The sequence below is a fragment of the Grammomys surdaster genome, unplaced genomic scaffold (genome assembly GCF_004785775.1).
Source record: "Grammomys surdaster isolate TR1022 unplaced genomic scaffold, NIH_TR_1.0 219, whole genome shotgun sequence".
Classification (NCBI taxonomy): Eukaryota; Metazoa; Chordata; class Mammalia; order Rodentia; family Muridae; genus Grammomys; species Grammomys surdaster.
Window position 1 is genome coordinate 3,052,166 of NW_021604664.1, and position 66,086 is coordinate 3,118,251.

Sequence of the window (66,086 nt, forward strand, 5' to 3'; positions counted from 1 at the left end):
GACCCTTTGCAGGTGACAGAACGGAAGCTTGGAGAAAGCAGCTTGATCCCAGTCAGTAGGGACAGAGACAGTTTTCAAGTCCAGGTCTTTCTAACACAGAACCTGAGTCCTCAGCCAGCTTGCTTCAGAGCATCCCTACAAACTGAGTCTCACAACCTGTGGCCCTCTTCCTGACTCAAGGATGAAGCAAATTCGTCTCTAGTGAGAATGTTGTGGGCTACACATCCACTAACTACAGAACCCTGTAATATCACATATGGGGCTCATTGGTTTGGTCCTTGGCAAAGCTAGGGGTCCACAGCTGCGGTATGTCTCTAAGGGCATTCTAAAGCAAGGGACTGGAAATCTAAGCTCAGTCTGACACCAAGTGGGTCACAGCAGCCTCCACTTGCATGCTGTGTCCTTTGAGAGCAACCAGGAAATGCCTGCATTCCAGAGCCAGGGTCTGCTAGGAACCAGGCCTGAGGCTTCAGCAAACGTGGGTGGTGTCTGGCCAGCCACAACACACTCTCTGCCTTAGCCAAGTGAGAGCAAGACCTGGTTCCTGTGGTCTTAGGGGAGGCGTGGTGACAGCAGCAAGCCTGTGCCTCGCCCCAGGCACAGATGGTTCTCATTGCTCGCTATTGCTCTTTCCTAGGAAAACAAACTAGCTCAGGGCCAACAGCCCAGTTTTATCTTGTGCTTGTTTTTGTTGCCATTTCTCTTTGCCTGAAGCCACTGTACTGTGGGCTGCGTCTGCAGGGTCTGTCTGGGGTGACCTTGGTATGGTGTCCATCTTCAGGCTAGGGCCCAGGGGTGCAGAGAAACTGCCAAGGACATTGCCATCTTCTACACTCTGACTTGTCCCTGTTCCATTGAGGGTCACAGCTACTTTTTCAAGAAGATTTGGACTGGACCAGAGGGGAAAGCAGAAACCTAGGTGGGTCCCAGTTGGGCTGGCTGGTTGTCCAGATGGTGCCCTGTGGCTGGCTAGGGGTTGGCTGGGGCGAGGCTCCAAGGTTACTCAAGTATGGATGAAGAAAGATCACTCAGAGGTTCAGATCCTCAGGGTCCTGGGAGAATTCAGAGGAGGGTAGACAGATAAATGAGCACCGCCAGTCTCCTACGTGGGCTCCTGGTGTTCTTCCAGTATGTTTTCCAAATGCTTGCATTTCACAGGTAGTGACAACATGAAGTCTGGTGGTGAAAGCCCTAGGAAGATAAAGACTTGCCCAGGGCTGGACAGCATCCTCCACCCTAACTCCATCCAGGAAGACCTGGATTCTCCTTAGCCACGGGTGCATCTGCATGGCCTGTACCCTACATGAGGTGCCAGGAAAGGAACAGGATGTGTGTGTGACAGCAAAGTCAAAAGAGGTTTCAACAGCCGAACCAGAGTGCAGGGGTTTCTCCTCGTGTTTGTGTGTGTGTGTTGTAAGAAAAGGAGGACAGCACCGTGGCACTAAACTCCAGGGGCTTAGCAAGGCTTCCCCCAAAGAAAAGGAAACAGCACTGTCCAGACTACAGCAGGACTCTTGCTCTGGACCTCAAAGACAGAGCCCCGCCCAGTCCGCGGTAGGCGGGACCACTGCAGTGGTGGTTGGTGGGCGCCTGCCCCTCTCCACCCTCCCTCCGCCTGGCGGCGGTGACATCACAGCTAAGGCGGGAGGGGCGGCGGCACCCCAGCACATCACTTCCTCGGCGTCTCGCGCGGACGCGCGGACAGGCGGGCAGATCCGCAGGCGGACGGCTGCAGCGCGGGGCGGTGCTCCTGCCCGGCGCGTCCCCGACTCATGGCGAGCCCGGCCCCGCCCGTGGCCGAGGAGCTCCCGGGCCCGGCCGCCAGGCGCCTCTACTCCAGGTAGTTCAAGGACCGGGATGGGGATGTGGACCTGAGTGGCGGACGCGGGCGGGAGGCTGCCGGGCCAGAACAAAGGCTGCAGCGGCGACGCGCAACGTGGCCGGGGACGCGCCTCCCTGGATCTGCGTAGGGAGCGGTGGGGGCTCGGGGCCCAAAGATCAACCCCGTAGCAGAGGGGCTGGGGCTAGGTTCTGCCTGCAGCCCCTTCCCGGTGCCAGAAGGGTTTACGGGGCGGGCACTCCACCGCCCGCCTCTGCGGGACCCTGAGTAGCATGGTTATCTGGAGTTCTCTTCTCAAGCCTGATACTGCCATGACCCAGTCCTGGTGTAGCATGGCCACGACCTAGGCCGTTATGGTGGGGCCCTGCCTTCACTAGCTATTCCCAGCCCCAGGCCAGAAGGAACTGGGCCTGAGCCAGGCAGGTGGGTGTGTGCCTCCCTACAAAGGCATTTGCCTTCCAGGCAGGTTCACAGGTGATCCAGCGGTTTGTGCAGTCTGCCCACGCCCACTGGGAATGACAGGATAGCCCTGCCCCTGGCTCCGTGCCTCCTTGGTGACTCCCGCCTGATGAAGGTGTTCCCCAGTGAGTCGCTGGTCCCAGAAGTGGACCAGTGCTGTCAGTTCCCTCTGGCCTCAGCTTGAGCTGGAAGGGCCTGAGTGCTGGGCAGGGGCTGTCATCAGCCCTAAAGGAAGGCCCAGCATCCTTCGGTGAGCTTCTGACTCCCACCTCTTCTAACCCTTCCCTAAATAGGGAGTCTCCCTGTTAGGGGTCAGCCCTGAAGAAATCCAACCCAAGTGAGGTGGTTCATCAGCTAGCCAAGCTCTGCCTAGTACTGCCGGAAGAGCAGAATGAGGGCTTGGTGCCTGGTGAGCAGAGACCTTGCCCTCCCGGTCTACTCTACTGCAGCTCCGAGACAGTGTCCCCATTGTGTGGTGTTGAAGATCATGCCTGAGCCCCACACTCTGCCTCCCAGTTCTGGTGCAGGGGTAAGAGATTTACTAGCAGCTTCTTCCTCCCCTGGGAGTGGAGGCTGTGTAGTGTCGCATTTACCTCAGGGCCAGCCACCTGTGTGAAGGAGGTGTTTCCTAGGCAGATTGCAGAACGTGTGTGTATGTGTGTTGGACATTCAGAGCACAGGTTTCCAACCTGTGTCAGTTACTCCCAATTCCCCCTTGAGGTGACTGACTAGGCAGAACCCCTGCCCCTGGGTAGCTCTCACTGGTTAGGGACAGTATTCAGGATACTGATTGAGGCCCTGTGTTCAGCCTGGCATCCCTCCAAGCTGAAACCCAAGCTCAGAGGGTTGAGCTGGGACCAGATTTAAGTTGAGTAGCCCAGAGCCTTCCCACAGGGCCTTCCAGGAGGCCCATGAGCTGTTTGGTCTCCAACTATCTGGTCACAGCCAGGCCTGGAAAGCCAGTCCCTGGCTTTGATAGGCTTGGCAGATGTGAAGTACCTGAAGCATTTTGAAGCAGGTATTAGGATTCAGAGATTAAAAGTCTTTACTATCAAGCTCAGCAACCTATGGACACTGGAAATAAGGTGAGGTGGTTGATCAGCTAGCCGAGCTCTGCCTAGTACCCCCAAAGAACAGAAAGGACGAAAGCTAAGCGTGTCCTGTCCCCTCGTGAACCCCAGTGTGTTCATGGAAGCTTGCCTGCTGGCATGGGAGAATTGTGTCTGCCGAGGTGAACTGGACCCACCTGATCTTCTCGGGACTGAGACAGGCTGTCTTGTGGGAGACGCTCCCGGCATCCACAGCCCCTCGAGCATCCCCATCCTTACTGGCATCTGACTGAGAGGGTTCGGTACTTATAAAATGAGGCTAAAGAGCTGAGAAGAGCCACAGATGTGTCCCTGGACTACCAACTCCTCATGGAGTGTAGAGAGGGGCTGTGTGAGGGAAGCAGGAACACTGGGAGGGATGGGTTAGAGTGGAGAGAGTCTGTGTGGAGAATCCCTGGTCCACTGGCACCGGGGTCAGAACAGGGGCTTGGAATAGAGGGTCCCAGAGATGAACAAGTAGCCAGGAAGTCCTTACATGCCTCTTCTGGGCTCCCAGCCCCACAAGGAAGAGGCTAAGTTCTGAGTAAAGCTCAGAAGGGAGGATTAGCAGGGGAGCCCGCATTGGAGTGGCCTTATAAAATTTACACCTGGGGTAGGGGCCACTGGAGCCCAGGCATGGCAAGGCCTCTGGCCACATGGCCAAACAATGCTCGTCCCCTGCTTTACTACCTCTTTCTGTGTCCTCTCCTCAGCACTGTCCTAGACAGGACCGATTCCCCAGGTATCCCTGCAAACCTGACCTTTAGGTACTTTCCTGAAGCTGAGGTATCCCTTCCAGCATTTTCCTGCTGCCCCATACTCCTCTCACCCCTCCTACTCTTTCTGTGTCCCCCTTCCCCTGGCTACTGAGGGAATGAATATCAGTGTAACTTCCTTCTGCGAGATGCTGGACAGTGGGGAACTGAGACAGCTGTGAGCAAGGGTCTCTCAAGCCTTTGGCCAGGGACCAGTGCCAGGTGATGGCTCTGCAGCAAAGTAGGCATGCAGACATTCAGGTAGCTAGACATGGAGTACTAAGGAGCCAGCTTGTTATGGGTACCAGAGGGGACACACAGGATGAGATCAGGATGCCATGAGCAGAATGTGGCTGGCCACTAGGGAATCAGCTACTGCTTTGGTGACTGGGATGTGGCAGACAGAGCCTGAGTCCTGGTTCTTTTGTTCTTGGCATCTGTAAGGGGAGTGGCACAGAGCTGTGGCTCCATAGGCGACATGGCTTGGGATCAGGACCTCAGTGTGGAGGTGGGTCAACTGGGTGGGGCAATGCCCTCCTCTTTGGGGAGGTGAAGGATCACTGTTTACCTGTTCAGCAATAGGATTGTCTGTCCAGATGACAAATCCCAGGCAAGACTTGTCACTCCCAGAATTAGAGTAGTATGGTCAATGGGAGACACTAAGCTCTAGACCCCAGATAACTTTGATCTTGAGCCTCGAGAGTAGTATTTCAGGTAACCCTCGGAGTGAACAGGTCTTTCAGAGGCCTGAGATAACCCAGGATCTGTTTGTTCAAATGGCTGCACCCCTGGGCATATGGACACCTTGACAGGTGACAGGTGGACAGCACCTTATTGGTCTGCAGAGGTGTTTCTGGAAAACTCTGTTTAGCCACATCAGACTAGCTGCCCCCAGAAGAGGGCAAGAAGTGTGGAAAGCAAAGTAGGCATGTTGATGGGGAGGCAGGCAGGCCCCAAAGAGCACCCCTGGGGGTTCCAGGCTATACTGGTACTCTTGGCCAAGGTGTTCCAGAAGTGGAACCCCTGTGCCCACAGATCCTCAGAACAGGAAGTAAGTTATCTAGGACCTAGTAGTCTTCTCCACTCACCCTGGAGTTTCTGTCTCTGCTAAGAGCCCCAGGTAGTCTCAGCACCCACCCCTGCTGTCCAGCTCCTGTACTCATACTGTTCTTATCTCAGGCATGTAGCCTGGCAGGGGGGCTCCCAGTGGGGTCCTGTCATCAAGGGAATGAGGCCAAAGTGGAGCAGTGGTCTATGGGAAGGCCTCTGAGAAGCCACCAGTGCACTGCCCTCACACAGTGGATCAGGCCCTGGCTCTGTGGTCCTCTGTCCATCCGTGGACATTGGTAGCTCCTCTCTACTCTTGGGGTCTCTCCCTTTGCCATGGAAGGACTGCAAAGGTGGCTGGGACCTTAGAAGTTAGAGGAAGAGCCCGAGTGTGCTGGGATCAGCCTCCACAGACCCTGTGTGGCCCTGAACCCTGGTTAGACCTGGAATCTGGAGCTTACCTTGAAGAGCTGGGCGAGTGTGGCCATGGGCAAGAGTCCTGTAAGGTGAAGAGGACTCTGTGTTTCAGATCAGTTGAGTTGCCTGTGCCTGGATCCAGGGCAGAGCAAAAGGCAGGGGCTGGAGGGAGTGAAGCGGCCAAGTACCAGTGTTGTCCAGAGTCCTAACTTTGCCCAGCCATAGGACAGGCTCTCCTGGCTAGCATTCCAGGTAGGAGACTCTGGCTTTCTGTCAGCACCAGGTGGGGAGCAGAGCTGGACTGGGAGGTTCTCATCCCCGTCTTTTGTCACTGCTAATGTTGCCAGTGCCTGGCACATCCTGTCCTAGCACTCCCAAAGTCCCTGGGTCCTGGGTCTGAGCTGTATAAAGTTTGCTAAGGGATTGGCTCCATGTTCCCTGCCCAGCCCCCAAGGAGGACAGAAGGGCAGCAGAGGATTACCTTAGGCTCTCTACCCCACCCCCTCTGCCATCAGTGTTCATCCTGAGCTGCCCTTGATCCCTTGATCCACATTATACCCAGGGAAGGACGGAGGAGCCGTTGGAGAGCTTGGGGTCTCCTATAGCCCAGCCTTAAGATCCTGAGATTGGCACATTTTCTGGGATTATGGCCAGAGCTCTGTGATGCTGGCCTCTGCCATGGAGGGCCAGCCTCTGGCCCTGAGCTTGGCAGAGAAGGCTGTGTGCAAGGTGGTATATGGTGCCCCTCGTCCCCGCCCATTGCTGCTGCCTGTGGGCCTGGAGCTGTGGCTGTATGTGCAGAAGATGCGTAACCTCCAGAGAAAGAGGTGGGGACCAGGCAGGTGTCAGGCTTCAAGGCCGGGTGCCTGGGTGGGTCCAGGCATGATTTGGGAGTGCCTTGGAGTTGGGGAGGGACAGGAACCTGCAGAGGAAGGGGTTGAACAGGTGACAGGTGTCAGAGATGGATGTCTGGCATGACTCAAGTGTGTCTTATGGGGAAGGGCTCTTTGTGTGATGGCCTAAGTGAGTTCCCCATCTGGTACAGAGTAACCATCACGTCAGTACCCCTTCTGGAATATTCCCCAGGCCTTCTTTCCCACTCCTCTCCCAAACCTTTGCTCTATGGGTATCAAATCTCTGGTCTAAAAGGATGATAGGATGGGAAGGCAATTCCCCCTAGTCAGTAGTATCCCCCATATAACAGACACTTCTATGTAGTCATCTAGAAGGACAACAAAGCTGTATCTGGCCGCTCAGAAACCATGGGGCAGGGGCAGATAGGCCTTAATTAAGAAGTCAGAACTTGGCATTGGCCACAGGAGAGATGTCTTGTGGCTGGTTGCCACAGTAATCATGGCCCTTGTGGCCAACGTGGCATCTCCTGGCCCTGGAGTCCAGGACTCCATTGGGTATGGATGGGAGTTCCTGGCATAACAGGGAAAGTGATTGAGTCCATAGTCTGACTTCCTGGTCTCAAGGTCACACATACATGCCTTGCCCTGACCCTTGAGAGGCCACATGGCTCTGCTGGTCTCTGAGGAAAGGGGTAACCTGGTCACAGAAGTGGAGGGAATCCTTGAGCCCTAGTCCAGCAAGAAGCCCATTCATTCTCCTGATGCCTTGTGTGTTTCTAATGTCCTGAAACCCTTCTCAGTGATTATGTTCTGTTTAACAACATCTGACCAAGGCCCCTTTAAATGCCATGTCTGGGTCTCAGCCCTGGTTAGGAATGTTTGGACTGTGTGTCTAGAAGGAGCAAGGCTTCACAGCCTCCCTATGGCAGACAGGCCAAACAGAACCAGAGAGCGACACCCCCACAGAAGCAGGGTCTCAGCCAGGCACAGCATGGGGCCAGGGGAGTGAGCCAGAGATGCCCCAGCAAGACAAGCCCAGACTTCAGCATGACTACAGATACCAGAAGCCCGGGAAATGGGAGACAAGCTCCTGCCTACCCATCCTGAGAATTTGTGTTCCGTTCCCTGGGGAGATGGAAGGCAGGCAGCACAGTTTCTTGACACTTGATCTTATGGTGTCAGAAGAGAAAGGAGGGGCAGCCAATGGTTGGCTTTTGGAAAATCAGGGACCTTCTGAGTGGCAGCTGTGCTGCAGAAAAGAAGTTGTAGGTGCTATGGGTTTAGGAATACTAAGGTAATTGGACAGAATAGCCTGGTTCAGAGAGTGTGGCTGTGTGGGCACCTGGGCACAGGGAGGGTGGGACTTCCCGCAGCACAGTGTTCTGAGCCCAGGGATGCAGACACTTGGGCCAGCTTCTCAGGGTCCGTTGACTCCACCATCTCTTCACATGGCACTGTTATCTTGGGAAAGTTCAAAATGCTTACATTGATAACACAGACTACAGAGGGTGTGGCTTTGCAGTTTGAGTGAAAGAACCTTTGGTTAAAATGCTTAGCGTCTCTGCGTCTCTGTCGTTGATTTTACCCCTTCCCTGGATCACTCTGGACAGCTGACTGATCCTCATGACACAGAGGCTGTGCCAGCATCTTGGACAACTAGGCACTTGATGCTGACCTTAAAATTATTCAGTCAGAACTGGGCCTGATGTTATATGTCCGTTGTTCTAGTTTTGGGGAAGGCCAAGGTAAGAGAATTGCTTAGGCTGGCAACATAGAGACCCTGAGCCAAACAGTGAAGAGAAAAATGACAGGTTGGTCTTAAACTGGAGCAAACACTTGGGTCCTCAAGTCCCCAGGGATACAGGAGTACAGGGGTACAGGAGCAGCATAGGATGGGGACTTTGGGGATGGGGGTGGGCCTGTTCAGGGTCCGAGGATGGGACTTCTCTGACACAGCTTTGCACAAGGATATCTCCACTTGTCAACACAGCCTGAGGAGCTTATAACCCTACATATGAAACCCTCAGACCCAGGCTGTTCTTGGTTCCTGGTGGTAAGGGGTAGATATTAAGGTAGGGATTGCTGGACAGTGGTGGCTCATACTTTTAATTCCAGTACTTGGGAAGCAGAGGCAAATGAACCTCTGAGTTTGAGGCCAGACTGGACTACAGATCGAGTTCCAGGGCAGCCAGAGCTACACAGAGAAACTTGTTCAGAAAAAAACAAGAACAAAAGTCTTGTTGTGGGTCAAAGGTGAGCCACACAGCTGGGGCACTGTTGGGTCCAGTATCTGCTCTGAGGCATGAACACCCAGCTGCCATGTCTGTAGGCAAAGCTGTGATGGGACACAGCTGCTGAGGGACATTGTCTCTGTTGTGACCACAGAATGTGCCAAGGGGTGGACCATGATATCCCTTCTCTGCTCAGGATGGAGGCCTCCTGTCTGGAGCTGGCACTGGAAGGTGAGCGACTGTGCAAGGCAGGGGACTTCAAGGCAGGTGTGGCCTTCTTCGAGGCTGCTGTGCAGGTGGGCACCGAGGACCTGAAGACACTGAGTGCCATCTACAGCCAGCTGGGCAATGCCTACTTCTACCTGAAGGAGTATGCTCGGGCCCTGCAGTTCCACAAACATGACTTGCTGCTGGCACGGTAAGGACTGGTGGATTGTGGCCTGATGGCCTTGGCCTGGTCCCCTGTGTGTGGAGTCCTCTGCTCTTGGGGGAGGTTGGAAGAGGCAGGTGTCTCTGACCCTGGAGAGCCCAGTAGGAGGGCCTGGCCTGGGAGGGAGAATCTGTGGATCCCTTAGAGGTCAGTGTTCAAGTTAAGATATATGTGTATGCATGAATATGTGTGTGTTGTCTTCATGTGTATATGTATGCAGGTGTGTATATGTGTTTGCCTATGTGTGTGTGAACATGTGTCTGTCCATGTGTCCTGTCTGGCTTGGTGTGACTCTTTCTGAGATGTGTCTCTACCACCCATAGCTATTCCTTTTCTGTGGTCTTGGGTTTGAGTTACTCTTGCCATCCTCTCTGTAAGGTATTGTCTTACTCTGGGGCCCCCTGCTCTCCCTCTAAACTCTGACCCCTTGGAGGTTTATGGTTCCCCTTCTGCACATTTCCCACCATTTCCAAGTTTCTATCTTGATGTCTCCAATCCTATGTAGCCGTTGACTCTTAGTTCCTACGAGTCCTCCCTCTCGCTCCACATTCAACCCAGCTTCTATGGAGGCCTCAGATGGGATTCAGCCCTGCCCATGCTGGCGACCCTGCCCACCAGCGAGACTCCCTGCTTGCTTCCCTGTCCTCAGCGTGCAGTACAGCTCTGGTGCCTCATCCGTGTGTGTGAAGCTAATCTCCAGTGCCAGTCTTTCTCCTCTGAGGCTTCTTTGGTTTTTGCTCAGTTCAGGGCCCAGCTAGACCCCACTGGCTCCTCACTCCTCCCTGCCTTCCAGGACCATTGGTGACCGCATGGGGGAGGCCAAGGCCAGTGGGAACCTGGGCAACACACTCAAGGTCCTAGGCCGATTCGATGAGGCAATCGTCTGCTGCCAGCGGCACTTGGACATTGCTCAGGAGCAAGGGGACAAAGTGAGTGGTTGGACCCTTGCCTCCTGTGTCCTCTCCATGCTGGGGCTCTTACTCTCAGATATTATCAGACAAAGCAGTAGGCCTAGCCACCTCTGCCACCCAACTGGCAGAGGATGGGGGGGTAGAGGGTAGAACTGGATTTGCCCTTCCTTGGGACTCAGCAGGCCAGGGGGCTAGAACACAGCTCCTGCAAGTGCACCTTGGGGTGACTTCCCTGGGGGACTGTAGAGCTTCCATATATCACTGCTGCCCACAGGTTGGGGAGGCAAGAGCACTCTACAACATTGGAAATGTGTACCACGCCAAGGGTAAACAGCTCTCCTGGAATGCTGCACAGGACCCTGGGCACCTGCCACCTGATGTCCGTGAGACACTGCACAGGGCCTCTGAGTTCTATGAGTGAGTGAGTGGGGTGGGCTGGTGCCACAGGGTGAGGGCTGATGGGGCTGGGCTTGTCTGAATGCCCCTGTATTCCATAAACACGTCTTGAGCCACTGTGTGCCTGGTAAGGGACTGGGCAGGATCCCCAGACACAAATCACCCTCACATTCAGAAAGCCCTACTCTATGGACACTTCCTCTCACACACACCTATCATGGATGATAGGCTTTGACCAGACTTCCAGCCCTGAGGCTCTGATGTCATTTGAGCCAAGGAACCCATTCTAAGCCACCGTGTCCTTGCCATACTCTGGGAGAGCCACTCAGTACTTTCCAGCATCAGGAGGAAGCTATGTAGCCACTTCCTGATGCTAAGAAGGACACAGCTCTAAAAGAATTGCTCCCCCCTGAACCCCCAGGAGGAACCTGTCCTTGGTGAAGGAATTAGGCGATCGGGCGGCCCAGGGAAGGGCCTATGGCAACCTGGGTAATACCCACTACCTGCTGGGAAACTTCATGGAGGCCACAACCTTCCACAAAGAGGTGAGCTGGGCCTGGGTGCTGGGACAGGGACAGGAAAACTTAAGGTCACCCCTCACAGTCCTCAACAGCGTTGCCCCTGGAGAGCCACTGAGCCCCCTGCTCCTATTGTATTGGTCCTGTGGTCCCTCTACTCCCCTAGACACTCAGACATCAAACTAGCACTCTGGTGGGGAGGCATCCCTGACTGTGTTCCTAGGTTGCAGGGCTCTGTGATAATCTAGGGTTTGGATCTGTCTGCAGCGCCTGGCCATCGCCAAGGAGTTTGGAGACAAGGCAGCTGAGAGGAGAGCCTACAGCAACTTGGGCAATGCCCACATCTTCTTGGGACGCTTTGATGTGGCAGCTGAACATTACAAGTGAGCAGGGAAGGCAGCCCTGGGGTGTACTGAGCAGCAGGCTACAGAGAGGAGCTCTCATGCAGCGTTCCCAGGAGCCAAGCGGGGACTCTGGCTGCCCTGAAAAAGGCTGATGCATGAAGCTCATTGGTGTCCCTTACCTGTGTCACAGTTCTTAGTCAGCTGCTTCCTGGGTAGATGGGTGGCCACTAGATGGAGCACTTCAGGACCAGGCCTGTTGTGGGGGGCTACATGCTCATCGCAGAGTTCTGAGACGTGGACACTAGGTCTTGAGTCCCTGCTCAGAGCGGTTAGTGATATTAGCCAGTGTCAGTTAGCCAGCTCTTTAGCCAATGCACCCACACGCATCTGGTGCTGTGAATTAAGTGCAGTGGCCATGGGAAGATAAGCGTTCCTGAGGAAGAAGAGACATTGCCACCCCCCTCAGGGACTGACTCTCCCACTCTGCACAGGAAGACACTGCAGCTGTCACGGCAGCTCCGGGACCAGGCAGTGGAAGCACAGGCCTGCTACAGCCTGGGCAACACCTACACACTGCTGCAGGACTACGAGCGAGCTGCTGAGTACCACCTGCGGCACCTTGTCATTGCCCAGGAGCTGGCTGATAGGTGTGTGAGAACGAGGCCTTGGCTGGGACTGGCTTACAGTGACAGCCTGGGTATGCGTACCTCCTCCCCTGTGGACCACAGCATGCATGGTCAGAGCAGCCTCCCATAGACCCTCAGCCAATCCCTCAGTGGAAAACAATTTAAGCAAATAGGTAGGTCCAAGGCTTGAAGGGCTCCTAGCCTCCAACTCTGGAACTTCTTTGCAGATCTGTATATAACAGGGTTTCAGAGCCACAGACCTGGAGACAGCTCTAATGGGAGGTATCCCGGAAGAGCTGCCCTGTCCCCAGGGCTTCTGTGGGAGGGGCAGACAATGGAAGTGTCCTGGAATTAGATAGAGATAGTGGGACCAGCAACAGGAACAGCTAAATGTCCCTGAATGTGTGGTTCACTTTGGACCTGGGTGAGGGAGCGTGGAACAAGCTGCAGGGAGGCACTTGCTGGCCACTAGGGGGTGATCCAGGCCTTGAGCGACAGTACACAAGTGCTGGGCGCTCAGGGCCCAACTAGCCCCAGGGTAAGCTGGTAACGTGCTTAGGTTTATCAAGTTAATTCTTTCAACAAGAAAGCACAAAAGTGCAGTTGGTTGGCATGTCTCCCTTAATGGGGTAGACCAGTGGGTACCGTAGCCAGGGCCAACGGGCTCCTATGGCTGAGGAAACACTGTGCTGTTGGTACATTGTGTACCAGGGTTGGGAGAGGGTCAGGGACTCGGGGCAATAGCGAGTCCTGGGAGGCAGGTCTGATTTTCTAAGCTTCCACAGGGTGGGAGAGGGCCGAGCATGCTGGAGCCTGGGGAACGCCTATGTGTCCATGGGGAGCCCCGCACAGGCCTTGACCTTTGCCAAGAAACATCTGCAGATCTCCCAGGAGGTGAGCCGGGCCCACTCCCCTAGGTCTCTGCTGGCGCCTCAGCAGGCCATTGTCTTCTTTCTTGTGCTTGTTCCCAAACCCTTTCTGAACACTGCATCCCTATGAAGAGTTCCCACTTGTATGTACTAGGATCAGTGGGTCCATGGGGGGAAGGGGGGGAGCAAGGATCTGTTTTCCACTTAGAATGCTGATTTTCCCCTGTGTGGATTCCATCCTCACATCCCTATGGAATTGGGCCATGTTGGGTATCAGATGCTAGAAGTAACCTCTTGGAGGTGGACCAGAAAGACAGAGGTTCCATTGCCCAGGGATACCCTAGGACACCTCTCTAGGAGGCCGAGTGACCCCTCCTACTGTGGGCAGTGCAGACACATCCCAGAGAAACCTAGCCTCCCTAAGTAAGGGTGGACCTCAAGCCTCTATAGCATCTAAAGGAGCTTCTCAGACACCCAGGTTCAGGTTTAAGGACAGGATGGTCCAAAGCAGAAGAGACCCTGTCTGAAGATCCCTCCACAGGGGACTAACCCCACATCCCCATGAGTGCAAACAGAGGTCTCCAAAGACTTCTAAGCTTCATGATTCCCTGTGTTCCTCATGTTGGGTTTGTACTCAGGAGGGTCCCTCTGGTGGCACCTCAGTACAGGGAACCTGACGCTGGTAGGGCCTAGGAGAAGACAGGTCCCTATGACTGAGACAGGCTTAGTCCAAGACAAAGCCAGGCTGACCACTCACAGGAGGTTTCCCAAGACCCTGAGCACTTTTGGGGTAGACTAGAAGCTATCCAGAACATTGAGGAATAGGTCCTCAGAGTCAAATTCTGGTAGTGAAGGACTGGCTCTCTCAGAAATTCTAGGGTCTGAGGTTAGCCCAGGCTGTCCCACAGGCTAAGGATGGTGTGCTGGAGCCCTGTCACCAACACTCAGAGAGCATAGTCCCAAGCCTAATCCACCCATCTACCCACCCCTGTTTGCTTCAGATTGGAGACCGAAATGGAGAGCTCACAGCCCGCATGAATATTGCTCACCTGCAGCTGGCACTGGGCCGGTTGACTAGCCCAGCAGCAGCAGAGAAGCCAGATCTGGCTGGCTATGAGGCACAAGGTGAGTTGTGATTCCGGGGGCTGGGATGTACTTCCCGTGTGTCTAGTCTCAGAATAAGGGACAGTCAGGGCAGCAAGAGAAACACTCGGGGAAAGACAGAGGGTTATAGCAACAGGACTAGCCCTTGGTTCAGGGCACAGAGTGGGTCTCCCAGAAACGGAGCCACTAACAGCTGCTACTCAGTAAGAGAAGAGGCTATTCCTGACCTGGGCACCTTCACTTCCTTGTTCTGGGCCCAGGACAACAAGAAATGGGAGATGAGAGACATCGGACACAGAACTCCATTGCAGTGTGATGTGGAGAGAGACAGGGTATCCAGAGTTCTAAGGCACAGATGGACCCCACTGGAGCAAGTTAGGGATCAGGGGTGTTTTAGTTACTGTTCTATCACTGTGAAAAGGCACCATGACCAAGGCAACTCTTACGAAAAAAAGCATTTAATTGGGAGCTTACTTAACAGTTTCAGTGACTTGGTCCATTATTATCATGGTGAGGAGTGTGGTGACAGGCAGGCAGGCATGGTACTGGGGAAGCACCTAAGAGTACACATCTGATCCAGAAGTTACCAGAAGAGAGAAAAAAATGGGCTTGGCATGGGCTTTTGAAACTTCAAAGTCCACTCTCAGTGCTACATGTCCTCCAACAAGGCCACACCTCCTCTAGCAAGGCCACATCTCCAGCAAGGCCACACATCCTCCAGCAAGGCCACCCCTCTTAATCCTTCCTAATCAATTCCACTATCTGGGATACAAATGTCTGTGAGGGCTATTCTTGTTCAAACTGCCACAAAGGACAACTGAAAGGTAGGGCCAGGATGATAGGTAGTAGCCAGGAACACCAGTGGCACAGGGCTGGTGGCCAGTGATGCACTGTCCCTGAGAGATCGCAGACCTGTGATCTAGAGCCCCTTCCTCCCTTGATCCTAGTGGTACCACAGGGCTGCTTGCAAGAAGACAGGAAATGGCTCCTTCCTAAGCAGCCCAGCAGCCAGAGTACCCATCATCATACTTTGTGGGCGGGGCTGCTGGGAGGCTGGAGGGAGTTGGTCACTGCCTGCCTGGAGTACTAATCAGGCAAAGGCCCTTGAGTGACCTCATTCAGACAGCTGACTGTCCCCATGCAGGTCAGACACGTAGTAAATAAGAGGACAGAATGTTCCCCACAGAGCAAATACATTAATGCGTACAAAGGAGGGACAGCATGGATGCAGGGTGTCCTGCTGAGTTGGCTTCTTGGGGCCTTTAGAGGGAGGCAAGCCTCATCAGGGAGCCAGCTGCCCCCTGCTTAGTAAGTTTGCCAGGAATGGAGCCCCAGCTCCTCATGAGTGTTTTTCCAGGAGCACCCACTGACTCCGGCCTCTCAGGCTATTCAGAAGAGATCCTTGCTTCCATGAGAAGTTCCCCAAGCCTCGAATTTCTCAGTATGACCTGGCCTGGAAAATAAGGCTGGGGACAGAGGAGAGGAGCAAAGGCTTCTGGGACCCTCAGCCACTCCATGTGGCAGGAGATATGGGTGGGATGGGGTTACACAGTATGAGCCCCTGGCTGGCTGTTTCCCAGGGTAGATAGCTTTGTACAGAGCTCCAGCACTGCCCTCAGCCCATGTACCCTGAACAGGGCTGGCTGCCTTCTGGAAAAATTCCCACAGAGGCGGCCAGTTCCTGATCCTAACTCTTCCTCCAAGCTTAGTGAAAAGGGGGGAGGCAAGTCACAAGTGAATGGCCAGGGACAAGGCAGCTCTGTCCTCCCCACGTTGGCTCCTCTGCTCTGCCTTGCTTGCCAGACCCTTCCCAGCTGGGGCCCCCGGAAGGGTTTCTTGCGGCCAACGGCTGGGCCCTGGACACTGGAAAATAGTCTATCCTCCAAGGAGGACATCAGGGAGAGGGCTCTGGTACCCTGAAATTCTGGGATGCAGTTGCTGAAGGCAGTCCGGCACCATGAGAATCTGAGTGGTCCTGAGGGAGACCCCTATTCAGGTGAGCCAGGAATGTGCAGGATCAGGAAGCCAGGGTTGGTCCTACCTCCTCTGAACTGTCCAGGAGCTAGACAGGTGCATACCCAGAGTCAATCAGAGTGATTCTGGCACAGGGGGCTAGGTGGGCACCCCAAGAGGTACAGACCCAGAAGGGTTGGGGTTAGATAGCCTCTGGGGCTAGGGAATTCATTCTGCCTGGGCTGGCATTCCGTTGTTGGGCTGTCTGGTACAGTATTTACATGTGGCTGTGGCCCGTGGGGTTCAGAACAAGGCACTCATTGATGGCTTGAAGGAGTGGGCGTGGTTTGAGTGGGCAGTGGGGAGAGCCATGCTTGTGGGTGTTGAGCAATTGAGTGCTGTGTGCTTTGAGCTGAGTGGAACATGGTGGGCACTGTAGATGTGATGGTGGCCATGGGCTTGGGGCAGGACAGAGGCTCAGTTTTGGGTTTTGTTTGTTTGTTTGTTTGTTTGTTTGTTTTCCTGATTTGATTGGTATAAACAAGGGATTCTTGTGCAGGAACATAGACCCTGACTCCCTGAGGCCTTACCTCCCCTTGGTGGGACATTTTCAGCCAACAAAGCAGCACCAGACTGTGTTCTAGTCAGTGGAGTACTCCCCTGCCCTCTGCTTCCTCCACCTAGTCCCTCTGGTTATGTAGCTGTCTGAGATCCTTATATATAGCACACTTGGCATCCATAGAGTGTAGCAGTATAGAAAGCTTTCAGGCAGTTTCTGTTTGCCCTTCTGATGAGCATTCACGGGAGAAGGGATACTAGCCCCAGCTAGCCCTGCCAAACTTGATGGGCTTGGGTTAATACCCCTCTCCCAGTGACAAAGTACAAGCCCTCTGCTCTTGATGGTTTGTAGTTCCTCTACTCCCTTGGGCCCAGTTTTGCTGTATCAGCCTAGGGCAGCTCACTGAGGTCCTCTGTCCTAGAGGCCTTTCTTCACTTCTGGGTCAGGGATATGCTTGGTGTGGTGTCTGAGGAGAAGTGTAGGCTATGGGCTCTAGCCCTGTCTTTGTCTGGCATTTTCCTCATACCTCAGTGTTCCATCCGGGAGGCAGGCCCACTAGTAGTGCTGAGGATGACAGGCAGGCAAATGACCTGAGGGCCGAGGCTGCTGTGCAGAAGTGTCTATAGCTGTTGGGGTCCGCATGGAGAACCTTATGGGCCTGTAGACCTAATAGAGGGGAATTCTGTAGGTCTAGCTAGAGGCTCACTGTATTTCTAACATGGAGAAGGGGCTAAAAGGTCAGGTGAGGGACTGACACAGGAAGAAAAGGGCAAGTTTCTAGATCTATGTAGTTAAACTACCAGTAAGAGCCACCATGGACTGTGGATGCATTGCAGAGAGGACTGGACGACAAGGAACACTCATGGGTTTGGATGGTTCCCCTCAGACATAAAGGACAGGAGCCTTCACAAGACAGTAGCCTTCCACCTTGGGTGGGTAAGCACAGTGGAGAAGTTTCTAGACCTTGTACTGTAAGCAGGATAGGCAGGAAGCTGAAGGGGAGGGGTCAGGGTCTGAGGCCTCAGTGGATGTGGCTCCAGCCAAGGAGGCATGGTCATTTACACTGGCCTGACCTGACTTTTTTGACTCTAGACAGAGGATTGATTCATTTAGCTGGGCTCGGCAGGCTTCCCGCCCCGTCCGTGCACAAGGAGGTGCCCTCCCTGAGCCAGTTTGTAGGCTGTGGTTCAGGAAGACTGCTTGGGCCCTCTGCTCTCCAGAGGACACAACCTGGTAGTTCTGTTAGCATACATCGGGGACCCAGAAGATGTCTCCATGCTCTATGTGTCTTCAGTATTTCTTCTTTAGAGTTTCACTACCAAGCTGGCCATTGAGGGGCCATAGTGTACATCCCATGGCTGCTGCAGCTGCAGCTGGGGCTGACTGTGGCTATGGGGAGCCTGTATTAAGTAAGGGCAAGAGAGACAGCAGGCAGGACCCTTCTGGGTACTCAGAGCCATACCTGTGTTTCGGGACTGGTTTGTGGCCTCAGTAGTCTCTGGGTGCAGCCCTTACATCCCTCCTGGTAGCTTTTCCCACTGGGATATTTTATTTCTGAACCACTCGAGAGCAGGACACAAGTCTGTCTCCCTCAAAAGTCCCAGCTTGGACAGGGGATAGAGTCCACATGCCCTTCTGATGGCTTTTCCTGTCTCACTAGGTATCGTATGCTCTGTATTACTTTCACTTAGGGCTAGTCTAGAGCCATCAGGCTAAAGGCCTGTGGGACCCTGCTGGAGACCTGGCCTTGCCTGGTGCTAATACATTCCTTTCCATTATTTTTATTTTTTGAGAATGTGGCTTCAGCCTCACTATATAGCCAAGACTGACCTTGAATTTGCTGCTCATGAGTGCAATGCTGGCCAGTTTGTCTCATAAAGCAACAATGGATAGGTCAGGGGTTGGCCAGTTCCCCACTGAGCATGGTGGGCATTGTGGGTATGATGGTGGCCAGTACCTGTCCACCACTGATGTTCACCCAGTACTCCTAGGGGGTGAGCCCAGTCAGCATCAATCCAGTGTTTGCCAGCACCAGGCTGTCTCTCCTCAGTACACTTCCTTGCCTCACAAGCCCTGCCCTGGATATGTATGATATGTTCCTGAGCAGTAGGTATCCAGCACCTGTCTGGGGACTGGAGACCCAATGAGGGGTGGGAATGGTGGCAGCTGTTTAAAGAGTTCCTGCTCGGCGGCAGGCCAGCAGTATCTTGGTGAACTGGTACATCAGGGACAGTAAAAAAGCTAGGTCTTCAAATTGTCAGGCCTACTTCACTCCCACCCTGTCATGCCTCCTTAGGGGCTGGGGACACCTTGGCTCCCACCTGAATTGTCCGTTTGTGGCTTGGCTGACCTGCTCTGTTCTGTGTACAGATTGCCTGGCTGACTCTCCCAGAACCTAGGTCCTGCAGGTGGTCAAAGCAGCTACCCAAGCCAGGCTTGCTTCCCCAGTCTCCTTCCCATCACTGCCAAGCTAGGAAAGGACCTGGGGACCAGGGTGAAATTGCTTCCCAGGCCAGTTAAAAATGAAGGTCAGAGACCCCTGGGGCTGGTGGTGGCACTGAGCAGTCTGTGGTTCTGGGGTCAGGCAGTAGCTCCTTCCCACCCAACTATGTCTGTGGACTTGGGGGCTGACAATATGTCTCTCCCTGTGGGAGCCCAGGGCTTAGTTCAAACCATCTGCCAGGCTGGGCCCCACCCCAGGTTGCTCAGTGTCCAGAGTTCTCTACAGCGGGACTGACCTGAGCCATGTCACTGCTACTTCAGCTCTGGTGGGCCACAGTGGGCCTCAGGGACCCAGAGGGTCTTTCCTGCCCCATCCTCATGTGGCTTCAGGAGGTAGGATGGGGAGATCATAGAGAGGATCCTGGTAGTACTCCGCTTGCCTTCCAGGCAGAAGGACCCTTGCCAGCTAAGCTGATAGGAAGCACAGGGCTTGGCAGAGAATTGGGTGGGGGATGAGGGGCTGGGGAATGGACACCACCAAAGCTAGCTCTACTGCACCCTTCTCGGGGTTACATTTGTCCTCATTCCTTGTCTGGCTCATCTAGTGCCCAGAGTGACTCTGTGGACACTCAAGGCTGTATTTTCCCTTGGCCCTGGGGTGCAGTACTGCTATGTCCTTGGTCTCCCAGATCCCTTGCTTGACTAGTGGCCTCAAAGTTCAGGGTCAGCACTGAGCTGATGGACTGTGATCTCTTCCAGGAGCAAGACCCAAAAGGACACAGAGGCTGAGTGCCGAGACCTGGGACCTGCTGCGGCTCCCCCTGGACCGGGTGAGCTGGGGATCAAGGCTGGTGGCCTGGGGAACAAGGAACAGATGGCAGCAGAGACATAGTCAGCATGTAGTTTCTAGGTTAATGAGCCCAGTGTTCAGTATTTGCTGAGCTGTCCTGTCCATGATGGGTCCTGTCCCCTGGGAGATAAATGTTCCTCTCCCAGCAGCCTGACACCCTACAGGAACCTGTTTGTCACTGTTCCACCATGAGGTGGTCTGTTCTTCTCTCTGGCATGAACCTTCCCCTGGGTGGCATGTCCTGGGTTCCTGTTTGTTCCCTGCCACTGTCTTGGGGTGGGCTGGGGGAACAACTGTAATTGTTGGAGTAGTTGGTGGGTTTTTGCAAACCTGAATTGGGGATTGGGGGACTGGTGTGGGTACTCTCTGACCCTGCAGTGTCCTGGACTCTCTGATCTCGTTGTAAATAGACCTTGGAGCATAACATGAGTTCAAGGTCAGGGGCACCTGTGGTCACCTGTGTTGCCTAGCACCAGAAGGCTGACATTTAAGGAAGCTGGCACTGCTCAAATGTCTGTCTGGCCTTGTTTTGTGCCTCTGTACTGTGTGCCTTCTGTGTGTATCCATGAAGTTGGGGCAGCTGGCCCAACTGCTGAGAGGAGACTTTGGGTTTAAATTGCCCTAGCCCATGTCCAACCTGCCTTTCCCTCTCCAGGAGCAGAATGGAGAGACCCATCACACAGGGGACTGGAGGGGTCCAGGCAGAGACTCGCTTCCCCTCCCCATGAGGAGCAGGAAGTACCAGGAAGGTCCGGATGCCATTGAGAGGAGTCCCTGGGAGGGTAGCCACTCTCCACTGGACAGTGCTGATGTAAGGGTACAGGTGCCTCGTACGGTAGGTGCCTCCTGAGTTGAGGGGACAGTTGTGAACATGACCACGAAGGCCTTTCTTCCCTCTCTGCCTATCCAGCCTGGAATATAAGGCAAGGCTGAGCTGGTGACTCTGGAGGCAGAGCTGTAAGCCGCTGGGCCTTCCACCTGGCCTTGTGCATCCAGGCACTCTGAGGGCACAGAGCTCATAACTGTTAGGTGTGCCTCAGGGGGCCCTCACAGGCACTCCAAGTCAGCCTTCCTGCACGTAGGTTCTGTCTCTTCATGGGCCTCCATTTCCACCTTTGTCAATAGTCTTCAGGTGACCTCTGTGTCCCAGGCCCCTTCGTTGTCTTACTGGGACCCTTGAAACCTGGCTGCCCAAGCTAAGGAGCTGGGCTACACAGCCTGCTCCAGGTCTGCTTTCCACACCTCAGCAGACGCTTTTGAGGTTCAAGAGTAGCTGGGTGCAGGCCTAAACTCAAGGAACCCAGGCAGGGACACCTAAGAAGTAGTACATCCAGAACCCCTCAGTGTATCCAGAGTCTCAGAGGCTTCCTGGGAAGCTGAGGGATGTGAGGGTGACTGGAGATGCATGGGAAGGCCCCAAGCTTGCCCACAGGGCAGGTCCTGAGGGAAGAGCGTCAGTACTTGGTTCAGGACAGTGTGAGGGGGGCACATGTCCCATCCATGGGGAACGGCATCATCTGAAGAGCATGCTGGGTGGCCGGTGCACACTGTAGACCCAGTATGGAAAGAACAGCAGAGAGCTTAGCATCTGCCCAGTGTTCTGACAGGTCTGGGCAGGGAGACGCCACCTACTCTACCTGGGCTTAGCATCCTGATCAAAGCTAGACTGCAGACCTGGGAGGGGGTTGTTGTGGCCCAGCAGAAACCCACTGCATAGCCTGGACACTCACACTTCCTGGAGGCACTCAGCTTTTCTGAAATAGTAGGCTAGGTAGCTCAATGACCAGATAAAAGACTGGTGGCCAGTGGGTGGAGGGTGGGGCCTGCTAGAGATCCAGAGAAAGAGTCTGTATTTAGGCTTAAGAGTCTCTGTTCAGGGCACACAGGTCCTGAGGCTCTGGGAAGTAGCATATAGCACCCTCACATTGCCACAGGCTCAGATAGCCTGTGCTGCATACGCCTTGGTTATTCTTAGTGCCTGGAGCCCACCCTTCCTGCCAGGGCGGCTGCCTCCAGTCCCAATCCAACCCACTTTGCTCCTCTCACAGGGAGCTAGGAGGGAACACATAGTCTCTTAGCCCTGGGCTCAGAGGAAGATTGTGGTGGAGCCAAGAGGCCACCCTGCCAATGTCAAGGGCTACCCAGGCCAGACTGGGAGTTCGTCTGGGGTGGCCTCAGGAGCAAAGCTGAGAGAAGAGATTACTTCTCTAGGAGCCTAGCTTTAGCTTTGGAGGGAAGCCCAGGGGCCCAGGGGTTGGGTGGGAAAGGGCTTTCAAATAAGCTGTCCACCCCCACAGCCTTTAGCATGCCCACCCACAGGCCTCAAGGGGTGTGCTCTGTTGAGCTGGGGGAAGCCAGCTCAGTGTTTATGGAGAGAGAGAGAGAGAGAGAGAGAGAGAGAGAGAGAGAGAGAGAGAGAGAGAGAGAGAGAGAGTGAGTGAGAGAGTTTGTGTGTGTTTGCGCGCGCACGCATTCGAGCACTCGGAAGCTGCAGCAGTGAAGGCGGGTACCAGGAGAGCCCAGCCTTCTCCCTGGTTCCTATTTAAGCATCAGGCGAAGACCGTGGATCCCAGCAACAGCAGTGAGGAGGTACTTGGCGCTTCGGGCAGGTGGTAGCAGCTGTGCCTAGCACCTTGGCATCCTGCCTGGGCTGCACGTGGCCTGGCACCCATACAGCTCCTGATTGCTGCAGCTGGAGGGAGCCTGTGATCCTGCGTGAGTGTGAGTCCTTGGGTATACAGGGACTTAAGTCAGCCAAGGTAGAGGTGGGATGGCCCGGGACTGTATACTTCTCTAGGAGCTGAGCTTAACTAAAATAGAAGAGATTGCAGTTAGACATCAAGAAGAACTCAGACCCGTGAGAAAGAACCAGGACTTGAGGCAAAGGAGAGATTTAGGTGGTGGATGGGGGACAGGAAGACTCTTCACAGTCCTCACAGGACCCACACAGGGGCCTATGGTCTCAGACCTCCTCGGATCATGCTCCTGAGGGTTTATAAGAGAGAGGGGGAGGTCAGAGAGCATAGGAAGTCCCAAGTCTCCAGCTGGATATGATTGCACTGTATCTTGACAGTTTTGGAGTGAATGCAAGAAGGGTCTCAGAGCAAATCCAGATCCCTCAAGAGCTTCTCTCTAGCTGGGAATTCTGGAGCAGAGTTTGTGTGTGTGTGAGTGTCTCGTGTGCAGTGGGTGTGTTGCTAAACAGACCCTCTCTATGGTGCAGCTTGGACCCTGCAGGCTGGCAGGCAGCTTCCTTTGAGCAGGTTCCAGTTTCTCCAGAGACACCTGCGCAGCCCCCACTGGCCCAGCGAGTACAGGCTAGTCTCTGCTGAGCCTACAGGCTCCACTCAGCACCGGTGTTCATTGTCCTCTGGGTGGGGGCTAGGGCTGTCAGTGTTCTTTTCTCTCTTGACTCTGGTTTTTCTTCTGGCTCTGATGGTGTCAGGCTACCAGCCTTATTTAAGCCACAGGAGGACAAAGGTCCTGAAGGCAGCAAGGTCAGCCTGGGGACCAGATCCAGTAGGGTCTCTTTCTTCTCTGCCATGTGACTGCCCTGTCCATAGCTCCCACAACTGGGTTCCTATTGCCTTTAGACTCTTGAATTCAGTCCTAAATTGGGGTTGTCCACTAAGTCTGCTTGTATCTGGATCCCAGCTCTGTTCATACCTCCGTGTGACCTTAGGTAGGGCGTAAAACCTCTCTGTGTCTGTGCCTCTGTGTATAGGGAAATCCCAGACAGGGGATGTGCCACATGATAGGAATCTTCCTCTATTCAGAAGGCCACAGCTCTGCTGAGCCAGACCTTCCCAGTCATGACTTCGTTGCTCCTTGTGTGGACTTTGGTAGGCTGGGGGCAGGTCCAGCTTCTCATAGCCTGTAGAGTAAGCCAACGCCAAGGCCCTTTCCTCCAAGGACGAGTAAACTGATTCTGGAATGGCACAGCTTGCTCTAGTCACCTGATGCTCAGGGTTCAAACTCCTTTTTGGAAGTTTGCAAGCCTCCCTGACCCCTGTGATTTGCCTAGGCTTAGGACAGTCATCCCTGACCTAGGCCATAGGCTACACCTCACTCCAATGTATGGTTACCATACATTGAAGGACAGATCCTGCCATTCACTCGGCCCACGGATCCAGCACCCAGTACAGACTGGAGAAAGCTCTTCTTCAGGAAGGAACTCTGAGCAGTAGGCATCTGTATACCCACCCTCAGCTCCTATGGAGGTCCTGGGCCCTCCCCTAGCCAGCTAACAGAGGATTTAGAGGTGTTAGTATCTTCCCTCATACACTGGCCCCCAAACAGCTGCTGTCTTCTGAGCTTGACACTGGTCTAAGACCCATTGTATGGAGTAAACCCAGAAAGAGGTAAGACCTTCACCTCCCCCACCTGGGTCTCCATGCCCTAGGTGATGTAACCGATGGATCCTTCCATCATTGCCTCCTGACTGACTACTGAGGTTGTGTACCTAGTGGCCATCCAGCTCCGTGCTTGCCTCTGCTCACTGGACATTGGAGGGTAACAGGATTAGGACCAGGCACAGAATGGAGCTCTGCATGACTGACAGGGTCCTCTGGGATGGAGTCCAGGAGGCTTTCTAAAGATGGTGGCTTCTGACTTGGAGAACAGTCCAGGCTTGAAGCTGGGGAGGGGTGGCCCAGGCCAAGGTAGCAACAAGGCAGGGAAGTGGCTGAGTCAGGCTGCGGGGTGACAGCCACAGAAGTGGAGATAGGAGACGGGGCGGGTTTGGAGGCATTGTGTTGGGGATGGTAGCACCTGGGAGGGTCCTGAGACCCTAGGTCAGGATGGTATTGCTGCAGGTCTAGGAGGTTGAGGCACAGAGGTCTGAATTGGTGTTTCCCTCCCCACCCAGGGTATTCCCAGGGCCCCGTCTTCTGACGAGGAGTGTTTCTTTGACCTGCTGAGTAAGTTTCAGAGCAGTCGTATGGATGACCAGCGCTGTCCCCTGGAGGAAGGCCAGGCTGGGGCTGCTGAGGCCACAGCTGCACCAACCCTGGAGGAGAGAGCAGGTGAGTACAGAACCTGGGTAGGATCCACCAGCCAGACTCAGCACTAAGCCTGGGAGCCTCCCAACAAGCAGGATAAGCTGGCTGCACACAGCCCTGTCATCCAGAGCTCCCTCCAGACTTGTCCCTGAAGCTGCATTCTGGGAAGTATGTAATTACCCCACCCTGAAGAACATGCAGTGTCTATGCATCTCAGCCTTTGAGCGTGTGGGAGGCCAAAGCTTTCTCCTGAAGTCCTGGGACGCAGGGGTGGGAGGCAGGGCAGGGGCAAGATGGTCAGGAACAGGCATGGGAGATTTATTAGGGCTATATTCCCTCGGAGAGGGCTGGGCCAGTCCCAGATGCCAGCACCACTAGTGGCCCCCTCTCAGTTCTCACTTTCTGTCACTTGCAGCTCAGCCCTCTGTGACAGCTTCACCACAGACTGAGGAGTTCTTTGACCTCATTGCCAGCTCCCAGAGCCGCCGGCTGGACGACCAGAGGGCTAGCGTAGGCAGCCTACCTGGGCTACGCATCACCCTCAACAATGTGGGACACCTCCGAGGCGATGGGGACCCCCAGGAGCCAGGGGATGAGTTTTTCAACATGCTTATCAAATACCAGGTGGGCCTGCACTCAGAAGGGAATGGGTGGGGCTTCAGATGCTCATTCTTGAAGCCCTCCTTCTGCCAAGGGGCCAGGGACCTCTAGAGATAACAGCCTCAGCATACTTTGGTGCCAGAGGTCAGCCTAGGGTTGCCAGGTCCCCAAATCCAGAGACATCCATTCCAGGCTTCCACATCCGGGCAAAGAAAGCTGAGGGTAATGGTGCCTTGGAGTTGGGAGTGAGGGTCTAAGAGCCAGATGTTAGCAGCTGGCTGTAGGAATGGGAGCAGAAATGGCCCTGAAAAAGACCTCACAGCATGGGTTGGCAGGTAAGATGGAAAGCCTACACCTAGGAAGACAGAACCAGGGGAGGGCTACCCATGGATGAGCTTCACTAAATGGGATTGGGTGAGTGGGGTGCTGCAAGGCCTGGCAGCATGGGGTGGGTGGGCGGTTCACCCTGCCGGCCAGCTACCCTCCAGCAGGGGCATGTACATGGTGGGGCTTGAGCAGACCAGGGTCAGCATCCTACCTCTGCATTAGGCTAAGCTTCCAGATCAATGTTCATTCTCACAGAGGAAACAGAACCACTGCAGCGTCCAGACAGCCTCCTCTAAGCCAGCCCCTCCTGAGAAGCCTTGTCCACTCAAATACCTGGGCCATCAGCTGCACCGGCTCCACTCCCATCTGCTCCAGGCCCTGAAGAGACGCCAACACCTTTCAGGCCCCCCAGCCTCCACATCAGAATAGGCAGAGCTTGTGGTGTCAGTTGATTGATCCAAAGGAGACCCTTGGTGGGGGCAGGGGTGGGGGTTTGGTGTAGTGGTGGTGATTTCCAAACAACAAGCTCTGAGCTGCGGCCCCCAGGCCCTCCAAGGGCAGTCTAGGGCTGTTCCATGTTTCAGGGTAGTTCTAGGGGTCTAGTATCTGGATCAGTAAGTCCCAGGAGTTGGGCCCAGTGGCTGCTGACTTGTTCTATGACCAGAATATATGACCTAGCCCTTTCTATTTGGTCAGCCAGCCACAGCTCTGGGGAAGTCTTCAGGAGATGCTGCCAAGGCAGGGCTTTTAGCATCATCCCAGAACCAGGAGCAAGAGGTGGCTGAAATAGGTCCCACTTGGATTACACCATCCTTCCCAGGCTGGTGTTTGCTGTCTTCAGATTTTCAGTAAACCCATCACCCACCCAGTGCCAGGATAGGACGATAAGCTCTCCAAAGGCCCAAGAAATTTGAGACCACCAACCTACATTGTATGTCTGCCCAGTCCTCCAGGATTGACGACCAGCGCTGTCCACCCCCTGATGTGCTGCCCCGAGGCCCCACCATGCCTGATGAGGATTTCTTCAGCCTTATCCAAAGGGTGCAGGCTAAACGGATGGATGAGCAGCGTGTAGACCTTGCTGGGAGTCCAGAGCAAGAGGCCGGTGGGCTGCCTGATTCCCGGCAGCAGTGTCCACCAGGTGCCAGCTAAAGCCTCACCTCTATAGCCAGCTATGCGCTACTCTGGACTCTGTAGGCTCACAGTTGTCCACAGTGGCCATGATCCCCCAATAAGCCAAATCCTCCCAAGGCCATGATGGAGAACCAGCTTAGCCCCAGCCCCTTCCCACTGAGCCAGATGGTGGGCACACAGCCCTCAAGGACCCCCCACCCCAGGTGGTGGGCTCAGGCTAGAGCTGCTATATGGGGGAGGGCATGCTTCTGTCCCCATATAATCCACAGCTTCTTGCAGGCCCTCCCCTGTCCTGCCCTGCTCCAGGCCGGGCCTTCAGCATGTTGGCCCCAAGCCCTGGTGCTGTCCTGAGTCTTCTCCTGCAAGCCCTGCCCTGTCAAATGTGAAATTCTGCCAACTCTCCCAAGCTCCCTAGAGGGGCTTCAAAGACTCCTTCTGGTGGGGGCTACAGTGACAAGGCATCTTCTGTCCCCCAGCTGGACCTGGGATGGCTATGAAAGAGGTACACTCTGATCTGCCTCACCTCCCCAGGACAGGCCTGATCCTGGCCTGGCTGTGCCCAACCCTACTGTGGGAGATTGGCAACTGCCAAGTCCAGATACCCTGACTTGGTAGTCCCCAGCCTTGCACTTGGCCTTTGAGGAAAGGTGGAGCTTGCCTCTAGCAGAGGGGAGAGGCAAGCCTCCAAGCCAAAAGCATAGGGTCTTGTCTAGGCTGGCTTGCCGTGGACATTCATGAGGAATCTGCTCAGCTAGATCCTCCAGTCCTTAGTGAACATCTACTATGTATTACTAGGGAGATGGTGTCTTAGCTTTCACCCCAAGGAAGGGTCCAGCTGCAATATCTGAGTTGGACACAGGACACTGTAGTTGGGGTGGAGAGACTTAGGCAGCTGAGGCATCCATGAGACAGACCCTTGGTGACCATGGTCCTAGTTCTTGCCCTACAGGTCCGTCCTATAGGCAGCCCTACTGGAGGGCTCTACACAGCCTTCTAACCCAGGGTCTCCTGTAGCCCAGGAGGGGACCAGGGCAAGAGAAATTGGGGACCCAACTTCTGAGAGGGAGAGGCAACATCACTCTGAGGGCAGAAACTGATACCAGAGCACAGGGTCTCGGGCGGGACATGGTAGCCGCCCGCATACTTGAATGTACATGCATATTTATTGCTTACATGTGTTTGCCATGTTGTTCACGGGTCCTTTCCAACCCGAGAGGTACGTTTGTTTTGTTTTACCCAAAAATAAAAGTCTGCCAAGAGAGTGTGGTTTCTATTGGAATTTGTGTGAGCCTTCTCAGGACATGGTATTGGCTTGCCCAGTGCAGTGGCTTCCAGCCTATGAGCCACTTGAGATCATGAGGGATGTCCCTGCTACGTGTAGCAATGAGGCTGGGCCAGGGCCTCTACTGCTGCATTCTCTGCTGTTCTCCATTATCCTGACTTTCCAGAGACAGGAAACAGAAGCCAGGGATGTCACAGTACATTGGGGAACACTCTGGGGACTGGCCCTTCTGAGTAGCCTTGCCCTGACTGGATTGGACCCAGCCACGGGGCTTCCTTTGTGTTAGTTCATATTACAGGGACTGGATTATGCCAATCTAAACAACATAGGAGCTTGGAGGCAGCCTGGACTTGTCTGTAGTGTTCATGGAGTGAGCAGTGCCCCGTGTGACTCGCATCCAGACTGGGTCCTTTGGGCAGTGCCCTGACCTGGGCCAAGGGAAGCAGAACATAGTTACTGGTCAGTAAACTAGTCTAGAGAATTCTCTCTAGTCTGGAGCCCTGTAGTTACTCTAGAGGTAGCCACACTCCAGGCAGGCTCAAATTGCTCTGGTGCTGGAAGGCCAGCTGTTGAAGATGGCTGTAATGGGAAGGGAATGTGGCGAGAGAGGCAAGGTCCCAGACAGGAGTCACACTGAAAGCACTGGTCTGGCCCAGAGGTACTAGGACTTAAAAGTCTCCACTGAGAGGGGGGAAAGAATGGAGAACTAAACTAGTAGAACAATTCCAGGCTGTCAGGAACCTGGCTACATGATTGGGAACCATGGCCCAGGGTGAGTCTGCAGAACAGGGTGAGGTATGGACGCTGCAAGAATGGACTCTGTGGAAAGTGAAGTTTCAAGTGAAATCCTGATATACAGGACAGCCTCCCTGGGAAGGAGGACTCTGGAGCAGCAACATGCAGAAGGCACACACAAGAGGGAAGTCCAAACCATGGGCTTCCTATCCAGATGGGATACACTAGATCCAGCTCTGTACTATCAGGTCTAGCCAGCTCCAGGCCTCCTCAAACCATGGTCCAGACACTTGAGGATGAGGCAGCCTAGCCAGGCTCCACTGGCCTCCTGCACTTGAAGGCCCACAAGCAACACAATTGGCCCCTCTGACCTCCGTGTCCTCTACAGGGAGCAGGCTGGAGTAGGAGGCTGGCTCTGCCTCTAGGACTGTGACAGTTTATACAAATGGCACAGGAGGCTCTGGTGGGGCTAATAGCAGGGTGTTTGCTGAGAGAAGGACAGGGGGTAATCGAGTGAAGGCACAGACTGCAAGTGCACCCAGCCTCCCACGGCCCAGAGTGAACTGCTAATCACTAGCTGAGGTCCCAGAAGCCAGGGAGCCATTGTGTCACTGTCAACTGGCTTCTCCACCCTCCTGTCCCAAGTTTTTCCCTGCCAGACAGACTGCTGACTAATATTGAAGGTCACAGGGCCCAGAAACAGGCAAAAGACTGTTTGTGCATACTCCTAAACACAAGAATATCCCTAAGGCATGTCAAACAAGGTTAGGAGACAAAGCGCACACCAAGGCAAGCATGGTGTGGCCCTCATCACTTCAACACCTCTCCTCTTGGGCCTCAAAACTGGAAGAATTGAGAGGGGCAGGCAGCTCATGGGGGAATGGGGGGGTGTATGTGTGTGGGGTGCCTCTGCCTGGATCACTCTCATTAGCCAGCCTCTGAGCAGCTACGGCTACTCAGAGCAGCCTGTGCTGCTACAAAAACCAAGCCTCAGGGCTAGGCTGGACACTAGCTCACACAACAGAACCCAGCGTGCTAGCCAGGGGATGGCAGGTAATATAGGAGGAAGTAAAGTGCTGTGAGGAACAAAAACCGCCCAAGGCCACAAGTCTAACTCAACAGCAGATCCAGCCCTACTTAGAACTATTGCACAGGGACAGAGACCCCTCTGAAGAGGCGGGTGGTCATGAGGCTGGGATTCTACAGCTACACAGTTGTTCTGACTTCAGAAGAGAAACACAGGAGCCCAGGCCCAACATCTGGAGGTGATGGCTGTTTACTGACAAGGAACAGCAGGCTTGAGAGGCTCCAAGTGAAGACAGTGACTTTTGGGACGACTGGAGTCCACAGCTGCAGAAGTGTACAGGTCAGCTCTGTTCCATCTTGTCAGGGTGGGTGGGATCCTCACCTCCTTCTGGGGTGGCAGGTGGTTCAGCAGCCTCCAGAATCAGTTCCAGAGCACTGTCACCAGACACTCGATGTACCTCCTCTCCTCTGGCAGCTAGGATCTCTTCAATGTTCCTGCAGACAGTAAGGGTAGCATCAGCCTTACTCTGGGCTCCCTCAAAGGCATCCCACGGTCATCTTGGGCCTGGAACGCTTGTCCCAGCATCCAAGTGACTCCAGTACTTTGCAGGCACCTAACAGCACCTTCACCAAATGTGTCTGTTAACAATTCCCACCTCATGCCGGGCGGTGGTGGCGCACGCCTTTAATCCCAGCACTCGGGAGGCAAAGGCAGGCGGATTTCTGAGTTCGAGGCCAGCCTGGTCTACAGAGTGAGTTCCAGGACAGCCCGGGCTATACAGAGAAACCCTGTCTCGAAAAACCAAAAAAAAAAAACAATTCCCACCTCAGAAGCCATCTCTCCTATACAGTGTACCACCTTGGCCCCACCTCTCACCAGGTAATGGCCATCCCTGCATTTCTGTCCTGTTCCTACAGATCAAAGCTGAGATTTCTCTGCAGCACAGATTCAAGAGGTGAACCCTAGAGACCCAAGGCCTGCACACTTATCTCACAGGCTAGCTCCTCTGTGGCTCTGCCCTTACTCCCACCACTGATTCTTCCTCTTAGAACATTAAGAAGCCATGAGGCATGGCCATAGACCCATCCTCTGAACTGGCTCCTGGCCCTCCCCACTGTTCTCCCCAAAGTGGGAACACCAACTGAAGGCCAGTGCCGGGCCATAGTCTGACACATACCCTTCCATTTGCCCTGAGTTGGCAAAAGACAAAAAGCCTCCACTAGAAAGTGACAAAGTCATTGGAGAGATCAGAGGTCAGGCAATGACAGAGGTAAAGCCATAGAGCTAGTTTGCCATATTTGGGGCCATTCATGGTTTATTTTAAGTTCAAATTAACTGTTTCCGGATCCACATGGAAGTTGGGCTGTCCAGGTAAAGAGAGAGGTCACAACAACACCAGGCACGGACCCAGGCTCATACAGGCCAACAATCCTACTGTTTCCTACCCCTCCCAGCTGGCCTCACCTCTTCCCCTTCAGGTCAGAGAACCAGCTTAGGTTGTCTGCGATGATGTGGTGGTTCTGGCAACCAGGGCAAGTCACGATGACCACCCCCTGGTGATAGGCCAACTTTGAGATGCGCTTGGATGACCGAGTCCCACAGACCTAGCTGGGTTAGAGAGGTGGTCAGGTAAGGTACACACATTAAAGTCCCACCCACACCCCCTCAAGGACTAACTCCATCCTGAGGGACAGCCTCAACCCTTTCCCAGATGATCCCATATAGGAGAGGCCAGCCCCTTCACTCCTATACGCTTGTCTCCTGATAATCCAACCCATCTCCTAGAAGGCCTTGTCCCTCATAGATAGATCCATTCCCTCCCAATCCTTTTGTAAAGACTCCGCCCCCTCCCAGTCCGTAGGATGCCTCCTCCATTTCTGCCAGAACCCTACACCTTCAGAAAACCAACCAGCTCTGGGTGCTGGCGACCGCGCCCACCTTGCAGGTGTAGACGAGCTGGTAGTGGTCCACTTCCACGCGCCCCAGCGCCGACACACGCCGTGATCTCGGCGCGGAGCTGGAGTTCCGCCAGCCCCAGGCCCAGCCCTGAAGTCTCTCCGCAGTCTTTAGGCGAGCCCCCGAAGCCCAAAGCCGCCACGGTGCTGTATCCCGGGTCCGCACACTACGAAGCAGTGTCGGCACGCGGCCCAGCGCTGTCCGCAACATCCCGTCTGGGATCCTTGACTGCTTCTTTTTGCACCACCCCGTGCGACTGAAGCTGCACCGGCCATTTCAGAAACGGGCACAGCGGCCGGAAGCGGCCCTCTTCGGCTTCCGTTCGCCACCAGCGCGCTACATTTTGTCGCCCCCTAGTGTCGCCCCGCTTGCACATCCAACCAATAAGCTCAGCTCGGTGGTCATTTTATTTAGCTGCATTTTTCTAATACTTGTACAACGCATGTGTAGCGTACAGTAAAAAAACAAAAAACAAAAAACAAAACCTCAGCATCCCCTCACAGTTACACAGATGCTCAGCCTCGGGGTGGTCCTCTAGGAGCCCTCGGTGTCGGTGTTGTCGCTGCCTGTCGTATTCTCGCGATCCCCTTCTCCCTGCCGCCAGCTGTTCTGAATCTTGCGGAGCGCCCGCTTCCTGTGGGACCCGCAGTGTAAGCAGGTAAGCGCAGGTGTGCCACCCGGCCAGCCGTCCTGCCCTCCGCCCCATACCTGCGGTAGTTCTCGAAGCTCTCCTTGAGGCGCCGCCGCTCCTTCTCCGGAGGCTCGCTGCTGCTGGGTCTCGTGCCCTGTAGAAGGAACGGGGCCAGCAGCTGGACAACCGGCTACCACGGTAGCCCTAGGACTCCAGCAGGTGTGAAGCCAAGCTATCTGGCCTTGGAGTCTACTGGACTCCGAGATGAATGAGCATGAGGTGACTAACCCTTTTTAGTCAGGTTAAGTGGAAGACTTCTTTGTAGTGAACAGCTGTATGAGTGTCCTTACATTGCTGCCTCCCTCCCCTGTCCAACCACCCTACATCTAGGGTTCTAGCCAAGAAGAGGGGCTCCAGTTAATGCATCAAACACTACCCAAATGTTACATCATATGCATGTACTACAAAGACCTTGTGATCCCCGGTGTCTAGGTGGAGTCACCCTCCTCCCCAAGATCAACCATTTAGTCTCCAGGGCTTTTGGGGACCCCAGTCAGCCTTACATGGGTCTGTGAAAGATGCTCCTTGTTCAGAGCCAGGAAGGGCTGCTCTGGGCTCTCCCTGTCTGCCAGGACACCTGAAAGGAAGAGCTGTGCTTGGGGGGCCCCATCTGGCATGGCCACCACCTCCCTCTGCTGACAGCCCAACTAGCCTTAGCTTAGGCCAGCCTATGGGCAGGGATCCTCACACGAGTCCAGTGGAGACTGCATTTCACAGACAGGAACAGGCTGAGCCTTTGGCTGCTACATCAACAGGGCTCCTACCATCACCCACCCATACCTCCCAAGCTGACTGTACCAAACACAAGGACAAACACAAGGGTAGAAAAGACTCCAGGTCCCCAGGACAGTTTGCTTATGCATACCAGTCCATATCACTGTTAGCTTGGCAACATTTCTGTGCCTAGTGGTTCCCATAGGTGGGGTGGGGGCAGCCTCAGTGGAGAGCTCAGGGCCTCAAGGTGAGAGGAAGCACACCATATTAGTTAGAAGAGTATTCACTCCAAGGGACCAGACCCAGCAGCCCCAGGTCCTGGGCAGACCAAGGCTCAAGCCTCCAGGCAGAAGTGTGCAGGGAGGGCTATGAACATCAAGAAAGAGGTACATAACAAAGACTCAGGGTATAAGAGCAGCCAGCAGCTCTGCCCCCTTCCCCTCTCATTTTCATAGTGCCTAACTGCTGGCATGCCTTCAAGGGAGCTGACTGCTCTTGTTTTCTCCTTGTGTGCTCACATGGAATTCAGTGGCCTCAGGTTGGGTCTCGGGGGCTGCAGTGGGTGACCGGTGCTTCTCCATCTACACCTCTTGTTCCCCTTTTGCCTTTGGTTAGAGCCTTGGCTGAGCTGAGGAAGTCTGTCTGACTTCTCACGAAAGCTCCCAGGGTTCCTCCCTGCACCAGAGCCTCTCACCACCCACCTTCAGCTACCCCAACTGCCATCCCCCAACTATTAGATCAGAGGAGTGTCCTGCCTGGCAGCCTGCTACTGTGGATAGTACAGCCCCACCTCCTTGCTTGCTGCCCTGTCCATAGCTCCACCACTCCACTCCTCAGTGAGCACACCTGCTTACTGGCTAGTATCTCCCTCTGCAGGAGGAAGGTTGGTAGGGAAAGATGGCCTGTGCAGGGTAAGGCCTCCACATTCACGGTCCTCTGAGCCACAGACCCTGAAACCTAAGCTTCACATTCAAATCAGATTCCTTATTCTCCAGGTGGGTTGGCCTAAGAGTTTAGCCCTTCACCATTTCCATTCCCTGCCTCAGGGAGGGGCATCCTTGGTTGGTATGAATACTGAGACAAAGTAAGTCACACAGCTGAGGATGGGCCAGGGTTTAGGGAGGCAAGGATAAGACTGCAGCCTAGATGCCTCTGGCAGTACATGGTATCCCCACCTCCTCACCTTTGTCTGAGAGCTGGGCATCCTCCTCCAGGTCCTGAGGCAGTGAGAGCTTCCAGACAGAAACATGCCACCCAGTTAGGCCATGGTACAAGCCACCATTGCCCTTCCAGGACTAGGTGTGGCCCAGCCCACTGCCTGCTTGACTCCAGCTCCTCAGTTGACATAGCCATCACTGTCACCCCTCTGCACAGAGATCCTCAGGGACTCAGTCCCAGCCAGGCCAACAGGCAAAGGAAACCCTAGCATGAATCTCCTGTCCTGAGAGCCCAGGATGTGGGCCTTGATCTGTGCCTCACTTTGCTCACAAGCAATGGCTTGGAGTTTGCCCAGCACTCTTCCCTGTATCCAGCCCAAAATGAGAGAAAAGGGACAGCCCAGTTTAAGGGGACAGGAGCACGTGGGAGATGAGTGGGAGGGCAGGTGAAGGTTGGAAGCCAGAGAGAGGCCCAGTCTGTGTCTACACTCACCTCCTGGGAGTTCCTGGGTGAACCATCCTCCAAGTCAGAGCTCTGTGGCCACAGAAAAGGGAGTTGGTCAGTGGGCTCTAGGGGTTCCAAGCACCTGGGTATGGGGTGTGCAGGGCATGGTAAGAGCACCAGCCAAGCTCCATCCTCTGGTGAGGCCCTGTACTTATCTCTAGATATGCCCAGAACATGTATTTCTTAACACTACACTGCCACGCCCCCTGAAGGTTACTCCTTGGTCAAGACCACTGTCCTTGGAGTGGTGTGAATAACTGGGCCTCGAGTTACATCTATGACTGTCACTTCACCATGAGGCGCTCTAAAGAGGAAAACTGGGATTCAGGAAGGCCAGGCATTTTCTAAGGCCACAAGCAGGGCGCCAGTCATGCCAGGCTAGGAATGGGGATGCTTCTGGCCTGCATGGTCCCTCTTGGAATCTTGCCTTGACCCCACATCCTCCCCAGCTCCCTCATTGCCCAGACTACCCTAGCTACAGCAGACACGGAGGCCTACCAGGATGAGCATGTCCAATTGCTGCTGCTTGAGTCTGCCCTCAGTGGCCAGTAATCGGCCCTCAGTCTGGAACAGCTGCAACTGCAGCTCATCTGCCTTCTCACCCAGTTCTCGAACCTGCTTTCGAAGCTTATCTTTGTCCTGAAAGCTTTGCGCACACTGTGCATGCAGTGCTTCCCTTGAGGCCATAGCCTGTAGGAATAGCAGAGGACACAACCTCAGCAAGGGACCTGGCCAGAGATGATGCTCTGCCTCTCATTTGGCAGTTCAGGTCTTAGCCCCTACCAGAGGTCCTGGCTGGATATCAACCACCCTGTTGTGCAGCTGGAGTTGCCGAACTGGAGGGATTCTCAAAGCAGTCAGGGCTCTTAGTACAAATGAACAAACACTGGGTGGAACAGGATATGCCCAGAATCTTAGCACTTGGGAAGTAGAAGCAAGATCAATAGTTCAAGGCCATCTTTTGACATATATGAGTTGGAGGCAAGATTGGGTTACATGAGACACTGTCTCAGAAAACAAAACACTGCAAAGAAGCAGCCAAAAATCTCTGTGATTTAATACTCAAAGTATTTCCTAGGAAGCCCAACTGAGTCCTGCATCCCCAGCAGATAGTCAGTGTGTGTTCCTGTCCCACCTATGTGACATATTTTATAAATTCTGGTTGCAGCTTGACATCAAAAACGGGATTCATAGGTATTCTTTTTTTGTTGTTTTTTGTCTTTTTTTGTTTTGTTTGTTTTTTGTTTTTTGTTTGTTTTTTCGAGACAGGGTTTCTCTGTGTAGCCCTGGCTGTCCTGGAACTCACTCTGTAGACCAGGCTGGCCTCGAACTCAGAAATCTGCCTGTCTCTGCCTCCCAAGTGCTGGGAGTAAAGGCGTGCGCCACCACTGCCTGGCGCATAGCTGCTCTTAAATGAACACAATGTGTTTTTCTTTTGTCTCTTGGAAAATAGTTTCATTATCCCAAGCTGGCCTCATATTTACTACTAGCTGAGGATGGCCTTGAATTTATGATTCTCCTGTCTTTACCTCTAAATGCTGGGACCGGAATGTACAAACATGGCTTTTTGAGACAGGGTCACACATTGGACCCCAAAGTGGCTTTGAACTCACTGTAAATCAGGCTGCCCTTAAATTCACAGAAATTATTTTGTCTCAACTTCCAAGTGCTGGGATTACAGGTATGAGTTGCTACTACTGCTACTGCCTCTACCAGAGAACCACCACCAGTTCTTCTACCAAATGCTCCCTACCCCCAACCTATGCCTCCAGCAGCATCCTCTCCCCTGCTGACATCTCCACCTGCCCTTACCCTACCCAACAAAGGGACTACATCATTCTCCTCCTACATGAGTTCTTCCTTTGAGTAAGGTAGACTTGACTACATTTGTACAAGCAGTCCCAGGTTCTATCTGTCAAGTCAGCTTGAGCATAAATAAATAAAAAATGCTTTGACCATGACTCCAAAAGCTGCTGTACCAATACCCCAACACTCCTTGTTCTCAGTTTCTGAACACAAGCATAGCACCTACCTGGTCCCGCTCAATGGAGACCTCCTCCATCTGCTGCAAGATAGCCTCGATACGGTCCTTGTACATCTTGGCATCCTTGCGCAAGGCCAGGCACTGCAGCTCAGACATCTCCTTTTCCTCCATGCACTACAGGAAGCATCATCCAGCCTCACTGCCTCCCGTCCCCTTGGGCTGGACTCAGGGCAACCACTCCAGAGCACATAAGATGGGTGTAGCTGGGATAATGAGGAAGGCCCAGGAGTCCCAGTCCACAGTAGGCTAACTTAGTCTAAAACCATGGCCTTGGCCACCATCAGTCATCACATTGTAAGCCCAAAGGGTGACCTTAGCTGTGGACATGACACCACTGTGCACTAGGAATTGATAAAGGGGAGACAGTGAGCTAGGTCCCAGACCCCACCATCCCAGTGGGCATTGCTTGCCTGCCCTGGTCTCTCACCCGGGTCCGGAGGGTCTCAGCCTGGCGGAGGTCCTTGCGTAGGGAAAAGATGGTACTGGCCTGCTCCTGGTGTTCTTGGAGTGCCTGACGCCAGTCTTCCTCCAGCACTTGAATGTATGGGCTATTTCTGTCTAGCTTACCCTCCTGGAGGTGGCAGAGGGCAACAAGCCTAGCTGAGGAGGCCCACAGTGCCACAGCTACTGCAGTTGTACTGTCCCCTGCAGATGTGAGGCCTGGTGCACAGTGGCGGTCTCCCTACCTGCGCAGAGACCTCCAGCTCTTGCACCCGGGCCTGCAGCAAGTCCTTTTCCTGCTGCAGCTCCCACAGCAGCTCCTGGCTAGGCCGTTGCTCCATGGCGTGCCTGAGCTTCAGTGTGTGTTTGCGCTCCACCTTGCAGTCATCCTCAGCCTTCATGAGGCTGTGCTTGAGCTGGTCCACCTGTGGGTGGCCCAGTCAGCTACAGCCTCCCCCAGACCACTCCCCTGCAGTGGAGCAAGTGCTCACCTCAAGCTGCAGGTCACGGTTCCGCATGAGTGCTGTGCCTTTCTCTTCACTGAGACGTGCCAGGCGCATGGCCAGGTCATAATTCTCATCCTTGTAGCGCTTCAGCTCCGTGCTGCTCAGCTCACACTCTTCCTTGAGCCGCTGTACCCGCTCCTGGTGCTTGCGCAGTAGGCTGTCCTTTACCCTCAGCTCCTTGATGAAGTCATCCCTGGAGCTCAGAAGGGCTGTCAGGTCCTGAACCTTCTTCTGTAGCTTCATGACCTCTGTCATCAGCAGCTGCGTCAGGCCCGACTCCCCTGAAGCATCTAGGGACCATGCAGTGTCAGAGAGAGTCTGTGGCTATCACCTGTGGACCCTGTGTTTTTCCTTGTCAATAAGTGTGTGCTTGAAGACTAGCAGTTTGAGGGACAAAGGGAGCACTCCTGGCCTCCCACAGAGAAAGCTGGCAGGATGAGTCCCTCAATACTGAGGGACCCACTAGGCCCAGTCTGCCTTGCTGTCCCTCACAGGAGAACTGAGATTCACCAGGACCACTCACATGCCAAGACTCCAGCTGTCTCCCCCCAGTCTCTGTTTTTGGAGATGTCTTGCTATGTAGTCCAAGGCTGGCCTCTCACTCAAAGATCTGCTTGTCTCTGCCTCCAGAGTACTGGGGTTAAAGGTGTGTGCCATCACATTTTTCCCCTAGAAACCCTAGGACTCTGCCCTTGGATGACAACTGGGCCATGCAGAAATGGCACTTCAGAGGGCTCACCACTTCTCAATGAAATTTCCAGGCTGTGAGTAGGAAAGGGCAGAGAAGTGCTCCCCTTCTGGAGACTAACAGGGCCTCAGCAATCCAGGAAGGCCCTGCCCCTGAGATCCTGAGAGTAGTCACCAAGGACCACTCCCCTGATCTACATCCTAAGGCTTGTACCAGACTTCTTCACTCCAGTGCAATCATAGAAGCCAGGACCACGTAGCACCTGAGTCCACCCACAGCACCAACCCACACCTGTGCCTCTCACCAATGATCATGGAGAAGACACGTGCTGGCTCCTTGCCAGTAACTTTCCTGTATAACTGAGGGTAGTAGAGTTCCAGACTCTCAAGGAAGGCTACATAGCCCTTGTGGCCTGTCCGCTGCAGGATGTCCAGGAGCACACCTTCAGGTGGAAGAGGCAGAGTCAAGGCCAAGGTCTGGGTAGATGGAGGCTCTTGGGGATGGGTAGAATGATTACTCTGGGTAGATTTCCCAAGCTCTAGACACCCCCTCCCTTCTGGGCCCTACCTAGCAGAGGAATCTGGGCCATTGAATAAGGCACCCTGCAGGTCTCAGCCTAGGTGGGACAAGGTGCTGCCTTCACTCTGGTGGCTCTCTCAGGGCTTGAACAATGGTGGGGACTCCCCTTCCTCCACTGGGCAGCAGCAGGTAGACATGACAAGAGGGGGAGAGACTCTCACTCATATATCCTACATGGAGATGGAGCTGTGTGGGGCAAGGCCAGGGCAGTGAGTGGAGCATGCAGCAGCCTCTGCCTGGGTGTCTTGTGGGGATCGTGAAGGACTGGGGCCTGCTGGTGTGGGAGCAGCCCTCACCCACTTTCCGCTTGCGGATGACCAGGTTGGGGTCACTGAGCACCTGCTCCTCATCATCAGGGTTCAGGACTTTGCACTGGCGCAGGTAGGGTGTGATCCGTGAAGGGTCAATGACGGAGATGAGTTTCACCCGGAAGCTCTCCAGGGCACTCCAGCACTGGTCGTCATTCTCATAGTCGGACATGTCCTCTGTAGGCTGTGGTTATAGTTGGGGAGAGCAACTGAGGAAGTGCCCACCTTCTGTTCCCTGCTGGCCTGGACCCAGGCCTGAGTGCCAGGGCAGGGCTTTGGGCAGGGTCAGAAGGGACTCATTCTAGGGAAATCTGAGGGCGCAGCCTCACCTCCTCAGCTCTATGGACAGTTTGTGAGGGAAAGCAGAGGTCCATAGACAAGCCCCTCATCAGGCCACCTGTCACACTCACCCTCCCCAAGTGGCTGTCCTGCCTCTGTCACCTCAAGCTTTCTCTGAGTCCTGTGGATATGCAGGGAAGGGACGGGTTGGGGTCTAAGAGAATACTCCTTGTACAACAACCCTGTTCTAGCTTCTGCCCTCTACCCTACAGTGCTCTGGCATGCTCTGGAGGTAGGAGCTTTCACCCCTAGTGGCCATCCTACATAGTACCTTCTTGGGTGGCATGGACCCTGGCTGGCCAGTCTCCAGATTGGGACTAAGAGAGTCAGGTTGGTTGGAGGTTTTCTCACTCTGCCAGGGTGCCAGGCCTGTGTGTGACTTCCTCATTCCCTGACAGGCCCCGTGTTTTTCAGGCCTTCCGTTGTAGCCTGCCAGTGATGCAACAGCCCTCTGCCTGTGGCACGGTGCTATTCTGGGAGGGCAAGTAAGGGTTGGCCACAAGAGCATGTCTGCCTCCCTGCTAGGCTGGAGGACACTGGAAGGGCAGGCAATGTCAGTCACAGCCTCCAGACATCTGCTGTGGCTTCCCTCCAGTTTTTCAGGTGCTAGGCACCAGTAAATCCTGTGCATTTTTGCCACCAGATGAGCCCTGGCCTTCGGCCGCACGATAGGGATCAATCAGGCCAGTTGTACATAGAAGGATTGCTTATGTGGAGCTTCCTACTGTTTCCACATGTAGACAAGTGAAGCCTCAGTGAGTATGGCTTCAATGACGATAGAGCCAAGCTAAGGTGGCTATAGAGAGCCCCTGGCTCAGTCCCCAACCCCAGGAGAACACTGAGATCCCGCCCAGAGGAGCTGCATCTCCATGGCAGGCTTGTTCTTCAGAAGCACCTCTAGGTTTCCTGCTGTACCTTCTGGTTGACCCAGTGGATGGACATTTCTCTCAACCTTGGGCCTGTTGCCTGCCATTCCAGCCCCACAGCCACATGGTCCCAGCACTAGAGGACTACACTGCAATGTACAAGGATTAACCAAATGAAGGGATGAGAAGGAGGCGGCCACCTGCCTGTAGGTACTGACTGCTGCTCCAGGGTAAACGCTCCAGGATGCCCAGCAGTCACCACAGGTTTCCAACCACCTTCCAGGAAGGGCACTGAACTTACCTCAGGGTCTTGTGGGAGCTGCCTGCCAGCTGGATGCTGCCTGGGCTATGGGCACACCAGGAGCCTTGGTCTCTGGAGTGTGGAGATGCTCCCTAACTGGAGAAGGGTGGAGCCATGAGGGAGGCTGTGCACTTCCTGATGTGTTCTGGTTGACGCCACAAGCCAGCCAGTCCTCCCGCAGGGGGACAGTCCCTACTGGTCTACCTTCTGATTGGCCCATCCAGGAACAGAACAAAGGGAAGTAGAAGTGCTCTGGGAGCAGAGGAGCCCTCCCTGACTGCTCATCTGGACTGGGGCCCTGGAGCCACAGAGAATCTGAATATCTGGCATTGTGAATTGGCGGTCCAAGGCCAATTCAAGCCTGGATCCAGGCTTCTAAAAGCTGCTTTTTCAACATGGCCCTGTCTCATATCCTCACCTCCCATCTAAGGACAGTGGTTCAGGGTAGGTGCAACAGCACAACCCTTGGTCAAAATCCATAGGCTAAAGGCAGCTAGATACAGCCTCTACTTCAGGGCGGCCCTTCAAGAGTCAACCTGAGATGGGCATGGGGACCTGCTAGCCCCGCCCAGCCAGTGGCTGTTAACCTGAGATGGGCATGGGGACCTACTAGCCCTGCCCAGCCAGTGGCTGTTAGACAGGTGCTGCTGCCTAGCTTGTGAGATGGGTTGAGGCAAAAGCTGTGTGTGGGAAGGGTGAGTGGGAAGGGTGTGTGGGAAGGGTGTGTGGGAAGGGTGTGTGGGAAGGGTGTGACTCATACAGAGCAGAGCCCCAGCTGGCTCCTTCCTGTGTGCCTTTCTGCTCGTTCCTGTGGGGTCTTGATCCTACTTCCAAAAGCATCACTCAGGAGTCCTTTTTGGCCTGCGGGTGGGGGTGGGAGGGCACACTGCAAGGGACTGTGCCTTGCTGGGTTTCCAGGATGGCAAAGAGGGGTCCATGGCTTTGCAGTCACTCCAGGAAGGAGATCAGAAGGCCTCCACAGTGATGTCCCCAGACAGTAAAAATACACATCATGGTGTCTTCTTAAAAGAGTTAATAAATGTGAAGCTCTTGCCATTTTCTCCTGAATGGAGAAAAGTAGTGCAGAGGTTAGAAAGAGCCAGGATGCATGATGTGCCCAAACAATGGGCAACCACTGCTGGTGGTTCGTGCATGATGGGCCATCAGCCAGGGTGACTGCTGGTACAAGCACTAGGACTAGGCTGGTCATACCATTTTACTATGAGCTGGAAATTTCCCACAGAGGATGAATATATGTAAGAACTAAATCCTGGAGAGCCAAGGGCTCAGGACTTACAGAGTCTGGTGTCATGATAATACTAAGAAAAAGGAGAGAGAGGGCTGGAGAGATGGCTCAGCAGTTAAAAACACTGACTGTTCTTCTGGAGGTCCTGAGTTCAATTCCCAGCAACTATCTGGTGGCTCACAACCATCTGTAAAGGGATCTGATTCCCTCTTCTGGTGTGTCTGAAGAGAGTGACAGTGTACTCACATACATAAAACAAATCTTTTTTTTTTTAAAAGGGAAAGACAAGATCCAATGGGGTGTTGGCCCCATGCCAAACACAAGCCTCCCATCACAAGGGGGAGCTTCTGCTATGATGGATGCTGGTTCTGGGGACCTCACCTAGCAGGTACTGGCCAGTTGGCATATTGCCTTATTTTTCTTTTTTAGCGATTTATTTATGTATGAGTGCTCTATCTGCATATGCACCTGCATGTCAGAAGAGGGCTGTGAGCCATCATGTCGGGGATTGAACTCATGACCTCTGGAAGTGCAGCCAGTGTTCTTAACCACTGAGCCAGTCCGACACATTTTCTTGAAATAGGAAGAAACGCTGTTTCTCCATTCTCTGGTCTCTGGTGAAGTGCTGGGTCCAGGGGCTGCCTGGGCAGCAGAGGGTGTGAGACGCTCCCAGAACTGGCAGGCAATCACACCCCCAGGAGATGGAGGTGCCCAGCACTAGACAGACCCACAAAAGGCTACATACATTGCTTTTTAAATGAAAAGGAGGCATTTACTTTATTCGTTCACATCTGTGGATCTGCATTTGATAACTGTTAAGCCTGTGATCAGGTGGCCACTGCTATCATCACAGCCTGTTGCTTGCTGCACACAGCTAATCTGCAGGCCTGCAGCTTTCTGGGCTCCCATCTTCTTGCAGAGGGTTGTGGGCTTCTGGTCAGACTTGGGTTTCTGGATCCCTCAAGTCCTTGTCCTGAAACACAGGGATATTCTTGATAGTGCCTGCACCCAACCAGGCCCGAGTGCACAGGTGGCACTGCTGAACAGCAAAGACTGAGCTGGCACTGTACTGAGGACAGACAGCTCAGCCTATGATGGCTTCACAAGCCAACTAGAACATCCTGACCACCTCAGTCCCATCACCTTCCTTGCTTACCTGCTGACTGGGACCCAGGGACCCAACAATGAAAACAAGGTACAGCCTGGGGGTTGTGGTCAGAGAAACTGCAGGTAAATATGCTCATGGGCTGCATGTGGTGGACACCCCAAGACTTGCATTGAGTCAGCAGTACCACCTCAGAAAAGCAGTCAGAGAGGGTGCTTCTGAGAGCTAACACCTTCGCAAAGGAGGGGATAAAACTCAGGCAGAGGGGAGTAGTGCCAAGGCCAAGAGGCACACCGGGCAACATGGGGCTTCAGGTAGGGAAGGGATGGCAGACAAGGAGCATCATGTATCCCTATAGGCCCAGCCTTCAGACTTGATGCTGCATCCCTCAGGTGTTTTCAGAGCGGGCAGAGGGAATCCATATTCTAAACTGCCTTTTCCTGGTTGCAGGGTGGCAGCCTCCATAGGGACTCACCTTGCTGGTCAAAGCAACTTCTATTTCCGGGAATGCCGAGCATGCCGAGTCCTGAGCACATCGAGGTCATCAAGGTCATCAGAAGCATCCAGGTGGGAGGGAGCAGAGGCCTCACCAGGACTTGGAGTTCTCTGAAACGTCAAAAAGTCTAGCCAGGGTAGGGAATGGGAAAGGGACTCCGAGGACAGGGCCCATTACTGCCCCAACCCTAACATCAGATACAGGCAGCTGCTAGAGTGTGCTCCCCCAGGACAGTTACATGGGAGGAACTAGGTCCTAGCTTTCAGCAGTTTTGCCCCTCAGGTAGGGTTTCCGACCATTAATCATTCCATGACAGCCACCCTCTTGCTCTGAAGTGCAGGCCGATGGAGGCAGAGACAAGAATATATCCTAGAGATTCCCAGGTCTCTACCAGGAAAGGAGTGACAGCTGTGGGAAGGCTCCACACATCTGACCTCTGCAAGGGAGGAGACTTGGTAGGACTCCTTGGGAGTAGCCAGAGAAATGGGCCCACAGGTCTTGTCCCTACGCTCCTATGGGAAACAGACTGTCTTGCAAGGCCAGCTCTCTGTGAGCAAGACATGTCTGAGAGGAACTTTGTACCCACAAGAGCAGGAACAAGGGCAACTGACTCGTCCACTGTACCTACAGCCCAGCCTAAGATCTTCTGTCAGGCCAGCTCTACCTTGAGTTTAGGTGTGTGGTATGTGAGTGGGGTAGGAAGTATGTCATATTAGAAGGCTGCCTCTCTCTCCTGCTATACCCAGCCCAGGAGAGGCAACGTTTGCTAAGCCCTTTTCTACCGGGGCAGACTGGATAAGCTTCCTCCTCTTTTAGAAACCCACAGCCTTCTCCCTTATACAACTTCCACCTGCTCAGCCGGCCAAACACACAGGCAGGCAAGGCACTGCAAGGCCCTATGCCTGTCACGGGAGGCAGGGCTGCAGTCTAGCATCTGTACCTGTTCGGAGTCTGGAGCTGTCGGGCTTGTTTGCACTCTGCAGGCCATGCAGTCCAGCTGTCGAGTCCTGTCCTTGAGCTCCAGGTCACCAAGATCTTCACTGTCACTCTCAGAACCCACAGCCATGGCTGGTGACAGGGTGGTGGGGACACTGTTGGGGGGCAGAGTGGCCAGGAATGCAGGAAGGGAGAAGATAGCTAGGAAACGAGTCTTTAACAGGAGGTAGGCTGGGTTGTCCTGGAATTGCCTCTGCACCAGCTCCAGGGAAGCTTGTAGGGCTCCAGCCTTGGGCTCAGGCTGGGCCCCAGCTGCCTGGCTGGCCACCAGACAGGAAGCCTTCTGCTCCAAATCCTGTTTATGGAGGAGGAGGCTGGACAATGCTCGCAAGCTGCACAGGGAAGGGGGGTGATAGGGCATCTTGCTCCCCAGTGGAGGCACGCAAGCACCTTGGCACCCCTTCAGCCATGTCAGGGTGGCTGCCTCACTTTCCTGGGAAAGCAGACTTAGGTCCAAAGCCTTCTTTTCAGGCCTAGGTGTAGGTGGTATTTCCTGGCCCTGGTGTCCTTTGGGTTCTGTGTCTGTACTGGCTGGAGGCTGCTCCAGAAAAGCAGGAGTCTTGGCAGGGGAAGGTAGTTGTTTTGCTTGTAGTCCTATGGTTTCAGGGGTCCTCACTGACTGGGGGAGGCCCACCACAGCTTGGATAGGGAGCAGCTTCTGAGCTGTGAGAAGCCAGCTGACAGGCAGGCTGGACTTGGTTGCCAGGGGCTGCCCACTTGCCGGTGGGTTAAGAACTGGTGGTAGACTGAGGGGTTGCACAGACAGCTGAGTAAGGCTGGGGGCTGCTGGGAGAATGGGCAGGACCTTGGGCAGGCTCTGCTTCTGGGATGTGGTAGAGCTCTGTCCTCCAGTACTCAGAAGGCAGCTTGTGGGGACCTGCCCGGGGGCTAAGGCTAGGCTCCTAAAAGCAGCAGGGGCTGCAATCTGGGTCCCTTTGTGGGAAGAATTTAGGGGAATGGTTTGTAGGTTGGGGGGCTGTTTGTCTGTGGCTGAGATCCCACCCACCTGCCAGGAGCCAGAAGGACTTGAATTGACCATCACTGGGGCAACAGGTACAGAGAGTTCGACACTGGCTGTCGCAGGGCTAACTACTGGGGCACCATGGGGGGCTGGCAGTGGAGGGGGCTGGAGGGTCACAGGTGAGGGGAACAGCAGCTGGGTGTGGGGGGCAGTGAGAGGCTGAGGGGCCTTCTTGGCCTGGGCCTCACGGAGCCGCTTCTCCCGAAGCAGCTCAGATACAGTCTTAGGCTTTGGCCGGAGGCCATGTGGGGCTGCTACAGGAACTTGGAAGGGGGTAGCCTCAGCCCTGCAGGATCCCAGTCGTGGACGCCCTTTGTGGCTGGCTCTCTTTGCAGGTTGCTCACCTGGCATGCTTGGAAGAAGGCAGCCTAAAGGATGAGACAACAGCTGGACGAGAGCTGCAGGCTCTGTGCCCAGGGACACCCCCACATGTGAAGCCCCAGCTCACCTCATGGACCCCCAACCCAAGGTACTCTTTTCACCAAGAGGGCAGCAGATACCAGAGGCGGCCCAACATGTCCCCTCAAGCCCCCAGTGGCAGCCCAAAGGTGGAAGCCCAAGTGGTTTCAGGACTTTCTAGCCTATTCTCAGGGTCACTGACTGTGTTGCTAAAGTTGTGGCTCAGATGCATGGCCATGTCCCACCACGAGAGAGACAGAAGCAGCCTACGTACCTGTGCTGTTCTTGGCATTAGAGGATGCCTGTAATGAGAAGAGTTAGACTGCAGAATCTCTGCTGGATCCAGGACGTCTTCCCACCCACCGCCCAACTCTGGGGGCCTCCCCTCTACACTCTACTCAGGGGTCCTGGGAAAAGGACAGCTGCTGCTGTAGGCTTTCCATACAGCCCCACTAGAAGCTACAGTCTATCAGGTTATCATGGGACAGTGTGGGGACTTCGGGCTATGGGAACCAGAGTTCTGTTTTGGTTCACTGTCTCCCCAGGTGACAGGGCTCCAAGGTGATGCTTCTCCCAAACTAAGTGCAGAGTTTGGTTCCTAGAATATATAGATTAGTGACTTGCAGAGAGTAGGGCTCATGCCAGCCAGCCCACCTGCCCACCCACAGCCCACCTTATACCTGCCTCAGGCTCTAATCAGACCTCTCAGGGGGCTGCTCACACAGACGACTCTGAGAAGGTATGGCAGGGACTGTTCTCAGGGAGAGCCACACTTTTGTATGAAAATGTCTAGGAATTGGCCTCAGCAAGGAAGGGTTGGGACACTGAACCTGGGTCACTCTGGGATAGGGATGGGCAGTACTTGTTCTTACTTCTTTTTGAGGCAAGGTCTCATGTAGCCCTGGCTGGCCTGAAACTTGCTATGTAGACAAGGTTGATTTTAAATTCATAGAGACCTGCCTGCTTCTGCCTTCCAAGTGCTGGGATTAAAAGCGTATGCCACCACCCAATCTGTCCTCACTTCCTGTTGCCAATGAGTGTTACCTGCTGGGTATTCTGGCTGCCAGGCTGGAACAGTACAGGTGGCTGGGTTTTCCTCTCTCGAACCACTTCCATGCAGCCTGCAGTATCAATCTGCAATAGCTGAGAGACAGGAGAGTAAGAGCCACCCTGCTCCACCCTGCTCCACCCTGCACTGGCCAGGCCCAAAGATAGTCAAGGAGATGGCAAGCAGCCCTGATGACGGCTGTCCCAGGAGCACACCCAGACTTCTAAAGGGAGGTCATGACAGTCTGAGAGCCTATAGCCTGGACTTGGGTTCCATGCTGCTGTCCCTTCTTCCAATGAGGGCCAACACAGGCTCCTACCATGTCCCAAGCCTGCCTGCCTCCTCATCTGGGTGCTTATCTCTTTTCCAAGTCACTGTTTAACTCAAAAGATGGCAAATGCTGAAGAGCCAAAGATCCTTTCACATTAGTTTGCTGAAAGCTGTAGGCTACCAGGAAGCCAAAATGTGATGACTCTCATGTGTGAACCTATTGCAAGCTTCCTATTTTCACCAGAAGAATTGAACAAAGCAGCCAGCACCCTGCTGGGGCTTACCTGAATAAACAGTGTGAACACCGGAGTGCTGGCCAGGTAGGCACACTCTAATTGCATCCTGATGCTGTCAGCTAGAGGATAAAGGCAAAGGGGCTCCAGTTTTGAAGCTCCCCTCAAAAAGGATCCCCAAGACAGATGAAGGCAGAACAACCACAGAGCTCCACACTACCTCAAAGAGCAGAAGGTAGGGCCCCAAATCTCACCGTCACCCCAAATCTGGCTGTCCCTTGTTTCACAAGGGCAGGGAGAAAAAGAGTGGCCCAATTGCCCACTCACAAACTCTTCAGGGATGGTCCTGTCTGTCCTGCACAGACCTGCCCTCTAAAGGACCCATTCAGACTACTCTGCTATGGATCAGTCTGCCACAAGGAGTGGTGCTTGCTCCCACCCCGCCTCCAGTAAGTTCCCCAAAGAGCCCTGGGTAGTACCTTGAGTCTGTACAGTTGCAGGTCTCTGGGGAGCTTGTGTGCAGGCCAGGTTGATGTCACCCACCCAGGGTATCACAGCCAGCAGAAGCCTGTGTTTAAGGAGCCTGCGATGTAGAGCCTGTCTCTTGAGTCTTTGCTTATTCTGGAAAGTTCCATGCCACAGCCGCCGCCGCAGATAGGGCCCAGCCATATTGTTTCCAGGGTCAGACTCTGAGCATGAATTAGGCAGAGGTGGCTGCCTCGGTCTTTCCTTCACCAGTGTATGGCTCTGGGTGGTTGGATGAGTCCTGATTAACTTCAGCATTTTTTCTAGGGGCACTTTCAACACATGGTGCATATCAAAAGAGACCCTGTGAGGCTGGTTGGCTACAGCAGGATCTGGTACAGGCCTGCCATTGTGCAGGTTTAATACCTCCTGGCGAGAGCACACACTTGCTATTTGGGAAAGTACTCTGTGGTAAGGTTAATGCGGTCTTAAAGTAGAGCCTGGCTTAGCTCCCTCTCTAGGAGATAGATGCTCTGGCCCACATGGCAGGCAGTACCATGGCTGAGCTGACTGCATTGTCCCTCCAGCAATCCCCAATGCAGAGAAGCAGGGCAGCCTGGGCAGTCCAAAGGCTGCTCCAGTCACTGCCAGAGCTACATCTGGCTGGCCCCAGGCCCAACTCTGAGGACAGAGGGGAACAGGTAGATGCATGACCAGTCAAGTTGGACGGACACTACCCAAGGACACCTCCCAGACTCACAGCAGTTGGAGGTGGGGAACTACCCAGTCAGATGTGCCCTGAAGCAGATTTCCTTACAACCTTTAAAGCCAATGACTTGGGGACAGTGGAGGCTGCAGCTCCTATGAAGGCCACTGCTACTGTACAACTCTGAAACCAGCCCTAAGCAACAATTATAGTGAATAAAGGTACAAGGCTTTTGCTAGGTCAGAAACCAAACTGCCACACTGTCCAGAGTGACAGCCATTGTGACCACTAGGAGCACAGAGCACCCACTACTGTCCTTGCTCACATTCTAAGGTATACTGGGCCTACCTTGCATGCTGGATCCTTCACACTTGCTAGGTGAGTGTCCGAGAAGTGGAAGAACTGGATTCCTCTTGGAACAGTGCTGTGGGTCTCACAGGGCACCTGCATCTGGTTTTTCTCAGGCACAGAGACTGTGGTAGAACCTTCCTTGTGGTGATTTTGAGTGGCATCCTGAGTGCAGCAGGAGATAGCACGGTGTACTAGGTAGCACCCTGTCTCTTCTCTCTGTGACCAGCTGGTGATCAGCCTGGTAGGAACCCACAGGTCAATGTCTGGCACTCTGTACTGCAGAGGGGCCAATGCTCTGCTGTTCTGCAGAGACTCCTCCAGCTCCACATCCGAGTCTTCACTACTGCTGCTGCTACTGCTGCAGCCACCGCAGTCCTCACTGCCACTGCTGCTGCTGCTGGAGCTCCACTGGCTACTGTGACGGGGCCTCTGCCCTCTCCTCCTCTGGAGATGCTGTTTCTTCTGAGAGGAGGAAGAGGTTCCTTCAGGTCTCAGATACTCAGGCATGCAGGTAACAGAGAAACAGGACACTCTATGGAGAGGTCCCTTAAGCATGAACACCTCTGGGAACAGAGCACATTGCTGCTGAGGTATGCTCTCCCTCTGCCCTTGGTCTCCTGATAAGGATGTGCAAGAGTCAGAAGAGCCTTTGCACTCCCTTCCCAACCACTACCATACCTCTTCTTGCCCAAGTACTCTTACAGGTTACGGTCAAGCATAACAGATACACAAAAAGCAAACAAATGTCTCACCCTGGCCAAGATTTTCCACTTGCTCAGACACTGGGAGCCTGACCGATGGGGCAGTTCAGAAGCTATTCTTGCCCAGTGACCTGCAAACACAGCCACAGTAGACCAGCCTCTAGGACAGAGGCTAGGTCATCAGGATGGGCTTCTCTCATGTGCTTGTCAGCATGTGAATCTCAAGGCTGCCCAGCCTGAGGAAGCTCTGGCACACTCAGTAGGAAGGGAAGGTCACTGCAGAGGGATGCATGCACGTGCACTTCTAGGGTAGTGTGACAACAGGTAAAAAAATCTTTTGTGTTTTGCCAGTCCCTGAATCATATTTAGCTTTTTTTGAGATGGTATCACAACATCAGCAAGATTTGGCCACAAACACTTAGCTCTCCCCTGCCCTGTAGTAAAAAGTTGAGAAATCCAGCAAATGCAAGTTACAAAAGATTTGACTGAAGCTGGACTGTTATGTGTGTGAACGCAGGCTTACACATGCCTCCTGAGGGCCAGGATTAAATGTATGCACCACTTTGTCTGGCTTCCCAATCTTCCGTAGTGAATATCTACACATTTGTAATGGGGAGCATGGGGTTGGAGCTTGGAGGCATGCTTGTCTAGCTGTAGTGAGGTCCTGGATTCCATCCTTATCTCCATCCCCAAAAGAGAACAGCATTTGCAACTGGGAAGCATGAGAATGAGGCCGAAGCTGATTTGAGGACAGCCTGGGATTCGGAAGATGGGCTGCAAGAATTTGCAGTATGATCAGAGTCAGCAGCAGCAGGTAATGTCCGACAACTCACCAACACCATATTTTTCTATTAACTGGATCAGCTGTTGTTCTTCTTTTGCATTCCACCGTCCCTTCTTCAAACTGAAATGTAATCTTCTGATGTAGCTGAAAATAGTGTGGAAACAGAGGGACACTTAGATGCTAAGACCCCCTTCACGGCTCTCTGGCCTTCTCAGTGATTTCTTAGGATAATTACCACAACAAGCAAAAACAGAAACAAAAACGGAAAAACAAGACAAAACAAAACAAGATGGACTTTATCAAAAATTATTTTGAGACAGGGTTTCTCTGTGTAGCTCTGTCTATCCTGAAGCTTGCTCTGTAGACCAGGCCGCCATACAGAGCTCCTCTTCCCTCTGCCTCCTAAGTGCTGGGATTAGTCATGAGCTGCCACCGCCCAGCACATTTCAAAAATTTTATGCGTTAAGGCAGTGATTCTCAACCTTCCTAATGCTGTGACCCTTTAATATAGTTCCTCATGACATAGTGACCCTCGGCCACAAAACTATTTTTATTGCTACTTCATAACTAAATTTGCTACTGTTATGAATTGTAGTAATTATCTGTGTTTCTGATGGTCTTAGGCAACTCCTGTGAAAGGGTTATTTAACACCCTCCCCATCAAGGGTTTGAGAACCACTGCTTTAAGGCATCTTGTAAAGAAAGGAGAAAAGAGCCGTTGACTAGAGTGTGTACAAATCCTGCATCTGACTAGGGACTTGCATTCTGAACTTGTAAAAGCCAGTAATCCAAAGACAGGTAACTTAAACAAGGAAGGGACTTGATAGATGTTTTCCCAAAGAGATGTATACATGTTAAGAAGGCAGCAGGCACAAGCAATGAGACTCCACAGTTAGCCATGAGGGGCTGCTGGGGGATGGTTCTGTGAAAGTCCACTCCACAGGCACTTGGAAGGGGGCACAGCCTCACATGCTGCTTGTGGGAGCACAAAAGAGAGACATTTTGCACAAAGTCTGGCAGTTCCTCCAGAAGCCAAACACAAGAGTCACTGACCCAAGGACACTCCTGAGATAAATGAGCATGTTTCAGTAAATATTGGCCCCAGATGTTCAGAATGTTCTCAAGGCGTGTGGACCTTTTATCCAAATGTATCACACAGCATCTATCAGAATAACCTTCCCTGCAAATGCCAGGACTCCGAATTTGTACCCTACACTTTCTTCCTGACAATGAAGGATGTTCTACATTCTTGTCCAATATATGAGCTCCTAGGACACTTGAAACACCTGAGTTTTGCAGGTACAAACTATACTGCCCCAGCACAATGGTGCCCCATGCTCTGGTTTTTCTGAAGGCTATGATCTGCACCCCAGGAATACTTGTTACTCTGTGTGTGTGTGTGTTTTAAAACAATTCCCCTACATGTGTGAAATACTTCACTGTGGTTTTGACTTGCATTCCTGAAATAAGTGGCTCTGAGCATCTTTTCATGGGTCCTTTGGCTACTGCTTGTGCATCTCTGGAGACAAGTTTGTTGAAGACCTTTGCCTGTTTTGAATGGGATTCTGCAGGGCTGCTGAGTATAGATTTCTTTGTAGGGTGATCAATATGGTTTACATTAACAAGGTAAAAACTAAAATACATCTGAATAAATCACTGAAAAGAAGTAGGGGGAAAGGAGAGGACCTCTCTGCTGGGCCCTTCCCACCAGCAGTGTGGGAGGACACCTGCGAGTCACCACCAGCATTTGACTCCTGTGAACAACAGAAACATCAAAGTCTTGCTTGCTAACAGTGCCAGCCCCAGTTTGAAAAGCCCCTATGTGCTATCACTTTGGGCCACTGTCAACCAGCCTGCCTACAGAAGAAGTGTGACTCAAAGCAAGTCGCTCCTTCAGCCAGTGCGGGCAACTCACCGGTCTCTGCACTGGGCATCGCTCCTACCTGGCACCTCTTCCCGGATTTTAAACCAGTCTTGCGCCCCATACTTGGCGACAGCTTGAAGCAATTTCTGCAGGGAAGAAGCAAACAGAAAGAAGCTCCACGGGATAGCCATACCCTCCCCACCCTGAGGTCTCTCAGCTAAGAAGGGCATAGGACTGCACTTAGGACAACCAGTCAAACTTCCTGGGAACAGTATTCTCTGGGTGCCAAACTTACAGCATCTTCCTCTGGGGCCCAGAATCCCCTTTTCAGGTTGGGATCTAAGCTCTTGGTCCATCGGTAGATCAGTTGCATGGAATCTCTCCCTTCCATGAAGTAGACAACTGGGGACAGAGAAGACTGGGATTCATCTATCCTATATAGGCAATAAACAGGGACGGGGTCCTTCCAGAAGCTACAGAGAAAAGTTACTCTATCACTAGGACCCCCTTCCCACTTCTCCCTAGTATAACTGTAAAATCTTCTGCAAGTCTCTGCTTCCAGGCACCTGGGGCCTCAGGCCACTAGGGCTTGGAGCAGGTCAATGAACCGGAAGAAGCTATTGGATGTGGTGGGCTTACTCCTGCGGTATGGGATGTGGTTCCCAACGCGCATCTCTTGGACCAGCTGGGTGAGCATGTGGTCTTCCTCCTCTGTCCACTCCTTGCGTTTCAGGGCTTTGTTGTACTGCTGGAATTTCTGCAGGCACTGGAAGGCACTGCGACTTGTCTTCCCAAGGCCAAATAGAAACAAATGGGCATTATTGGGCTTCACCCTGCACATGCAGAAATACCCAGAACAGCCTTCCAGGAGACCCAAGTGGTTCTGGGAGACAGGTGTGCCTGAGCCACAGGCAGCACTCTGTACAACAGAACTCTCCTCTTCCAGGCTCTTATCAGGTGATAGTTTGCTAGACCATGGTTGGGACCCAGGACAGGAGCAGCTCAAAGAGGACTCTATGGCTTATAGAAAGAAAACATGGCCATAGACAGCTCTGTTGTTAATCCCAGCATAATCCTGAAGCAGGAAAGGTGCCAAGAGTTTGAGGTAAATGGTGTTATTTTCACAGACAAGATGGAATTTAAAGTTAAAAAGATGAAAAAGAAATTTCTTTAAAAACACAATTTACCAAACAATTCCTAATGTTTGCTGTGTGTGCCAAACTACAGGGCATGAGACTGAGCACAACCCCAAGTCCAGAAGCCCTTGTCCTCCCAGCCAGCCTTCTAAGGTCTCCCAGGTTGTAGTCCTTACTCCAAGTTCCTCTGCAACCAAATGCCACTCCAGGTGGCCATGTGTGGCAGCGATGGCTTTTAGCTTCTCTACTTCTTCTGTGTTCCATTCTTGCTTATTGATGCTTGGATGCTCAGAACTCTGCCAGAACTTCCGGATCTCCTCTGCACTACGGGCTCCTTCAAACTACACCCACGAGAACAAAGTCTTCAGAAGGGTTGCTGAGGCCGAGCATACAAAAGATATAGCTCCTGGCTGAGCTGTCAGTGTCTGCCAGCCAGTGGCTTCTGTGTCCATGAAGCAAGTGGACTCATTTGTGCAGCCAAACCGCACTGAAGACTGTCTATCTCAGGAGCGGGACCTTGTCAACTGGGGAGGGATCCATGAAATCCTTTGCCACTTCAACTGCCAGGCATACTTGGACTGGCGACTTCATGGGTTAAGGCACAAGGGATGGTGAAGCTTCACCTAGTTCCCACCACCCTTGGCTTAGAAGCACTACTGCAGCAGTGGGCACCCAAGTCTTCCTAACTTACGTTAATATTGGAAATCTTCTCCCAGTCGTGGCTGTCTAGCCGGTTCCCCAACAATGCTTCCTCTGGGAGCTGGCTAAAGCAAAGGACGAGAAGCTGGAATCATGTAGGTCCTGAGGCCCTTCCCAGGACCCAGATAGCCCCAGCTTACTTGATGTCCTGAATCTCCTTCTCTGTTTCCTTAATCTGCTTCTCCAGGGCCTGCCTTTCCAACTCACTGGAGACTCGGCTCTGTTTCTCCTGTAGGTACTCAAGCCTGCAAAGTAGGTAGAGAGGAAGAGAGTTGTGGGTGGGATGTACTGTGAAAGCTGAGGCCCTGCTCTCTGAATTGCTCTTGTTCAAGCTTCACAGCTCAGTGTTGGAAAGCCTGCACAGGAAAGTGCTTTCTCTCCTGCCTTGATCCCTCACCACAAAAGAAGACCTGGCACCACCTCTGAGGTACCCCTACCACCAGAATAGCACCATCCAGGGTAAGAGTTGCCAGGTTGTTTACACTGGCAGGTGGTAATTGCTTGTATCTCAAGAGTCTGGACCCTCTGCCAGTTCTTATCATCCAGGACACAGACATCTCAGGCAAGCTCAACTTAGTTTTGCAGCCAAACAGAACTGTCTGAGAAGGAAGAGCCAACTCTCTCACACTTCAGGAAAACTGGCATTTCCACCATCAATACTGAGCACCAATGTCAGCACCAGAGCTGATGTGTCTCTTAGGGCTGGGCCAGAGGGCACTAGCCATCTTTGGACTTGTGTGTTCAATATTGATGGTGGCAATCTGTCAGAACAGCAATGCTTCTCACTGTGTACTCCCATTACGCACCATATGACACCTGTGGTCATGTGACATGTACCCATCAACAGACATTGACATCATAGTGCTGAAAGGGCAGCAGAGAGGCAGAGCACGCTCGGATGAACCTCAGCAGCCCCACCGCTTCCTGGCTTCCCACTAGGGGGAAGGCTATGATGATCTGTTTCCAGACTTACTTCAGCAGTTTGGGCTGAAGCAGGCGTTGCAGGCGGTCACTCACTACAGACTTCCTGAGCAAGGATTTCTCCCAGTGCTTCCCTGAGGAGGAAGAGATAGTGATGGGATGTCATAAGGTTTTCCTTGCTCCACGGACATACATGTCCACTGAATCCTCTGTACAATCCTAGCCTACCCACTACCCCCTGCTCCAGAAAGTTAGTGGCTACATCTCTGGATGCTGGTAAGGCGGCTAGCCTTCTAGTCCATGAATCCATCTTCCACCCAAAGTTAACTCAGGGTATTCTTTCAGGATAGCTAGAGTTGGGAAGGCTGCATGTATGGCTCAGCCTGCACCCCACTCAACACTGGAAAGGCAAAGTGTTAAGTGGTCAGTCCCAATGATAAAGTCCTGAAGGAGTCCATGATGCCATAAGTAGGCCCACGAATTGTAGCCTAAGCCTAGAAGAGGCCAGGCTGTGGGGATGTCCTCTGTGGTTTCCATGGTTGCAGGACACCCATCCAAAAGCCTGCCTGGATTCTTACACTTGGTCACCAAGAGCTGTTCAAAGGCCTTGATTCCCTGGGCAGCCTTCTCCCGTGTCTCTTCATTGGCAGGAGGCCCCTGTCAGAGTGTACAGTGTTATAACATGACACACCAACCACATGTACCCTCCAGAGTACCTACTGAGACTCAGAATCTTCCCTCCAGCTTCCTCATGTGCTGCCCACATGTAGGGCCAGGCCCAAGACTTCTGTACTGAGTGAAAACTCTGGACATGACCCACCCAGTACAAGGAAGTGGCCAGAGACCCCAGGAAGATGTAGGCATAGAAGGCCATCAGCAGTCTGAGATGTACACTACTGACTTGCTAAATGCTATTGACTCTTAAGGGAAACACAGCCCAGAGGGCAGATGTCAAGTTGGAAGCCTTGCCTCTCATTAAAGGATGATGAAGAGAATATTAATCCTACAGGCCCAAAGGAACACACCAGTACTCACCACTCCAGTGACCTTGTCCCTGAAGTATGGTTTCAGGAAGTGGCCTATGTACATGCATGAAGGCAGGCTTTTGCCATCCTTCACCTTGGGGCATTTGGTCCCAGCCAGATCAAACAGGATCTCCTCCTGGGACAAAAGCACGGCCCTCAGTGGGCCAGGTAGAGAAAGAGGGCAGGTGGTAGGTGAGCCGACTCACTCTCAGCTCTGTTCGGGGAGCTGTGAGGCACTGAGGGTCAGGACGGGTTACACAGGTGTTCAGTAGGCCATCTTACCTGCTGCTCCTGGTTCTGGGCTAGCAACTGGCTAACCTCTGCCAGCTTTTCCCGGATCACCTCCTGGTAGACCATATTTAGCTGCAGACAGGTCTCAGGGTCTTCAGGGAGAGCTTTGTCCTTGGGGTCCTCACTGCTGCCCTCACTTGACCTTTCTTCTTCCTGGTTAGGAGCCAGAAATGGAGCATGAAGAGATGGGACACAGGCAGCCCCCTCCTTGTTGCAAAGCTCAAGCCTAAGCCCATGAGGAACTCTGAGGCAGCCCTAGTATATGCCTGCTGAATGTGGAACCCTACTGGAAGGAGGGAGAAGTTATACAGAGCCCATTACCCTCAAGTTACAGGGTGTGCATCTTTTCAAACCAACATGAGATCTACTTGTAACGTGCATGCTGGGGTTAGGGGTTGGTGTACCACAGCAGGCAGCTTCCATTTTTGCAACAGACATCTCTGTGAAGACTGAACTTCACAGCAAGTTTGTGCCCCTATCCCCACCACCTCAAGTGTCAGATCTCAGCAAGGAAATTCCCTGCATAGCAACCTGGGTCAAACCCTGAGAACGCCAAATGTCCAACAACTCCAGAGCTGTGTCAGTCTATTGAGCAGACACATGGTCCTTAGACACTACGGGACTCTGTACTCGTTTATTTGGTAAGGAAATAAGCAAGATGAGCAAAGCATGGTTAGCATGACTAGATCTCTTCCAGATGTTTTCCTAGTCTGCCAGATGTTTTCCTAGTGACCACCATCTAGACTGGAAAACAAAGGCACAGTGGGTTAGCTGTGGAGCAGGTCCCACAAAGGCTGCCTCTCACATCTGATGTTTTGACTGTGAGCTCAGGAAAAGCCAGCAGCTGTAGTCACCAGACTGTTAAGAGTGGTTACTTCTATGGATAAACTTTAGTTTTGATACTAAGTTGTGTTCAGGGGTATAGCTTGGTAGAGTGTGAGCTTAGTGTGAGTGAGCCCCTGGATTCCATCTCTAGAACCACAAAAATAAGTATATACTTTGTGATGCCTTATTTTTTTTTACAATAAATAGGCATTAGTTGTAGAAAATCCCACAGGGATGCAAACGAAGCCCTCTTGGGCCAGTTTGGAAGAGAGTGACAGAACGACCCAGCAACCCTGCCTGGTAAGCAACAATTACCAAGATGGAAGCGGCAGCAGTTTCCAAGTCCTCCTCAGGCAGGGAATCTGTGAGAGACACAAGCACACTGTATTGGAGTGGGAGCATGGGTAGCAAGAGTACGCTACAGGCAAAAGTGAACACCCATAACAGGGTCTCACTGGAGTGCTATCCAATAAGCTCAGGGAAGAAGTTCTGGGTATTTGGGCCATGGAGACTATTCAAGCTGATAGGCTGAACTCTGGGCCCTCCTCTCCCCAGCAGGATTCACCATTGCCTAGCAGGCACAGGCCAGATGGCAAAAGGCGTGGGTCTCCATATATAGTCAGCAGCCCTGACAGCTAAGACTGAGAGACTGGAACAAACTTTCTTACTGAGGTAAAAGCAGAGGACAGTTTGGGCAAGAAACAGAGTCTGACCATGGAACAGTCTACAACCTAACATAGCTAAAGGGCACACACAGCTGTTCCAGCTATGCATGGTAAGCCAGGCACACTGGCATACCTGCTTCTGAGTCCGAACTGAGACTGGATTCAGAGACCTCAAAGTGGATGCTGGATGATCCAGGATACAAAATCCTTTCAAGTTCCTGGATCTCCTGTGTTATTTTTTCTCGTTCGGCGTCGATGTCCATGGCTTCAGCCTGCCTTCAGAATATTATGAAACATGAGAAATTGAGTGTGCCTGGATCTCGTTCTCTCTCAGACATACACTTGCTGGAGATGGCAAAAGCTTGTTCAAATGTAGACAATGGACTACCCAGATGGAAATCGGCTTGGGGTTGCCCTGAGGTTGAATTCCTACAAGTTATGACTGACACTCTCTTTACACCCAGGAACTCCTGCTCTTGATTCAACACCTGAAATGACCCTACTTTCCCTGAGGCAACCACTAACACAGGTAAAAACACTTGCCTCTGTGCCCTAAGGTGCCCAGCTGGTCACCAAGTGCTGAAAGTGCAGAGCCAACAGACATCCATCCCCTGTGATCTAAACTGTGATCTAAAAGGAGCTGTAGGTGCCCTGCTCTGCACAGTGCTGAATGGCTAGCTGTCAGAGCACAGCTTTGCTTAGTCCATGATTTATCTTTTCAGAACACCACACAAAGGAGGTTTTTCTCTTTGGTACACTATACACGAAGTCTGAGGGCAGAGGAAATTTGGAAGAGAAGAGTGAAAGACTATTATAGAAAACACAAGCTCAGGTGAGTGAGATGGCTCACTATGTAAAGGAACTTGCCACCAGGTGTAAGAGGCAGGTGGATCTGAGTTTGAGACCAGCTTGGTCTACAGAGTGAGTTCCAAGTCAGCCAGAGCTATAAAAGAAACTTTGTCTTCAAAAACAAAACTAAAAAAAAAGCTGAGTGTAGTGGCACACAATTTAAATCCTAGCACTTGGGAGGCATAGCTAAGTGGATCTCCGCATTTCAGACCATTAATGAGATACTGTTTCAAACAAAAATCAAACACAAGTTCACACCCAGAGCCAGAAATGAAGAGAAGCATCCTGCTTGACTTTTTCCTACTAAGTTGTTGATAGCAGTCTTAACTGACTGCAACAAAACAAAACAATCCCCTTCAACGATATTCCTTTCTTATACAGGGAACGTTTGTCAACCAACTTGGCTAGAAGCAGCCGGATCTGCAGACCTAGTAATAACCATTGCCAATGGATGCCTGGTCTCCAACAAAAGAGTAACGTGTGTTTCGAGGCAGCAGCAATTCAATCTCCTCCCATAGCATCGCCCACGTGAAGGAAGAAAAAAAGAAATCACACGTTTAAGTTCTGAGTTGGGAGCCACGGTACGCCTGTACAGGTATCAGAGACACTTTGCTGCTGTCCCTAACTCCGGGCAAGGCAGTTGGGGGCCAGCTCTTCGTGGCTGGATTCGATAAGCCAGGGGTGGCCGCAGGTGCTGCAGCGCGTGCAAAGGGTTAGAGCAACGGTTAGGAGCACAGCACTGGGCAAATTCGGCCCTGCATCTCACCAGCTACAGGACCTCGGCTGGGCTCCGGGCGCGAGCTTTCGGCTCCAGCAATGTCGTGACCACGCCAAGCCTCGGTTTCCCCGTGCTGATTGCCCTGCCTGCTAGCTGCCACCCGCCAGTCCTCACCTGCTAGGCCTCCCTTCCGCACTTCACAGCCAGCTTCGTCGCCCAGACGACCACACGCATCTCATACTTCTGGCAGTCGCGGAAGTCCATAGGCTTGCACCGGAAGTCCCACCCAGGCCGCGGCGCAGGGCATGCTGGGACGTACGCTGAGGGGCGGGGCCCTAGCTAGGAGCTCAACTTTCTCCAGGTTCGCTGGGATATGTACTTAGTCCCCGGTGTTCTGACTTTGGATAAATGAATGATCAGTGTGTCGCCAAGTACTTTGCTGCGTATGGCGTCCTCGGAGCCCACAACCTGGAACCGCCAGAAGTGGACATTCATTCACTGAGGAATATTCTGCCTGGCCAAAACATCACAGAGCTGCTGGCTAAGGGGAGTCGGGGGTGGGGGGCGGGAAGGTCGGTCTCACTCTTAGGAAACAAAATACCAATCTTATTACTCACAGCTTCTTTAATTCTACTATCCCCAGGAAGCTGGGTCTTCCTAGTGCCTAATAATGCATGAGTGGTAGAAGCATGGCAGTGGCTTGAGGCTCAAGGCTGGTGAAAACCAAGCCTGGCCACTTGCCAATTTGTGGGAGCTGGGAAAGTTCTCTTATGGAGAACTAAAAGTCACCTGCAACACTACTGGAGTGGGGAGTGGGGACAAAGTCATGAAAGCAAAGAGTGATAGCACATCTCTTTAATCCAGCACTCAGGAAGCAGAGGTAGGCATGTATATCTGAGTTCAAATCCAGCCTAATATACAACATAGCAAGTTTTGAAACTATATAGACCTTGTTTCAAAAAAGGTAAGAGACATATCAAGTCTGGCCCAGAGTTGGGTTTGGCCAGAGTGAGTCTGGGACATTGAGACCTGCAGGTTCCTGGTGTAGGACCTTCTTGTATGGGGCAAGCCTGGTACAAACTGTTGGGCAAATTTCCCTAGGGTACTTTGTGGTTTGGGGATTTTTTTTTTTTGACAGAGTTTATGTAGAACAGACCAATCTAGATCTTTCTGCCTTTGTTCCATGGTACTATGAATAAAAGGCATGCACCACCATGCTCTATGGTGCTTGTATAATTTTAATCTAGGAACACTTCATACATAAATGAAGAGAATAGTGTACAAACAGCTGTGCAACTCTCCTCACCCCACTCACTTGTGGTGGTGGAGGCAGGCCGAGGGCTCCTCTTGATGGCAGCTTTGCCTCAAGCCATATGGGTAGAGGGAACACGAGCCTCATCTTCCTATGGGTCCCTCCATCTTGCACTCTGGTCTGCTGAGGCACTAACACCAACAGTAGGGGTGGGGATGGCTTCTGAAAAGCTGTAACAGTCCTTGTGAGTTAAAGGGCCCAGTAGTTTAATGCCTTGTCTAAAGAGTTGCTGCTAGGCTTCCGTCCACCCAGCCTCAGTGTGGAGCTAGGATGTGGCTCATCCAGCACACTGACAATGTAGTGGCTCTTGTGATATGCCTGACTCCAGGAGTCAAGAACCTGAAGATCTGATAAACCAGCAATCTCAACCCTCTTGAGATGCAGCCTTTGAGGTTAAAAGAGCATGGTAGCTCTCAAGTGTGGATTCCTAACTAAGCCAGAATGATAAAGCAGTAAAAATGATCTTCAGGATTTATTTAGATAAGAAAGCTGTCGATCTCAACAGGAGGGGAAAAGGAAAATTTAAAAAATCTATAGGAAAGTGGCCCCCAAACCGTGACCCTTTAGCACAGTACAGGGTGCTGCTTATGTCTTGCTTGCCCTTCAAAAACCAGCCAGACAGCCCAAAGAGCTGGTACTGACCCTTCAGGCGGTGTGTGCTTTAACTCCAGTCTGAACTGCACTATGCAAAAGGCACACCGACACATTACCATGCATCAAAGCCGACAGCCACGGTACTGAGTGTATGAAGCTTTGTAATGTGCACTGTCTGTGACCTTGGTCCTATGGTCTGGTGGGAGGACAGCAGCATCTACCAAGTGGTGCTGCCTCAGTGAGGCTGCTGACAGCAAGAGCCATCCTGTGAAGGCCACAGTGTCAACCATCTGCTGGTGAGGCACTGAATGACAGCACAAGTCCCTGTACAGGATGCTCACTTCCACACTGGCTCACTTAGTGTTCTGCCTGATAGAACTGAGGCTGAGCCCGAGCTCATCCTACAGTAAATTTGAGGAGACAGTGGAAGAAGCTTCTTACAAAACTGTCGTTTCAGCTTTAGTGGTTTCTAAAAATTGCTGGGTTTTATAAAAATGTCTTCCAGTAAATTAATGAGTCTATCAAACAGTGGGACCTCCCCCAAAGGACTTCATGTAAACTGTTCGGAGCGACTGGTGGAAGGAGGCCCGTACTGCAGGTGGCCAGTTACATGGTTAGGCTGTGAAATGCTTTGGTGAGGACTGCATAGTTAGGAACACATCCGGAAGATGTGTGGTGCCGTCAGTGCAGAAGTGATGGGACCCGGTGACAGGCAGAGCTTCTCAGGAGTCTGCCTCATCTTTAACCTCAGTAATTCTGTCGATAGACTTGAGGATTTCAGCAACAAGGTTCAGTGTCTCTGCTCCAGACACCAGCTGCCTAGAACACAGAGACCAGGGCCATTATTCTAGCTGTGCAAGAGTAGCCAGAGACAGATCTAAAGGAGAGAGCCCAGAGAGAAAACTCCTCACATCAACCATGGTTTGCCACACAGGACTCTGTGTGGCTGTCCTCAGGCCCATGTGCTTGTGCACTGGCCAGCCACTCTATAGCAAAGCTCAGCGAAGGCAACTAAGATGGTGGGTTGAAAGCCAGACAAGTTCATCAGAAAGTGATTCTGAATTCTCTTTGCTTAGGCCAAGCTGATGGTGCAGTACTCTCAATGATGTGGGCAGCAATCATTGCAAGCCCTATTTCTAGTCATGAGGAAAGCTACGAGGAGGACTACTATGCTTTCGTGTTAATAGGTTGGATGAATTAAATACATCTCGACTGGTTTAATAACAAGCTGAAGCTTTAGTGAGTGTTTAATCACCATTACCATCAGCAACTGACTGGCGCACAGTATGCTCACTGTGGCAGTCTTCTGGATAGGGGTAAGCTATATCATCCCCTTTAGTTAGAGCTGCAGCGTGTACACAGGTAAAGAAGCTGGATTCAGAGTCATGCCATCATCCACATCTATTAGTGGGAAGTTCTCTGAAACAGATTAAAAATAATCCTAAAATGGGCATGATAATGCATACCTTGTTTCAGAACTTGGGAAATAGAAGCAGGAAATTTCTACGAGTCTGAGGCTAGCCTGGTCTACACATAGTGCCAGAGCAGCAAGGGCTACACAGGGAGACTTTGTCTCAACAAAAACAAAAACAAAAAAACAAAAAACCCTCAAAAAAGAAGCCAGGTGAGGTGGTGCATGCCTTTAACTCTAGCACTCTAGTGCAGAGGCAGAAGGACCTGTATGAGTTCAAGGTCAGCCTAGTCTACATAGTTCCAGGCCAGTCAGTGACTGCCTATAGCGTGACAGAGCCAGTGAGCACCTCTCCCTTCCTGGTCTGGTCAGACTGAAGAGCTACAACACGTGGTAGCCGGGCCATCGGGACTCACTTTATGGATGCATGTGCACTGTTCATGACAACATGGAGGTTCTGCAAGGCCACATCGGTGTTCTGCTTCACCACGGTAAGGCTGGCACCCTGGCCTGACCGAAGGGCTTCATTTTCTCGCTTGAAGTTCGAGAGCTGTGCCTAGAAAAAAGGGTGAACAGTTAGTGCTACCAGGCAATCGAGTCATGCCTCTGCATCACAGCAGGCACAGGTCTGGACATGGAGATGAGCCTGGCCCTGGCCGACTAAAAACAGGTGCTTCTTGCCCTGTAGCCCAGACTGGCCTTAAATGTACAACTATCCTCCTGAACACTCCCATTGTAAGCAAACATCCCCATGCTTGGCTTACACTACCTTTTCCTCCCTGAACTCACAGCTGTGAGATGTAACAAAGCACAGGAAGTTATACCTTTCTTTTTACTCACCTGGAGCAAATTCATTTCCTGTTTCAGCTTCAAGACATGATTCTCTGCTTTCATAGCCCGTTTCTATGGCCCCCAAAAATAAACACAATGCACATCAATGCTGTGTGTTATGCTGGCCTACCACAATACACACACTTAGCCCGGTGAGAGCTGCCTGTTGACCTCAGGGTCCAGCTGTGGACTCTGGCAACAGTAACAAGTTCTCTTTTGCAGCAGCTTCCTGTCCCCTGCCCACTACCCCAGAGCAGAGCCCCTCCGTACGGTCATCAGTTCGAGGTTCTGTTCGACTTGCTGGACTACTGACTCGAGGTCATGGAAGTCACTCTCCTCCTTGATCATCTTTGCCTCCAACTTCCGTTCGAGCGTCCTCACCCTCAGTAAAGGAAAAACTGAGGTGAGTTCTCCAGGCCACTGTCAAGAATGCTTCCAACGGCACTTTAGCCTGATTAACTAGTGAAACCCACTAGAGCCCAAGGATGGAGCAGCTGCCTCAGGCAGTCACAGGGTGGCAATGACCTCTGGCCAGAATAGCTTCGTGCTCCAAGTGGAAGGCCCAGATGCCATTTTCTCAAGCTCTGCCAACCAAGACAAAATTCAGCTGACTGTGTCTTAAAAAGACTAAAACAGAACCGGAAAATGTGTTTGGTGCTTTAGGTTTAAGGACGACAAGCAACCGAGTTCCCCGAATGGTAGAGAAGGTTTGAAGGTGATGCCTAACTACAAGTTTACATACATTTCTGTCTGAGTTTCAGAGAAGCTCTGAACCTCACTTAGCTTTCTTCTGAGCTTAGAGTTTTCATCTTTCAGCTGTAGAAAAAAAAAAAAAACCCTCATTAGACACCCAGTATGTCTCTCTCATAAGCAGAACATACTTCTGTTCTGGAGTACTTCCTTTTGCCAGTCTAGAGGTGGAATCTTATGATTCGAGGCAGGGCTGGAGGTGTGAAGACACATCCCGTTTGTCCATGAAATGTCTTTTTGAGGGAGTATCTCCTGAAGCCCAGTTTGCCCTCTACTTGTTCCTATATAGCCAGGAATGGCCTTGAACTCTTGTTCCTCCTGCCTTTACCTTCTAAGTGCTGGGATGACAGTCATGCACTTCCATGCCCAGCTCTGGAACATCAACACCCCAAGTCAAATGGAAACACCCTAAAGCCCTTAATAGAGATGACTTGTGGCCACATACTTCAGTATTTCTAGGTGACTGTGATTTTAAGGCCCTTCTTCAAAGTGGGGCATTCAGCAGGATGACTCTTAGCCAACACTTCCAAAAGACCACTTATTCATGCTAGCTCATGTTTGCCTGCCTGAGAGCTCACCACAGTGCTTCTTAGCCTGCTATACTAATTGCACAGCCAAAACCAACCCAGGGGAGAGCTCTCCATAGAGAAATTCATTTTTCTTTCTTATTTTTCAGCATTTGGGATCTAACCGAAGACTTCCCAAGTAATAAGAAAAAAACTACCACTGAGCTATCAATATGGCCCCTCTTCAGGGCAATTCTATAGCAAGCTATTATATGAGTGACTGTTTTGTCTGTGACCTGAGTGCAGGCCACCCAGGAGTAGCTGACTGCAGCTCTTCTCTACGACACTGCCCCTCACTTACTGCTTCGTAACTTATCTGCAACGTCCGCAGGTGTCTGTCCCCTAGGGAGTCTTCATGAGCTGCAAAGTCTGCATTTGGACTCCCAGTGGGAGATGCTGGAGAGATCCTGGAATCAGTGTCACTCAGCGTCCATGGGGGCAAAGACTCGGGACCTGCCAGCTCTGATGCGTTGGAAAAAAAGGAAAGGTAGGTGCCACAGGGTGACGAGTTCTGTGTAGCTCTAGAGGAATGAGTCTGCTCCACGGCAGAGGGCAGGTAGGCTCTATTCCATCCGTCTTCTTCTTCCTCCTCTAGGTTGCTGGCTCTTGTTGGGTCTTCAAAAAATGGCTGCTGATATTCCAGGCCATATCCCATGGGCTGGGAGGCAGGGGAGCTGTGGTCTAGTCCCAGTGGGTGCCTCGAGGCTTCCTAAAAACAGTGAAGAGAAACACTGCAGACCGGAAGCCAATGCTCAGCCTTCTCTATGCTCCCACAAAGGCCCATTTCGTCTACCGAAAGGGGCCACACAGCTGTTCCACCCACAGCCTCTCCATCAGCAGCCACAGCTGTTTTGCTTGGCTCCCCACATTCAAGTGTCTGTCTCCAAAGCTGTAAGGTACAAGAGATGTCCTTTA

General features: G+C 52.8%; 5 protein-coding genes across 13 annotated transcripts in view; 1 reads left to right on the top strand and 4 right to left on the bottom strand.

Moving 5' to 3' along the window:
* Positions 1-1,678: 1,678 nt before the first annotated feature.
* On the top strand, positions 1,679-28,016 carry Gpsm1 (G protein signaling modulator 1). 4 transcript variants are annotated; one of them, XM_028772845.1, is made up of 14 exons: positions 1,679-1,840; positions 8,888-9,109; positions 9,915-10,050; positions 10,307-10,449; positions 10,850-10,973; positions 11,214-11,329; positions 11,782-11,937; positions 12,702-12,810; positions 13,787-13,910; positions 19,603-19,673; positions 20,349-20,528; positions 24,561-24,717; positions 25,109-25,317; positions 26,566-28,016. In XM_028772845.1, the coding sequence occupies exons 1-14, from the start codon at positions 1,773-1,775 to the stop codon at positions 26,770-26,772; spliced, it is 2,022 nt and encodes a 673-aa protein (XP_028628678.1). In that variant the 5' UTR covers positions 1,679-1,772; the 3' UTR covers positions 26,773-28,016. The 4 variants fall into 4 exon arrangements, with proteins under 4 accessions (XP_028628678.1, XP_028628679.1, XP_028628681.1 ...); XM_028772846.1 differs by having other exon boundaries at positions 1,831-1,840; positions 8,846-9,109; XM_028772848.1 differs by lacking the exons at positions 1,679-1,840; positions 8,888-9,109 and having other exon boundaries at positions 9,992-10,050; positions 10,307-10,453.
* A 2,013-nt stretch (positions 28,017-30,029) lies between these two features.
* On the bottom strand, positions 30,030-32,072 carry Dnlz (DNL-type zinc finger). Of its 2 annotated transcripts, none has more exons than XM_028772953.1 (3): positions 31,737-32,072; positions 31,263-31,402; positions 30,030-30,292 (listed from the first exon to the last, which is right to left on the bottom strand). In XM_028772953.1, the coding sequence occupies exons 1-3, from the start codon at positions 31,962-31,964 to the stop codon at positions 30,139-30,141; spliced, it is 522 nt and encodes a 173-aa protein (XP_028628786.1). In that variant the 5' UTR covers positions 31,965-32,072; the 3' UTR covers positions 30,030-30,138. The 2 variants fall into 2 exon arrangements, with proteins under 2 accessions (XP_028628786.1, XP_028628787.1); XM_028772954.1 differs by having other exon boundaries at positions 31,263-31,406.
* A 71-nt stretch (positions 32,073-32,143) lies between these two features.
* Positions 32,144-41,024, bottom strand: Card9 (caspase recruitment domain family member 9). 3 transcript variants are annotated; one of them, XM_028772951.1, is made up of 13 exons: positions 40,894-41,024; positions 39,376-39,571; positions 38,805-38,942; positions 37,798-38,102; positions 37,552-37,731; positions 37,293-37,436; positions 36,854-36,979; positions 35,320-35,511; positions 34,810-34,851; positions 34,343-34,391; positions 32,949-33,022; positions 32,463-32,539; positions 32,144-32,388 (listed from the first exon to the last, which is right to left on the bottom strand). In XM_028772951.1, the coding sequence occupies exons 2-13, from the start codon at positions 39,557-39,559 to the stop codon at positions 32,289-32,291; spliced, it is 1,611 nt and encodes a 536-aa protein (XP_028628784.1). In that variant the 5' UTR covers positions 39,560-39,571; positions 40,894-41,024; the 3' UTR covers positions 32,144-32,288. The 3 variants fall into 3 exon arrangements, 2 of the variants coding, with proteins under 2 accessions (XP_028628784.1, XP_028628785.1); XM_028772952.1 differs by lacking the exon at positions 40,894-41,024 and having other exon boundaries at positions 39,419-39,475; XR_003712098.1 differs by lacking the exons at positions 32,144-32,388; positions 32,463-32,539; positions 32,949-33,022 and having other exon boundaries at positions 34,348-34,391; positions 34,810-34,903.
* A 1,861-nt stretch (positions 41,025-42,885) lies between these two features.
* Positions 42,886-59,970, bottom strand: Snapc4 (small nuclear RNA activating complex polypeptide 4). Of its 2 annotated transcripts, none has more exons than XM_028772867.1 (23): positions 59,882-59,970; positions 58,274-58,416; positions 57,791-57,837; positions 56,642-56,803; positions 56,370-56,495; positions 55,913-55,991; positions 55,387-55,468; positions 54,554-54,658; positions 54,406-54,478; positions 53,891-54,055; positions 53,218-53,365; positions 52,874-52,980; positions 52,630-52,724; positions 50,764-50,858; positions 49,982-50,061; positions 49,227-49,691; positions 48,187-48,454; positions 47,759-47,829; positions 47,201-47,299; positions 46,431-46,458; positions 44,681-46,125; positions 43,720-43,850; positions 42,886-43,112 (listed from the first exon to the last, which is right to left on the bottom strand). In XM_028772867.1, exons 2-22 carry the CDS (start codon positions 58,401-58,403, stop codon positions 43,740-43,742), a joined length of 3,981 nt encoding a protein of 1,326 aa, XP_028628700.1. In that variant the 5' UTR covers positions 58,404-58,416; positions 59,882-59,970; the 3' UTR covers positions 42,886-43,112; positions 43,720-43,739. The 2 variants fall into 2 exon arrangements, with proteins under 2 accessions (XP_028628700.1, XP_028628701.1); XM_028772868.1 differs by having other exon boundaries at positions 58,274-58,412; positions 59,882-59,940.
* A 959-nt stretch (positions 59,971-60,929) lies between these two features.
* The window catches only part of Entr1 (endosome associated trafficking regulator 1), a 6,773-nt gene continuing 1,616 nt past the window's right edge, over positions 60,930-66,086 (bottom strand). For both annotated transcript variants that reach the window (XM_028772923.1, XM_028772924.1), the window contains 6 exons: positions 65,473-65,880; positions 64,598-64,671; positions 64,126-64,237; positions 63,865-63,927; positions 63,441-63,580; positions 60,930-62,432 (listed from right to left, as the gene is read on the bottom strand). In XM_028772923.1, coding sequence (XP_028628756.1) covers positions 62,336-62,432; positions 63,441-63,580; positions 63,865-63,927; positions 64,126-64,237; positions 64,598-64,671; positions 65,473-65,880 — 894 coding nt within the window. In that variant the 3' untranslated portion in view covers positions 60,930-62,335. The remainder of the gene's footprint in view (positions 62,433-63,440; positions 63,581-63,864; positions 63,928-64,125; positions 64,238-64,597; positions 64,672-65,472; positions 65,881-66,086) is intronic.

What these genes read in the sequence shown, in the direction of transcription:
- Snapc4 (XM_028772867.1), bottom strand. Translation starts at nt 58,403, where the DNA reads ATGGACATCGACGCCGAACGAGAAAAAATAACACAGGAGATCCAGGAA. An exon ending in CAGTTCGGACTCAGAAGCAG is followed by an intron (nt 57,838 to 58,273) that starts GTATGCCAGTGT and finishes TGTCTCTCACAG; the next exon opens with ATTCCCTGCCTGAGGAGGAC. An exon ending in GGGACAAGGTCACTGGAGTG is followed by an intron (nt 55,992 to 56,369) that starts GTGAGTACTGGT and finishes ACACTCTGACAG; the next exon opens with GGGCCTCCTGCCAATGAAGA.
- Gpsm1 (XM_028772845.1), top strand. Translation starts at nt 1,773, where the DNA reads ATGGCGAGCCCGGCCCCGCCCGTGGCCGAGGAGCTCCCGGGCCCGGCC. An exon ending in CATGACTTGCTGCTGGCACG is followed by an intron (nt 9,110 to 9,914) that starts GTAAGGACTGGT and finishes CCTGCCTTCCAG; the next exon opens with GACCATTGGTGACCGCATGG. An exon ending in ACATGCTTATCAAATACCAG is followed by an intron (nt 25,318 to 26,565) that starts GTGGGCCTGCAC and finishes ATGTCTGCCCAG; the next exon opens with TCCTCCAGGATTGACGACCA.
- Card9 (XM_028772951.1), bottom strand. Translation starts at nt 39,559, where the DNA reads ATGTCCGACTATGAGAATGACGACCAGTGCTGGAGTGCCCTGGAGAGC. An exon ending in TGCCCAGCTCTCAGACAAAG is followed by an intron (nt 33,023 to 34,342) that starts GTGAGGAGGTGG and finishes TCTTCCTTTCAG; the next exon opens with GTGTCCTGGCAGACAGGGAG. An exon ending in AGCATCTTTCACAGACCCAT is followed by an intron (nt 32,540 to 32,948) that starts GTAAGGCTGACT and finishes TTCCTTCTACAG; the next exon opens with GGCACGAGACCCAGCAGCAG.
- Dnlz (XM_028772953.1), bottom strand. Translation starts at nt 31,964, where the DNA reads ATGTTGCGGACAGCGCTGGGCCGCGTGCCGACACTGCTTCGTAGTGTG. An exon ending in AGCTCGTCTACACCTGCAAG is followed by an intron (nt 31,403 to 31,736) that starts GTGGGCGCGGTC and finishes TAACCCAGCTAG; the next exon opens with GTCTGTGGGACTCGGTCATC. An exon ending in TCTGACCTGAAGGGGAAGAG is followed by an intron (nt 30,293 to 31,262) that starts GTGAGGCCAGCT and finishes TACTGTCTGCAG; the next exon opens with GAACATTGAAGAGATCCTAG.